The 70,432-nt window shown below is 36.2% G+C and overlaps 8 protein-coding genes, 2 long non-coding RNA genes and 1 other non-coding gene across 11 annotated transcripts; 5 read left to right on the forward strand and 6 right to left on the reverse strand.

The window, feature by feature from the left end:
- Positions 1–6,259: 6,259 nt before the first annotated feature.
- LOC113360356 (carbon catabolite repressor protein 4 homolog 1-like) lies at positions 6,260–8,572 on the forward strand. The gene is made up of 6 exons (XM_026603871.1): positions 6,260–6,332; positions 7,176–7,262; positions 7,342–7,422; positions 7,502–7,588; positions 7,678–7,764; positions 8,435–8,572. Exons 1-6 carry the CDS (start codon positions 6,297–6,299, stop codon positions 8,570–8,572), a joined length of 516 nt encoding a protein of 171 aa, XP_026459656.1. The 5' UTR covers positions 6,260–6,296.
- A 326-nt stretch (positions 8,573–8,898) lies between these two features.
- LOC113358058 lies at positions 8,899–10,273 on the forward strand. Its single transcript, XM_026601568.1, has 3 exons — positions 8,899–9,422; positions 9,506–9,584; positions 9,687–10,273. Exons 1-3 carry the CDS (start codon positions 9,408–9,410, stop codon positions 10,058–10,060), a joined length of 468 nt encoding a protein of 155 aa, XP_026457353.1. The 5' UTR covers positions 8,899–9,407; the 3' UTR covers positions 10,061–10,273.
- A 93-nt stretch (positions 10,274–10,366) lies between these two features.
- LOC113358057 (F-box/kelch-repeat protein At1g16250-like) lies at positions 10,367–12,814 on the reverse strand. The gene is made up of 2 exons (XM_026601567.1): positions 12,036–12,814; positions 10,367–11,450 (listed from the first exon to the last, which is right to left on the reverse strand). Exons 1-2 carry the CDS (start codon positions 12,629–12,631, stop codon positions 10,892–10,894), a joined length of 1,155 nt encoding a protein of 384 aa, XP_026457352.1. The 5' UTR covers positions 12,632–12,814; the 3' UTR covers positions 10,367–10,891.
- Positions 12,815–12,892: 78 nt separating this feature from the next.
- TRNAQ-UUG lies at positions 12,893–12,964 on the reverse strand. Its single transcript has one exon. It is a non-coding gene; the product is annotated as a tRNA-Gln (tRNA).
- Positions 12,965–13,549: 585 nt separating this feature from the next.
- LOC113358061 lies at positions 13,550–15,949 on the reverse strand. Its single transcript, XM_026601570.1, has 6 exons — positions 15,704–15,949; positions 15,262–15,570; positions 14,898–15,056; positions 14,354–14,648; positions 14,182–14,276; positions 13,550–14,084 (listed from the first exon to the last, which is right to left on the reverse strand). The coding sequence occupies exons 2-6, from the start codon at positions 15,568–15,570 to the stop codon at positions 13,728–13,730; spliced, it is 1,215 nt and encodes a 404-aa protein (XP_026457355.1). The 5' UTR covers positions 15,704–15,949; the 3' UTR covers positions 13,550–13,727.
- Positions 15,950–19,719: 3,770 nt separating this feature from the next.
- Positions 19,720–20,908, forward strand: LOC113358063. Its single transcript, XR_003364174.1, has 3 exons — positions 19,720–19,772; positions 19,859–19,978; positions 20,439–20,908. It is a non-coding gene; the product is annotated as an uncharacterized LOC113358063 (long non-coding RNA).
- A 429-nt stretch (positions 20,909–21,337) lies between these two features.
- LOC113358062 (rhicadhesin receptor-like) lies at positions 21,338–22,494 on the forward strand. Its single transcript, XM_026601571.1, has 2 exons — positions 21,338–21,713; positions 21,801–22,494. Exons 1-2 carry the CDS (start codon positions 21,599–21,601, stop codon positions 22,352–22,354), a joined length of 669 nt encoding a protein of 222 aa, XP_026457356.1. The 5' UTR covers positions 21,338–21,598; the 3' UTR covers positions 22,355–22,494.
- Positions 22,495–22,648: 154 nt separating this feature from the next.
- On the reverse strand, positions 22,649–27,520 carry LOC113358059 (phytochrome A1-like). Its single transcript, XM_026601569.1, has 4 exons — positions 24,849–27,520; positions 23,920–24,736; positions 23,392–23,682; positions 22,649–23,115 (listed from the first exon to the last, which is right to left on the reverse strand). Exons 1-4 carry the CDS (start codon positions 26,920–26,922, stop codon positions 22,833–22,835), a joined length of 3,465 nt encoding a protein of 1,154 aa, XP_026457354.1. The 5' UTR covers positions 26,923–27,520; the 3' UTR covers positions 22,649–22,832.
- A 22,141-nt stretch (positions 27,521–49,661) lies between these two features.
- LOC113361906 (VAMP-like protein YKT61) lies at positions 49,662–51,278 on the reverse strand. Its single transcript, XM_026604988.1, has 6 exons — positions 51,000–51,278; positions 50,812–50,909; positions 50,582–50,686; positions 50,388–50,453; positions 50,196–50,282; positions 49,662–50,023 (listed from the first exon to the last, which is right to left on the reverse strand). Exons 1-6 carry the CDS (start codon positions 51,208–51,210, stop codon positions 49,973–49,975), a joined length of 618 nt encoding a protein of 205 aa, XP_026460773.1. The 5' UTR covers positions 51,211–51,278; the 3' UTR covers positions 49,662–49,972.
- Positions 51,279–51,633: 355 nt separating this feature from the next.
- Positions 51,634–53,619, reverse strand: LOC113358064 (ferredoxin C 2, chloroplastic-like). The gene is made up of 6 exons (XM_026601573.1): positions 53,210–53,619; positions 53,047–53,110; positions 52,832–52,920; positions 52,515–52,583; positions 52,290–52,334; positions 51,634–52,059 (listed from the first exon to the last, which is right to left on the reverse strand). The coding sequence occupies exons 1-6, from the start codon at positions 53,507–53,509 to the stop codon at positions 52,015–52,017; spliced, it is 612 nt and encodes a 203-aa protein (XP_026457358.1). The 5' UTR covers positions 53,510–53,619; the 3' UTR covers positions 51,634–52,014.
- Positions 53,620–61,286: 7,667 nt separating this feature from the next.
- Positions 61,287–62,995, forward strand: LOC113358065. The gene is made up of 2 exons (XR_003364175.1): positions 61,287–62,236; positions 62,457–62,995. It is a non-coding gene; the product is annotated as an uncharacterized LOC113358065 (long non-coding RNA).
- The last annotated feature ends 7,437 nt before the right edge of the window (positions 62,996–70,432 follow it).

Raw genomic sequence — 70,432 nt, forward strand, 5'->3', positions numbered from 1 at the left:
AACTAAACCTATAGTTCACCTAGTTCCGTCTGTATTCCCACGCCTCCGACCTGTAATAAGTCACGTACTTGGAACAATTCCTTTGGTTCGTATTCCAAACATTAAGGAACAACAAATCTGTTTGGTATCAACTCTCTTTAACCAAGTGATATGAGTTGAACAAAGGCTCTTCTGTTTATCTCAATAAACTCCTTCATCAGGTTCTTAAATTTATTTTATGTTCAACTAACCAAGGTAGTTGTTAAGATTTTGCAATCAATACTTTTAATCACAAAAAATTGTATTGATGCTGACCTACATAACTAATAAATGTAATCTACCACAAGGGTAAACATATTATAGTTGGATCCTCTTTTACCGAAACAAGAATTGTGCACACCAAATATTATAAACCCAAGTCACAAATCTTCAATATCTTCTTTGTCTTCAAATCTTCTTAAATCTTCAATAAATGCCTGCACACAACAACTTGAATCTCTTGTGATCAATCACGCACAAAGCGGAGTCTGTTAATAATGGATTATCACAAGATCGTCTTTAGCACTAACAACAGTCTAAAGATCTCTGTCGAAACTTCGAACTAGTTTGAGTGAATCTTATATCAGAAGAGAAGATTCTCAAGCATAAACAAACTAGGTGCAATCAAAGTTCAACCACCGTTAGTCAATCAAATCAATCGGAAAAAAAAAAAGATAAACCGCAATTATCTAGTTTCCCACCAACGGTCCTAATAGAGCTTCTCAATCCCAAAGAAGACTTTAAACTGAGCGACCGTAAGAGATTTCTCCTAATTAGGTTACTCTCCTCTCCGCATAGGCGGCTTCACCAGCAACAACACAACTGAGGAAGTTTGATGTCACGAAGGATTAGTTTGCTAGAAATGCAAACTTCAAGTATTTATATACAAGGAAGTTTGAACACCAAGGAATTTCCAAAATCGAAAATATTCTCAAGATATGCAATATAATTCCAAATTCGGTTTCCATAATTCCTGGAAATGCTCTGTCCAAAATATTGACCCAAAATCTCCTTGGAAAATCTCTAACTAGTAAATGCACATTACTAATTCTTATTTTCCATATATAAAATTAAAAACCTTAAATAAAAGATTCTTAACTTATTTAATTTCGATCATGGGATTTTCTTCCTTTAGCTATTAAGGAATAACTTTGAACAATAAAAGATAAGCATTACTGCACGTGTTCAAAGTGTGTCGACATCCTTACTTTGTAAGTCCTCTTTCATAGTTACAACCTTGAAACTGATTTTCCACACTTCCAAACAAGTTTATAATTGGTTCATATGAATTTCAAGAACTATGTGATTGATCAAGAATACTCAATCACAAATCATGGGTTTAACGGTTCTATCAAAACAAGTTTCGGTTCTACCTCCATGTGAGTACTGTGCATAGTCACACTAGCTTTCCAAAATTCGGTTGACTAGGTACTAGGATCGATTTCCCACATATATATGGTATCTAACTTATATGTGTTGCACATGTCCATAGGATCGGTTCCCCTTTGCCTAAAAACGTGTTGCACATGTCCATAGGATCAGTTCCCCTTTCTGCTATAAACCTTGTTGCACCTCATACAAGGATCGATTTCCCTTGATGATGTGTTGCACCTCATACTAGGATCGGTTACCCTTTACCCAGAGTAGGTATTACAAACTCACAAACTCAATCATACCATCAAGTGATTACTTAAGATCGGTTTTACTAATAAAAGTCATACCAATACATAAGTTAGGCCTTTGTGAATAGTTTTACCAACAACACAAACAAGTCATGAGCGATTATACTAATCACACATATTGTTTTTTCACAAGATATGCAATGAATAACAATACTAATAACGCCTGGCGATTTCCCTTTCGATTCACAAAACAAGTTCATTAACTTACTTTCGTAAAATATATGTAAACCATTGTTTCCTAGGATGAAATCCTCACCTCATACCCATACATAATCACAATAGCATTTAAACGATTATGTCGATGTTTTAATCTATAAAGTTTAATGGGTAAGCAATAAACTTCGTATTGTATTCCTTAATATTATGTCTATCTAGAGTGTTCATGCTTCACAGTTTTTTTTCCAATATGCACGACTTGAAAGATATGTTTGGGAATGAAATAGTTCAAGTCAAATATCACTAACCTCAAGCGGAAGGATGATGTTGTCGTTGTAGCTCCTTACTTCTTCAAGTCTTCGCAATACTTGTAATGTCTCATATCCTAATACTTTCAAGCTAACCTATACGAAGTTGACTCTAATACATAATAAAGCGACTCTTAAAATGAGTTTTGATTCACTAAAATATGACAACCAAACTTGACATATCAACGCTTGGTGGGTTCAACCAAGCTATGCTCTAACATAGTTGAATGAGTACTCTGTTTATAGATTTTCAAGACTGAGGGTTGCTTATAAGTCAAGATAAGATAACATGAGATTCACGCAAACATTTTCGCAGTCATATGAGAAGTTTATCTTGAAATCACATATAAGGATATACATTGGTTCGGGTATGTGAACCGAGTTTAATGATATTTCTTGGAAAATATGCCTTTCGCACTAAAAAGAAATATCGTGTTCATTTAAACACTTAAGAATTTAATCTTGATGCACATAGACAAAGTGGTTTAGTGATCAAATATAAATGTCTTATAGGTGTTTATGATAGTCATACCAATGCTAAACATATTTAAAAAATAAGTCTTTGAACATCTGCTAAAAATTCACTAGGACCGTTGGTGAGACGGTTCGTGTTTATTTTCCATTTATTAGTATCAAAGTTAGTTTTTACTATTATGTTGATCATATTTATGTTCTATTGTACTATATCAAAAAAACAAACCATCCACCCATGCGATAACCAAGTCTCCTGCTAAACCTATAGGATCTACTATATGATAATTGTGGAATGAAGACACTAAGGATTTAACTAAAGGTCTTTGAGATTTAGTCTCAGAAAGCAAAAAGAAAAAAAAATGGTTTTCAGTTCGATTGAGTGGTTTTAGATAATTTTGAGTATGGGGTTACCACAACCTTGCACATTCCATGCTAACAATTCCATTTTTAACTAAGGTAGTGGAAATATCTAATATTGGAATTCAAGAAACTGATAAAGCTAGTTATGAGTTTTACCTACATTTAATTTTAATTAACAGACATAAAGGAATTATAGAATGAAAGATGAAACACTAGGTCTAAAGCAGTAACTTTAGAACGAAAGTGGGAGGCATGATCCATGTTCCTTTTGTTGTTCTTACAAGCTGGATCCATATTGGTCAATTTGGAAAAAATTATTTTTCAGAAGGTGTAGAGATTTCCAGAAAAAAATGAGTTTGAAAAATCAAGAATGAAAATGCGAAAAGACGGATCAGTGACAGTATCAGGAAAATCATAGATAGATAACTTGAATCCAGGGCTTGGAGTACAAATTGGTGAATTAAAATTTGTTATGAAAGAAAATGAAGAACAAGTTGAAATTGAGGATTCAAACTGATATTTAACATTTTATAAGCAGAAAATAAAATTCTTCTACCTTGAATAGGAGAATGAGAACTAGTTCTATCCAAAATAGGGTTAGAGATATTCTATAGTAACCCCGTAATAGGAAATGATTCCAAATCATTGGATTGGTGAAACTCACTGACTCTGTTAAGATCTGAACTACTCTCTTGATTTGAATCCGCTACTTGGTTTGAAAGGATATTGAAAGGGAAAGTTATTTTTTCCTAATAAAAATTGTACAGGTAGTGGTATGTCTGAGTCTGATTTCAAAGATTGGTTTCTAGCAAAACTATTCAACGGATTATCAAATAAACTCGGATCCTCAAAGAAAGACTGAGCTTCAATTTTTTTTTTGATAAGTTTCCTTAGCTCCTGCAATTCCATGAAAGAGTTTACAAAATTGTTATCACCATGACAGTCTGTATTGTCTTTAAGGGTTCCATATTTGGACCTCGGTATCATTGATGAAGTGGAGATCATCTCCCAGCAAAGAAATTCTATTAAAAGATCATCATTGTCCTCAAAGGGTGTATTATGTAAGCTAGTGTAACTATCCTCTATGTGATCAAACCTTAAGAAGCGGTAATAGAATTGAGAAGGGAGTCTGAGATATATATTGCACTTAAACCACTTATTGTTATACTACTCGATTAAAATCATATATTTTCATTATTCAAATCATATATTTTCACTATTCAATACATGTCGGATTTCGCGTACTAAATTTATATCTCTAAAACGTATACATATACGGTTCCAAATATTCAATGATATGAAACCAAATAAGATAGATCATACAAAGCTTTTGGTCGGCAACCTAATTTAAATCACGAAATATTAGCTGGACTTTTTACCGAATTTAAATTTCATGAATCGAAATAGTGATTTTTGTTAGAGAGAGAGCAAAATGCGATCCGAGGAGCGCAAAAATCGTACCCAACTCATTAAATAGGACCGGTTCAAACTATTTGGGTGAGTCGGACAGTAATACCCTTGATCAAATATCCGGAACAGAAAAATTGAAGTCTATCATCGTTATGTCTCGGTACTGGGATCTATTTCCTTTTCTTCTTCTTTTTTGATGGAAGAGTTAGGAATTGAGAAAGATATCACCGTCGTGCTATCTCTTTATATAGTTATTTATGATCTTGATGATCTAACTGGAAATTTCAATATAGGTTTTTTTTACTTTTCAACACAGTTACGAGATGTATCCTCTGATTGGCATCATCTTTTTTATTTTAGTTAACGATTGGACGCAGTTTGTCTCACCAACAATTAACAATAGTAATTAGGTCAATTCCTTAATTTCTCTTTAGTGATTCTAAAGATATTTTGGTAGTGTTAGTTAGGTCTCGACCTAATTTATTTTGTGAAGATCTTTACATAAAAGAAATCGGCAGGTAAGTAAAATCGCTTTGCTGTTTGGATTAACATCGAGCATTGTTTGAGGTTAGTATTATCGGTGATGAGACTTCATAAGTAGCTCTTTAAAGCTTCTTGCTGGATCATTCACTTTTGTTCATATTCTCCTATTAATTTTGATTTAGAATGTTTTACAGATTCCGGGTTAGTCATCCACACAATTAATAATAGAGATCTTTAAATTTGTTGCACGGCCTTCACCTGTACTACAGCAGCTATCACGATGGTGGAGGAACAAATGCAGAGTAGGTTTATTGTGTTTGTGTGAAAAAATTGTGTAAGTAAGGGTATCTTAGTCCGATTTATATGAGTAAGTTGAATCGGTCCTAATTAATGAGTCAACTACGAGTTTTGCTCTTTTCGTATCTTTTTTTTGCTCTCCCTTTAACAAAAATCCAAATAGTACTTGCACATTTACTGTTCTTAACATCTGCCAAATTCCCAATTGCTAACCCACACCCAAAATAGTAAAATCCTAAATTAGTGCGTAAAAGTTTTGGGTAATAATCCTTTTTAATATATATTTTTAATTCAAGGTGCCAATAAAATATTTGTTTTTATAAATATCAGAGATCTTGCTTGGATTGACTTGAACAACTAATTTGATCGGGGATTTGTAAATAATTTCCAACCTCCTGTACCGCTATCTAGGGAAGCCTCAATCTAGAAAGTTTAGATTCCCTGTAGCTGTCTTTTGCCGGGTATGCATTTGGATGTACTACTGAGCAGGTCTTAAAAATATAAGTAGGAATTACCTATAGATCCTATTATAGTGTTCTTAGTTAGTGGCAGGTCCACCCACTAAAACCCAGTAAACAGAGGTCCATAATTAAGAGAAAACATAAAAATGGACCTAATTTTTTAAGACCAGGTCCTTACACGTGCGGGGTAACTAATGCGAAATTTAAAAATACCAGAAATAACCCTCCCTATTTAACAGGGATTATAAGCACGAGAAGAACATTAACCTTTCATATTCGTTTTCTTCTTCTCTTTCTTCTCACTACTACTGCAAATGGATTCTGTACAGATCCAAAAAAAATTCTTTAATCTTTCTCATTTCTATCAAATCAATGTTTATTTTAGGGTTTCACGATCGAATCGTTGTTGTGTTTGATTACGCTTTTCTATCTCCATGTTTGATTTGTTGATTATTTACCAGATCTAGATGCATAATCATATTTTTTGTTCATTTCATTGTTATATTTACTTATACCACTTCCATTTTGTTGGTTTTAGATGTGTTTGAGTTTGTTTTTGTATATGAAGCAACAGTACATATATCCCGTACTGACAGAAACTCAATTTATTAAGAAGAAGAAGAAGATGATGATGATGATGCATCGTTATGATTTACGACGAGAAGATTTGTTTGTGTTTCCGGGTATGTTTTTTAATCATCTTTTTTGATCATTTTGTTCGTTTTTCTTCATTTGATTTTTTTTCCGATTGTATTATGAAGATCAAATCGATTTTCATGATGCTATTATGTTTTTAGGTTTGATACAGTTTGCTTTTGTGTATGAATTGACAGTACGTATACGACGTACTGATACAAAATTCTTATGATTCGGTTATATTCAAATTTTTGCCATTTTTTTTGGTTAGATCTATGAGTACGTATGTGTAGTACTGAAATATGTGCTTTGATTCGGTTATATTCAGAGTTTTTCCATTGTTTTTGGGTTCGATCCATGGGTACGTATGTGTAATACTGAAGTATGTGCTTTGATTCGGTTATATTCAAAAAATTTCCACTGTTTTTGGGTTCGATCCATGAGTAAGTATGTGTAATACTGAAATATGTACTTTGATTCGTTTATATTTCTGAGTTTTGCTATTGTTTTTGGGTTTGATCCATGAGTACGTATGTGTAATACTGAAGTATGTGCTTTGATTCAGTTATATGCATGGATTCATCACTTCTTCTTGACATGCAATTGATTTTTTAGTTCATGAATATGCAGTACATATATGACGTACTGTTACAAACTTCTCTCTTACATCAAATAATTTTGACAGAAGCCATTCTAGTTTTTCCTTTTCATGGTATTCCAGTGCATGTATAATGAACTGGAATACTAAATAAGAAAAAGACTATTCTTGTCTCATATTAGTTATTTAGATATGAAATTGTTGTATTAGTTTGGATTCAAGATTATGTCCACATAGCCAATCCTTAAGTTAAGGATTTAGTTGCAACAAAGCTAATCATTTCTTATTTCAGGTTCAAAGTGATCATTTTGATGAGTTTTTCGCCCCTGAGTTGGACAAACATGGTTATCAAGCTCTCTACAAGAAGAAGACAACAGAGGTTTGCTTGCGGACATTTTTGATTTAATGGTCATAAACTCCAAATATTCAGTTTGTGATAATGAATCTGTTCACTGTAGGTTTACACCGGGACTTATGCTATCGATGGTTGTGCAACATTTTTCCGAAGGGACAGATTTTCCCATGTGAAGAAATACGAGGTTTGGAGATGACAGACTTTCTTTTGAATTATTGTTACTCTGTTGGTTCACATGTTAAACAGTTTACTTTTGTATGTAGGTCGAATTCAACAAGGCTGCTCAGTCACTGACAGATGTTGTGGTCCCAATCACTCAGAAGAAAGCTGCTTTGTCTCGACTTCTTAAGGTGATTTTTCTTCTTTGGGAGTCTCTTATGCAGTTAGTTGGTGCTCTTACTCCCTGTATTATTCTATTTGTCCATTCAATTTTGTATAGGATAATGTTGCGCTAATAGCGGTTCTGGAAGCAAAATTTAGCAACCACGGAGCCGATACTCCTGGAAAGCGGCAGCTTCTTTGTGTGGTAAGAAAATTGAAATGTTGTCTGTTACATTTTCATTTGTGCAAAGCATCCTAATATGTTACTCTAGTTTGCTATGTATCACTCGATCCTTGATAATCACTTTCAGGGTTTGCTGTAGATATTCAGTAGCTTCTTATGGACATTAATTTTGTTGGTTAGTTTTTTAGTGGTTATGTCACCCTGTTCAATCATGCAAAACTGTACCTCTTTTGTATTAAAGAAATACTATAGATTAATGGTATGATCCTACAATATATGTGATGTAAAACGTTTTCTAATTTATTTATCATTGATTCTAACAAACATGTACTTTTCCTGTAAGCAGTTCAACAGATACATACTCGAATTCGTAAGCAGCAGATATATACTCGAATTTGTAAGCAGTTTAGCGGATACGTGTTCTATTTGTAAGCAGCGCGACAGATATGTACTCAGATTTGTAAGTAGTGTAGCAGATATGTACTCGAATTTATAAGCAGTGTAGCAGATATGTACTCGAATTTTTAATCAGTGTAACAGATATGTACTCAATATAATGAATGTGTAAACACACACGTCTGGTAACAATGGGTATTATGGTCATTTCCATGTTTTAATTAATTTTGGACCTCTAAAATAAAAAAAAAAAAAATCCGGTTGGACCCTACTGTAACTAACTTTGTGGGCTTAGGACCAAACAGCAAAGTTTCCAAAATATAATGAAGGGATGTTGGACGGTTTCCATGTTCCACAAAGTCTTGACAAGGAGGTTGTCTTGCCCAAAGGGTCCGCAGCTGCAATAGCACCTTGTTGGTCAGACAACCAGTAGAATCTAACCTAGGACATCCACTGCATTCGAAATTCTTGGTGTGGATACTGCGCCTTCTAGTCCCCAATTATTCTGCTCCGCTTGTGTCACTTGTTTATTTTAATAGGTGAAAACTTGGTGATATTAATTCCTGAACTGCAATGGCAATTGCCATTATAATACATTAAACAAGAAGACCAGAGAAGAAGACTAATGTCGACATTACTAACCCCAGGAACGCGGGATTATGCGGTTCTTAACTCGGGTTATGACCATGTCTCTTCTCAAGTTCTCTCAACTAAACTAGCACCTACGTCGTATATACCCATCAGTAGCCTTACCTCATACTCAATTCAAGCAATCAAATACCTGTTCTTAAGAAGTTTCCTGTTAAAAATTTATTAAAGTTAGGCGATTAATTTCCTAAATTTGAATAAGATGGGGATTACAGTGATGTTTCATTTGAATACAATTGAATTCTCCTGTAGTATACGTTTTGTTTCTGAAAAAGTATTCGCAGCATAATTTATGTATCTTTCTCGCATCATCACGAGTATTGCACTACTAATAATTAAGAAATTTGGATGATTATTGGTTTGACTAATATACGTAGATTCTAACAAACCCCAGATCTTTGTTGCTAAGCAGAATTTCCAAGAATTTGGTTACACCGCGGCATTGACTTGCGGAAGCCCCAGTGATTATAAATATCAGCTCCTAATCATTGCAGAGAGCAGCAAGCAAACATTTATTGCCTGCCTGCTTGCTAATTAGTTCAATTGCTGCTCATTCTGAAAGAGAAAAAAAGAAGTACCCGAATCAACCATACTGAAAAGCTACCAGTCCGGCACCAACCATGTCCAATATGAAGGTACGTATACTTTCTTATACCGAATGATTAATCTTATATATCTCTTGAAGGTGAAAATCACACAAGATTACATAAATTTGCAGAAGAAAGCAGTAATGAAGGTTGGCATGAAGACTCCAGAGGACAAGATAGATATCATGAAGGCTGTTGCTAAGATCAAGGGTATGTGCTGTCTGTACTTTGACGCCTGCTACCTGTATAACTTTATGTTTCTTTTTCCTTTTCCGATTGATTTGATTTATATTTACAAGTATATGAATACAGGAGTTGAATTTGTAACCTTGGATGGTGAGGGACAAAAATTAACAGTGATCGGAGAGGTGAATCCTTGTCTGATTGCGAAGAAGGTTGGTAAGTCTGGCAAGGGGAAGACAGTTGACCTTCTTGAAGTTAAGACTGGCAGGAGCGTTCAAGAGTTGAATCGCCCTAAATGGGGTGATTATTATAGGTATAATAATAATAATTGCAACTTTGACTCTTCTTATTACGACTGTCCTCCAAGAACCATATATGATTGTCCTCCAAGAACCATATATGATTGTCCTAGTAGAACCAAATATGATTGTCCTCCCAGAATCATATTGGAGGAATACCAATACGGATGCAAGGATGCTCGCGGAGACTGTTCCATCCTCTGAATCATTCTTGTTGTCCAATTGTTTTAGCTAGCTACTCTGCTTGGCATCCATTTTTTACTTTTCCCTTCCAATTTTCCCTTCTATTCTGTAAGTAATTGAATCAGTTTATTTGTACCTTGATGTTGCTTGTCCTGTACATATATGTATATAATTCCAGTATCAATTGTCCTTGGACTCCTTGGTGTTACCTTGGAATCAAAGCAATTTGACTCATTCAGTTTTGGCATACATTATAATACTATTCTCTGTTGCAAGTTGCAATATCAGCTCGCTAAAATTGTAAAATTCTAGATTAACTCCACTTGCTTGGTGAAACCAACATATGATTTCTTTGTAAAATTAGTGTATGCACATTATCACTTCCAGTTCGATTTCAGGACAGATGCAAAAACAAAAAGAAATGACAAAAAAAGAAAGTTAAATATGGCCAAGTAAGAACTAAGAGTGGTTTGCCTGCATTTTACATCAGATAGCAAATCTCTCCCTCCTCAACCTCAACCAGCATTCTCTTCCTCTCGGACTCCTCACAGATCTTTATTCTGACAACACGGTCGCGCTCCCAGTTCAACAACAAGTTAAAATCCTTGATTGGCAATTTCCAGGCTTTGCTTTTTCCAACACCTACAGATAACTTACACTGAGACAAACAGTTATTCTTGGTCAGATATCACCGCAAAACATCATACATGTTTGTGCCCCGAGTTTGCAGACCAAAGGAAAGGAATCCGAAGCTCATGCATTTGTGCCACTAGCTCCAAGTGTATTCAATTCAGGTAAATAGTTTGAACAGAGATATTAATAATCATCCAAGAAGAAGAAGAAAGTTATTAGTCACTCTTCTAGGAAAGCACATCCGGTGACAGCTCCGCAAGCCCCTCGCATTGGTCTAGTCTCCCTCCACTTCAACGGAACAACTGTAGGATCACAAACTCTTACTACATCTAGCTTCACAATGTCAAACCTCCCAGCACCCAATTCCTCCCACTTAAGAACCTTCCCTCCAACAACATACAAGTTCTGCCTGTGTGCAGCAAAACCATAAGCGAATGCCTCTAGCGGCCTGCTGTGACCTGGGAGAAGCACAGGAGGAACAGGACCTACATTGTACCACTCCCCTTGATCCCTGTCCCTGGTTCTGATGGAGCTCTCACCCCAATCAACTACAGTGTACACCCTGTCATCCCCAACAACTGTGACTGCAAATTGCATAGCCCTAGAGAAAGGCCAGATATCTTCGACTGTATGCCATGTTTTATCTGATGGGCTAAAAATCACAGTGGGATTCTGGTCAGGCAGGCCTACATGGTCACTTAAAACATGAAAGCAACCTTTATAAGACATTCCAATACAATCCATCTGCGGGACAGGCATAGGCGGCAGTTCCTCCCATCTGCAAACAGGCAGGTTGAGCAAGGAAGTGAATTTCAAGAAATTGAGTTAATTACGTACTCCATTAGACTCGAAAGAAATTCGACCAAATATCAAAAGTGACCAGATGTCTCTATATACTCCGACAGATGGACAACTCTAAAATGACATACAATGAATTCTAAATTTCAGAAAAGCAGTGTACTTGGTTTGAACCAATGAGCTAATTGTTATTCTAATTGTTTAATTCCTCAGATACAAAAACTTGTATAAATAATGCGTAAGCTTTTCAGTGTCTGATTCCGCACTGTCTGGCGCCCAGAAGCATTACCTTTTTTTTGTTCGAAATAGGAATCTAAACATGGAAGTTCCGAGCACACTAAACATATGACAGTCAATCCCAAAAGAACCAAATGCATTTTATCATACATGATAAGCTACAAAAATTCACATCTAAAGTTTGTAACCACAACCAAATTTGTCCAAAAAAACAAGACAGTAGCAAGCAATTTAAACCAACAAAAATGAAGATATGAACAGCAGACAGAATATATCTTACACTAAACAAAACTAAGACAGAAGACAAAACACTGGAAGACAAGTATACCTATCCTCCAGTGGATCATAGACTTCAGCAAGATCAACTCCCGTAGTTCCATGCACTTCCCGTCCCCCAGCAACATAAACCTTACCACAAACAACACTACAAGCAAAGTTTCCCCTTGCCGTCCGCATCCCACTTACTCTAGACCACTCTTTCTTAAACACATCAAACATCACAACATCATTAGTAGCCAAATGCCTCTGATGCACAATCTCCACATCCCTTGGAGCATAAAAACCCCCAATAACCAAAAACCTACTGCCCACAGTGACACACGAAAACCCATAATGATGCAATCCCGGATTCTGATATGGTATCTCAGGCAACGGATGCCATCTATCAGCATCAGGATCATAAGCAATCCAGTGATTATGAGTCCCTTCAGTTTGAACAAACAACCAATTCCCAGACCAATTTTCTCTAGATTTCAAACTAGAGTAATCTGGATTCCGGATTGTGTTCCTCCATGTTTTACAAACGCATTCAAGTAAACCATGGTATCCATGAGATAACTTCGCTAAACATCTGAAAGCCAAGTCATCTGGTAATCCTGGGATTATTGGTTCGTGATGTGTTGATTCACTGTTTGGTTGGGTCATAGTTTTTCTAATTGGAACCCTAACTTATGAAAATACGCGATGAATGAGATTTGATATTGAGAGCGAGGGGGAGATATGAGGTTTTGAGATAAAATTTGTGTAAGAAGAGGGCTTACATTTCAGAGCAGCAGCAGCAGCAGCTAAAATGGAAGGAAGGATGGAGAAATGAAACCTAATGATATGAAACTCTTACAAGAAAAAGGAGGATAAGTAGAAGTGAAAGGGGAAGGAAAATAAATATAGAAATGGAAACCAAAAAAGAGGTCCTACCGGGAGTCGAACCCAGGTCGCAGGATTCAAAGTCCTGAGTGCTAACCACTACACCATAGAACCAGTTTGATGTGCAACTTTTGTGAAAGGATAATTTAAACTTGGAGAATTTGTATTTTATCTTGAAAATGGCCGGCAAGTTGAGTTCAGATTCAGGTCAGGTCACCACCTAATAGTTTTAGCAGTTCGCTAAAGAGGTCAAACTCTAACATCTTGTTTGTTTGCAGCTGACTCGGCGTCTGGATCTGAGTCAACCTCTGATTCGGGCCGAGTCAGCAGTCAGAACGTTTGTTTTGCATTTTGAGTCAGATCTGACTCGACCTATGACTCAGACATAACTCCTGACTCGGACCCATTTGAGTCAGGTAACAAAATACCCCTGACTCACGGGACCAAACCACTGACTCACATTTTTTGAGTCAGATCTGACTCAAAACAAACATATCGAGTCAGATTCAGATGAGTCAGGTGATTTCACTCAGATCCAGACGACTCAGATGAGTCAGGAGTAAACAAACATAGTGTAAAATTGAAACACAAAATTCTGAATTTTTCTTTTACAGCCAGTTTCCAGGTACTCGATCCATTGCTGTGACTCAACCGGTCCCAGATCATGCGTTCAACAACGCATTCCAGAAGATCAAGGCATTCTGATAACTTGGTTTGAGGCACCAAGTAAAATGATTCCAAGTACCAAAACATAAAGGGATATAAAAGTTATGATGTTTAACTGCTGCCCTTATTCTAATTACCATCTACGAAATTCATACATATACATTGACTGTTAAAAGTAAGATATCCCGACTCAGCTACTTGAGTATGCAAATTAAGCGATGCAGTCTTTCATCCAATGACCAAATTCACCGCATCTGAAACAAGGAGGATTTTTAGTGATGCAGTCCTTCAGAAAATGCCCTTCATCACCGCACCATAAACAACTCACTGCTTTGTTGCTAGGAACAGCTCCATTCTCTTCGTTAGATGTGAGATATCTGGCTGGGTAAGAAACATTAACCTTGTCATCCACATGATATTCCCTAGTCAAATTCGAATCTGACCCTTTGTTCATTGATGAAGTAGATGCCATTCTCGCCTTAAGTTTATCCCCATCGGCATGTTCATGCTCATCTTTTCTTATGTTATCTTGAACATCCAACTGACGGAAGTTACATGCTCCTTCTCCCTGGAGCACATACATAACTTCGTCAATGTTTCGAGTACTAATAAATTAGTATGCAACCAATTTTAACATTCTGGAAAAGTAAAGACAGTAAGGATACCTTTTTCACAGGGCAAACAAAATAGTTTTGACCGGTTGAATCTGTTATGCGACTGCACTTTCCAGCATCACAACGGCACATTGGGTATGAAGATTCTAGGATGAAGAAAAAAAAACGCTAAATGAAACCACTTTAAACATTTCGAAATATCACAAATAGATGTATATTTCACCTGAAGAACATTGGGCTGTTTTTGCATCAGTAGTAGTTATTTTATCATCACTCAGTTTGAGTCTGCCGATTGGAGAAAGTATTTTGTCGCAAGCCATTGAATCCAATCTGACAGTATACTCCTTAAATGGCAACTCTGATCCGTATTTTGACGATGCAGGAGAGAGAATTTCTTTTAGTTTGTTACCACCTTCTCCAATTTTGTATTTTTCATTTGCTCTATTGGTCTCCTCTAGGCCACCATATGCCAATTTTGGAGTCTCCAGCCACTGCTTAAAACCACATGCTCCTTCTCCCTACAATATTCGGTAAACCGTAACCAATGACTGACCCTATATTAGAGTAACAGAAAAAAAGCTGTGTGTTCTATCATATCTTCTGAGCTTACACAAACACATGCACACAAAAAAGGACATTGTTCAAGCGCTATAATCAATAGCTGTTTTGAGACAAAACTTTCAGCTTACATCAATCAGTTCCACAACATGAAGCCTGGACAACTAGAAGATTGAGCAAAAGAGGTCTAAAAGGTTGCAGTGGATTACCGGTTTGATAGGGCACCGGAAACATGGCCGACCCCTCTCCGTGTACCGATGGCACAATCCGGCTCCACAAGGGCACGTAGGATATGGTGACAATAGGACCTCATTGAAATCCTCGGGTTTTGCATCGTCACACCACTGAAAGAAATTGCATTTCATGTCCTAGACATAATTAACAAAGCAAAATGAGATAACTTCACAGTTTAGTACAGCCCAAGGTCACAAGCAACTTCATAACTCATTGTTTAGCATAATAACTAGAGAAAATCCTCATGATTTTGTCTGCATACCGATGTTCTTCTAAATGCAGTCAAGTTACTACGACATAGTTAGAAACAGCTTGCAAAATGAAGAAAAATTTACATACCTTTTTACCCGGGCACGTATAAAATTTTCTGTCTGGATTGCTCACAGTATGTGAGGTCCTAACAATGCAAGTTCCACCTGCACAAGGGCACTGCCTAGCAGGAACAGAAGATTGATCGTCGAAGAAATTTCGCGGAGGAAGATTTGGTGTGTCTCGTCCGTTCATTTGTTTCTCAGGGCATCTGTTTGCCCAATGCCCTGGTTTGTGGCAGTGATAACAAGTATCTCCATTAAGGGCTACATTTCTTGGAGCATTTTTATAGGACTCCAGAATTGGACTATTAGATGATCCGACACTCTCAAAATTCATCTACACAAAAGATCAATAAAACTAAAAATATATGCAAAGATAATCAAAAATAATAATTATGTTAATCTACATAGCAACCTGAAAGTCAGGGTTTTGGGGGAACTAGTATAATGTTTAAGACTTGAGTTTTTACCTTCTTGGAAATGAAGAATGATCACCCAAAAAAAAAAAAAAAAAGGAAGAAGAAGATGAATTTGAGTGAGGAGTCGCTCAGAGTCGATTCTGTAACAGGAACAGTAAATACGGCTACTGCTCTACGCCTTACTAAGAAGCTATACCACAACTAACGATGGGTCATCCATTACCAAAAGACCTTCCTCTGAGTGGGTATGTGGAAGTACGCTATGATGATCCAGAGAAACATGTGGTTTCTGAACCCATTGAGATGACCTTTTACCGAGAAAATCTATGAGATTCAATCCTACACAAAGATGAAGACTAGCTTCTCAAGGAAGACTCGTTGAAAGTCAAACAGATTTTACTTTACACTAGAAGTTTTACTACCCTGTAGTGGTAGAAAAGAAAATAAAATCTAAACTAAGAGCATCCACAGTGGGCGAGTATAACCAAAAATTTGGGATGAGATCGTGACGCAGTGGGACGGAGTAAAGATCAAATCCCAGCCAAAGATCAAATTCCAGACCATATTTGGTCGCGACCAAATACCAAATCCTAATATAGTCGGGCGTAAATTTAAAGTACGCTTGTTGCTGGGCGTAAATTTAAAGTACGCGCGTTAACGGGTAGGGCTGCACAAAACCGAACCATAACCGAAACCGAAATCGAAAACCGAAATTTTTTAACCGAACCGAACCATAACCATATTCCTGTGGTTCATTTATGGTTGTCAGTTTCAGATAACCGACAGTATCGGTTTCGGTTTAGGTTTTGAAATAAAACCGAACCAATAACCAATTGGTTAACCGATTAATAGTGACCGTAGGATTAAATGATTTTAGGCCGTTGATGGGGATATTTAACCCTAATAAGTAATAACTTACATCGCTCTTCTCTTCTTTCATAGATATCATATTATCAGAAAGCTTTCCCACAGACAGTTCCACTTCCAACTTCACTCGACTCGACTGATTTTTGGCAGCTGTGCTTATGATTTGTAGAGGAAATTGGTTCAGGAAGCTCTTTCTCGTGATTCTTCTGGTGCTGTTCAATCCAACTTCTCTTTGATTACTCCTACTTCTGGTGTCTTTCAGGTTTGATTTCTTTTTGAAACTTTGTAGATCTCTGCAAGTAGTTTGGTTGTGAATCTTGTGATTGTTGTCATGTTCATATTTATGTGATTGTTGTCATGTTTATGATTTTAATTATGATATCAGGGTTTGTAAAATTGAAAAAAATTGGGGATTTCAAATGTAAAATTGGTCATTTAGGTTGATTTACATAAATTAGGGAAGGTAAATCAGAATACATAAATTAGGGTTTGTCAATTATTCTTAAATATATGTGAAATTGAATTATAAAATGAGTAATTAGTGATGGGTTTGTTCTTAATTTAAGAATAGAGAATTGTATAGGGTTTCATTTTAATTTCTTCTTAAGTTAGGGTTTTTGTGAATTGAATCAGAAAGTTGATTAGTAATGGGTAGAAAGAATCAGAAAGTTGATTAGTAATGGGTAGAAAGAATAAGTCTCCATGTGAAAATGACTATTTTTGTGCCTAATATACGGTTAATTTAGAAGAATGCAGAGAGTTAGAATTATTTTAAGATTTGTAATTCTTAACATTTTTGTAATCACCCCATACAACCAAAAATTGGGGTTTTGCTTAAATGTATGGTTTAAATTAAATGTATGGTTTATCACATTGCAGACTTGCCTTTTGACAATGCGAGGAGGATCCAGTTCAACACCTACTGCCTCTGTTTCTTCTAATAAGCGGCCACCTCGACCTCCACCTAATGCAAGTTCAGATGGAGGTGCAAATTCAGCTGGAGGTGCAAGTGCTGCTAAAGATGCTAGTGTTGCTGGAGATGCTAGTGCAGATGGAGATGCAACTGAAGCTGTCATAAAAGTGACAGAAACACATAGCAATAAGCGTAAAACCCCTGAAGATGCAACTGAAGATGACACAGAAGTGAGTCAAGTGACAGAACCAAAGGGAAAGAAACGTTCTGATGTGTGGAACCACTTTGATATGGACCCCAAGCCTTCGAAATATGCAAAATGTCGCCACTGTAAGACAAAGATTGCAGCTCAGGGTACCAAGTATGGGACAGGTGGTATGAATAATCATTTGAAGATATGTAAAAAGAAGCCCAAGGAGGAAAAAGGACAGCAAACGCTTGATTTTCAACCGGCTAGGCTAGGAGGAGAAGGAAAATTGGTTGCAGCAACTTTTAATCAAGATGCATGTACAAAGGCAGTGATTTTATTTGTGATTTTAGATGAGCAGCCGTTTAGAGTGGTTGAAGGAGAAGGGTTCAAGGAACTTTGTAGGGTACTTGAATCCAGATTCAAGATCCCTTCTCGTATGACCATTTCGCGGGGTGTGTTAAATTTGTATGAAGCTGAAAAGGAGAAGATGAAGAACTACTTCAAGGAAAACAATGTGAGAGTTTGTCTCACCACTGACACATGGACCTCAAATGCCCAAAATAAAAGCTACATGGTTGTAACTGCGCATTTTATTGATAAAGATTGGAAGCTGCACAAACTGGTAATCAACTTTTTCCAAATTTTAGGTCATTCAGGTGAGGTAATTGGGAAGATGTTAGAGGAATGTTTGTTAGATTGGGAACTTCCTGGGGTTTTTACTATTACTCTTGACAATGTTAGTGCTAATGATTTAGCTATTGATTATCTAAGGGAGGATGGTCATTTAAAGGAGCAAGTGATTAGTTCAAAAGGTGTACTGAATACTAAGTTTATGCAAGTTAGATGTGCTGCTCATGTGCTTGCACTTGTTGTGAATGCTGGCTTGGGAGAGTATCACATGGCTATTAAGAGAGTAAGGGCAGTGGTGAAGCATGTGATGAGTTCTCCTGCTAGGTTGAGTAAGTTTATGGATTGTGCTAAACAAGAAAAGATAGATTGCAAAAAAGGTTTAGTTTTAGATGTGGATACAAGATGGAATTCCACTTACATGATGTTGGAAGCTGCTTGTAGATATCAGAAAGCTTTTGAAAGGCTAGCACGGGAAGATAAGGCTTTCAAAAAGAAGTTTTGTTTCAACGAAAGATCCATCCCTCCTGTATTTTCTACTTCTACCGGTGCTAGTAATGATGTTGACATGGAAGAAGCTTCTACTATTGCTCATAACAAAGGCAAGAAGAAGGCCCCTCCTCCGCCTCCTATACATGCTCCATATATGGAAGATTGGGCCAATGCAAGATCATTTGGAAAATTTTTAAAGGTATTCTTTGATTTGACTGTCAAGTTTTCTTACTGTACTCGTGTTACTTCGCATGAGTTCTTGTTTAACGTAAGTGTCATTCATAGAACAATGAACACATGGGTAAAAAGTTCAGATCCATTTCTCTCTGGTATGGGCACTAAAATGCTAGACAAGTTTAATAAGTATTGGGGAGAATATGAGAAAATGAACACTCTCATGTTCATTGCTGTTTTGCTTGATCCACGTGAGAAGATGAAAGGTTTAAATTTTATTCTTGATACTTTAGATATCACGGGTCCGTCATTACGTAAACACTTATCGACTTATGTGAAAACTGATTTTCAAGAACTTTTCGAAGAGTACAAGTGTCTCTATGCAAATGATGAAAACATTTCTGGTGCCACAGGTGATTGTAATAATGTTACTCAATCTTCTGGGGTTACTGATGATGAAGATTCTGCATATGCTAGTCTAATAGCAGAGAGAGCAAGAGAAGATGAGGAGGATGACAATGTTGAGGGGAAAACTGAGTTGGAGTTATATTTAGAGGAGAAACGTGAACCAAGAATTAGCCCTAGCGGTGTTCAGTTTGAAATTTTAGGTTGGTGGAGGACTAATAGTACAAGGTATCCTGTATTATCACATATGGCGAGAGATATACTAGCCATACCAGTCTCTTCTGTTGCCTCAGAATCTGCCTTTAGTACTGGAAGGCGAGTTATTGATTCATATCGAAGTTCACTGCTGCCTAAGACTGTTGAGGCGTTGATTTGCACGCAAAGCTGGTTACAGACACTGGTTGATCTTGATCCAAACACCTTAGGAACTGATGATGCTGAAGATGTTTCAGGTATTTTCTCTACTCACTTTTGTAAAATTCTGATTTGTTATTTTCTGTACTCACTGTTTGTCACTTATTGATGTAATTTCTTGCAGAATTTTTAGGTTCTCTTGCAACTTCTAAGTTCATCCGCATTGACATAGATGATGATGAAGAAGAAGAAGATTCAACTTTGTTATCGTGAAGTTGATTATAAATGATTTAACGGGTTAGCGGTAAGTTTCTCTAGTTTGTAGTTTTATTAGCAGTTGATATTTTTTTAGAATAAAACTTAGATTTGTTTAAGCATATGAATAGCCAAGTAGAAACAATGAACTGTCAATAATGTGAGTACTCTCCTTTACGCCAAAATAGCTTAAACTCATGCCATTGCCTTTGAAGGTAGATCATCTTAGTCAACTGTTATGAATGTTCAGGGCTTACTTTACTTGTAACTTCTTCATATCAGTACAATTCCATTGTAGTTTCATTGGTTGAGGTGATAATGCAACATTAAAATTAGAAATGCATATTCCAGTAAAAGGATCATCCTCAATTCCAGCTAAACGAATGCTTATTGTTTAGTGCTTCTCTACCATAGCGGTTGCTAATCTTGATGTTCTTAGTTACATTATGTACCATTGCACTGATCATGATTGAGAAATTCATATTTAACTCGAGTTTGTGTATGTGCAGGTTACCATTACAACCTCCTGTGGAATACCCAATTTCTACACATGCAAAGTGTATTCACTGTAACAAACTATTTCCTGTCGACCCTTTTAGGAATGAACTTATGATGTGTAGTCAGTTATGAACTTATGATTATGATTTTTTGATGTTTTTTCATTTTTGTTATTAAGGAGAAACTAGACTCTTTAAAATTTAATGTTTCTATCAATATGTATTGGAAGTTGGAACATTTGATGTATTTGAAACTTGAGTGACAGGTTCAGAAAAATTTGCCTGTCATTTTTGTGAGACTGACAGATATAAAAAATTTCAGTGGTTAACCAAAAACCGAATGGTTTTATACAAAACCGAGTTGGAACCGAACCGAGAAAAACCGAACTACCCAAATGGTTTCATTGGTTTTCATTATTGGAAACCGAGTAGTTCGGTTTCGGTTTAATTTTTTCAAAAAACCGATGAAAACCGAACCATGTGCAGCCCTATTAACGGGCGGAGATTTAAATTACGCCCGATGTAAATTCAAATTAAAAAAAAAAAAAAAAATGAGGCGTAAACTTAAAGTACGCCTGTTGACAGGCGTAAATTTAAAGTACGCCTGGTGATTGATTGGGCGGACATTTGAGATACGCCCGATGAAATTTTTTTGGGGCGGAGATTTAAATTACGCGCGACCAAATTTTAATCGGGACCGTTACGTGACAACACGGACTAAACCCAAAATTTGATCTTTTTTTTGATCTTTGATCTTTGGTTTTGATCGCACCACTGCAGTTGCTCTAAAGAGGCCTAATTGACTAGCGTCTAGCTAGGTCCCATGTGGCCTGGTCTGATCTGTGGGGATCAGGATGAATTTATTGCTGTGAATTGGGTTGGCTCTCCGTTCCACATACATGACTTTTCTTCTATTCTTCTTCGTCTTTCTTTTATTGTTTTAGATTCGTTTTTGCTTCCTCTTTCATGCTTGCTTTGCTGTTTTTGCCCAATCTTAGTAATCAAGAATTTACTTCAAAGCTTCTCCCCTTCCTAGAAATACACCACTTCCCACACCCTTTATAAATTAAAACATTTTGGTTTCTTCTTCTTCATCATCTCACTACTCATTTCTCAATCTTTTTCCATCCTCTCTGAATAATTCTCCCTTCAATTACACAGCAAAGGAAAAAATGGCGGCTTTCCGCGTCCCAGCAGCAGGGTTACTGGTGATCATTGTCTCCTTATCTGCAGCTGCAGCAGATCCAGACATGCTCCAAGACATCTGTGTTGCTGATCTTGCTTTTGGTACTTATATATATGAATACTGTTATTGGGTTTGTTTGGTATAACAATAGAGTTCATAATAATATGTATCATTTTGCTGATTTACAGGCGTAAAGATGAATGGGTTCGCTTGCAAACCGGCAACAAATGTCACTGCAGAGGATTTCTTCTCTACCAGTCTGTCAAAACCAGGAGCAACAAACAACTCCATGGGTTCCAAGGTGACTGGTGCTAATGTTCAGAATATGCCCGGTCTTAACACGCTTGGGGTGTCTCTTTCACGCATTGACTACGCTCCTGGTGGCCTGAACCCACCACACACTCACCCTCGAGCCACCAAGATAGTGTTCGTCATGGAAGGTCAACTTGATGTTGGTTTCATTACCACTGCTAATGTCCTTATCTCAAAGACCATCAACAAAGGTGAGGTGTTTGTGTTCCCAAAGGGTCTGGTCCACTTCCAGAAGAACAATGGGGATGTGCCTGCTTCTGTCATTGCTGGATTTAACAGCCAGTTGCCAGGTACACAATCCATTGCTGCAACATTGTTTGCTGCGACTCCACCCGTCCCAGATCATGTCTTGACCAAGGCGTTCCAGGTTGGGACCAAACAGATTCAGAAGATCAAGTCAAGACTTGCACCACCACCACCTAAGAATTAAAGAATACATACATGATACATGTACATGTGAACTATATTTTTCAATGTAATAACAATTTGAAATCCTCGTGATCACAGTTAATGTTGTTTTTCATAATTCAGGGAGGTGCAATAAAGTTGGTTTAACACGTTGTTGTTTAATGCATTGTTAATTTCATATTTCTCGTCTCTGACATGTTGGGTGTAAAGAAAAGAAAAAGAGGATAAACAAACTCACCAAAACAGATACTATGCATGGAATCTATCTGCTGTGAAGATGGAAAAAGAAAAAACAAGCTTGTTATCAAGATAAAGATTACGCGACACAAACAATTTATTTCTATGGTTACTATTCTTATTGATGATTATTAGGTTAAAAAGCACGACGACTAGCTCTACTAGAAACAGATCAAAGCCATTAAGTTCCTATCTACATACAAGTAGAACGTACACCTGGAAACTAAGACATTGATGGTACATAGATGCGTGAGACTGACTGATTAGCATCGAGAAGCACTTGAAGAAGAGACCTGGGTCTGCTTGTTGGGAGCAGAAGCAGCAAGCTCAAGTGATATAATGAAAGATGACTTCCCTGCTTCTCTCAGAAACCGCACATCACCATCCATGAGTTTCAACAACTTCCGGCTCACCAACAGGCTAATCCCCTCATCTGAAATCATAGGTGGTTGTTGTTGAGGGTTTTCTGTCTCATGACCAGTAGTGTAGTTTTCAAACATCTGACTCAGCAACTCTTCAGGCACTCCACCTCCCGAATGTGTGATTCTTCCAAATGGTAAAAATTAAAGTTTGAGAACTTCAAGGAGAAATTGCCAGAGATATGCAACAAAGAATTTAGTGCATCCCCTTCATATGCATCATTTAAGCTAACAGCTAAGTTTTAACCCACATATCAAATTAGGGTGCTGCCTTTATGCAAATTACAGTGAGTGGGCCAGTAAAGTTTCTACTTGTTTCAGTAACTAGGGAGTGACACAATACAAAACAAAAGTCAAGCAAGTATAGCTGAAATAACAGAAAGGTGTGTGATAGTTTTAATACCTGAGCTCTAGATGAGCAAGGTGAACCTTTTCTCCCAGTCTATCTTTTGTCAAACTGACAGCAATACCAAGCTGACCACCATTTGGAGTGCAGTTCACAGAAATCAACAGGAAATCAGCCAAGATTTGCTGAAGCCTCACACTATCTCCATAAAGTCTTTCGGACATGATCTCCTCAGAAGTACTATGAGTAAGGCGGATACCCTTTCCACTGCTCTTAATCATAACTTGACTGATGGCAGTAAGCAACACTTCTTGCAGAGTGAAGTCGACCATTTCCAAATCCAGATAACTGTTAATAGCAGTGAAAGAAAACTAGTATCAGTCTAGAGAAAGCAACTTTATCTCAATCCAAGCAAAAGAGCATCATTAACAAAACCTTCCTCACTTGATTTAAATTTTAAAATTCTAGATGAAATATTGAAGTCGATCATATCCTAACAACGTAACATACCAGGGATGAAGGAAATGTAACAGAATAATGTCAATTATCCAATAAAATACAAGACTTATGTTGAGTCTCACTTACCCGTCCATGATGCTCTCAAGATCAGTGTCGTCAAGAACTTTATTCAGTTGGCGTTGACAATGCATACTGGTAATCAAGAGTTGCTTCTGTTCATCATCCAATTCAGTTCCCTCCATCATTTTCCTGGAAAAGATAATTCCAGAGAGAGGATTTCTTATCTGTCTCTTTATATACATCAATTCCTTCACTCTTTTAGTTGCAGTTTGTTCGGATATACGTTGCACATGAAGTGCCTGTTGCAATTCTTGACTAGCAAGCTGCAGGAAGCAAAAGAGTCCAGTTACAGTACCCTCTGCGTCCATTTTCTTGGTAACCGACAGCAAGCAATCCACATACTTTCCACTCCGTGCTAAAAACCCAAACTGAACTCTCTCGGCTTCTTCACCCATCATTGCATTATTGAGTATGACCCCGAAGTTCACAAAAGCCTCTTGGTTTTTGAGACGACAGCATCCCATATGGTTACCAAAAACCTCACCTAGTAGCATCTTATCAATCACTTCATCCCGTCTCCACCCAGTCAACTTGGTCATTGCTGGATTCCACTCAGAGCACCAGCCAAATTCGTCTGTGCCAAATATAGGAGGTATTAGTGCACTTGGATTCTGCACAATTGTTTTATAATCTCCTTCAATCCGAGTAAACTTGTCCATGGCCGTCTTTTGAGTTGTCATATCTTGTGCCACGAAACAAACCCCAACGACATTCTCCCGAATATCTTTGCTCGCGCAAGCGTTCACAACTAAGCTGACGGGCCCGCTATCTTTCCGAGAACCGTGAGTTTTCATCTCAAAATGAACATTTTGCTCTTCTTTACCTGATCAACGAAGACAGTGCAAGAAAGTTAGTTATATTAATAACACCACTGAAAAACAAGCGGCAGGAGAGAAAAAATTAAGATGACAATGAAATAAAAATATACGACATACCCTGCAGAGCCAAGTGCAACATCTTCTTGACCACATTAACCGAAGAATCTTCCACAAGTGTGAGCAAATGCTGCCCAATTACTTGATCAACAGGCAGACCAGTCAAATCTGCAATTTTTGTATTCCACCCGTTAATGAGTCCATCAACATCAACAGCCAAGATCGGCACCGTGGCAGTCTCAATCAAACGGACCAGCTCGTTTGTCACCGCCTGCAATTCCTCCATCCCTTCAAGCTTAAGATCATTCAGCTTCGAATGGATTAACACACTGGGACTTTCATCCTTGGCACCCATCTCATTGAAAGCATTCCTGAGGATAAGCTGCAAAGAGTGGATCGCATCCATCTCAAAGTCCCTCCAAGGTGAACTTCTCGTCTTGACCACTTCGAGGAATGCCTTGAATGAAGATCTAGGGTGCATTTTTCTTCCATCATCCTTCTCGTCTGGATTGTGCTTAGCGCCACCCCATCGAACTTCTGCAGCTGTGTGAGATCGAAACCAGAAAAGCATATCTTTTGAGGTTAGCCTGACAGCAGCCATCCCGCACACTGCATCACCAAGTGAGAGAGCCCCAGGATATCCCGCATCGTACAAACTATCTGTACTCAGACCTGTGGAGTCATCATGATACTCGGATAGCCAAGAGGCAATATCATGTATCTGGAAATCACTTGGTGTCATTCCAAGACGCCAGATTTTATTTTTGTAAAATAGTGCAGCACCATCACATTTTACAAGGTCCATTATGTTAGGATTCTGTGATATAATACCCAAAGGCGCATCTCTCATCAACATATCACACAAGAGTGTCTGTGTACGTAAAATGTTCTTCTCGACCATCTGATTTTCTAATTCAAACTCCTTGCTAACATGGATGGCAAATACTTGCGTTAGAAACTCACAGGCATACCTTAGAGGAAAAGGAACAAATCTTGGAGTTGTGTTATGACACACGACGAGTCCCCAGAGCCTTTTCCGCTTCTGTGATTGTGCAGACCCAGATTGTTCTTCCTCATCACCGTCGTTAATTACAACCGCCATAACCAGAGACGCAATTGAATCCATGTTTTCCATGTATTGCAAGTGGCAACTATGTGGAGCTCGAAGTGTGGAACCACACAAGGTGAGATCGAATGGTAATTTATCATCCTGGATGACCTTAATCATCTTGGCCCGACAATCACATATCATACGGATTCTGTTCTTCACAAACAGAAATCGAGCAGCTTGAGGGATGTCTGTCGCTGGATAGTGCAAACCCAAGTAAGGTTCGAGACCAGGTTTCGTAACCTCGGAGACGACCTCACCATGATCATCCTCATGAAACTTATAAGCCATCACCCTGTCATAACCAGTGAGCTCAAACACTTCCTGCACCACTGTATCACACAGCCTTTCCATACTCCCACTGGGCAAAGACTGCAACCTTGCAATTGCTTTAGCGGCGAGCTTGTACGACTGGAGTGCACCAGCAGCAGTCATGGGAACTTCATAAGGCTTCACTGGTTCGAAATCGATAATCAAGCTACCGGTGACTCTATGCAAAATTGCATAGAAGGGCTTTCCAGAAGTCTTACAGTGAACTAAAATTGGATTCAATAAAGAAACCTCCCCGAACCCCAAAGCCTTGTGAAGTGCAGAAGCACTTGGTGTAGTGAAAATGGTTCTAACATCAGTACCAATGCCAAGAACAGGAGTATCGCCGACACTTGGGACAGCATGACTAACCATGGTTAACATTTCAGGTGCATTTTCACTGAAAGCAATGACTTTGAATGTTTTTTCATCTAGAGCTAATAAACAACCAAAGGGTTGAATGAATTTTCCTTTCTGGATATGATGGAGGTATGCAGTAGTAACTTTATCAGACCTAGGTTTTTGTTGGTTTTGATCAGGTGTTGATTGATTAGAGGTTACAGTAACTGATCTTGAGTAATCAAAAGAAGTACCTCCTGATTCCTCATACTCAGCATGGAGCTTAGCATCAATTGTGGTTTGAGCTATGACCCGAGCACTATGTTTCGATCTGCTTGAATTGCTTGAAGATGACTGATTTGGCCTAGACGAAGACATCTCCTAATTGTATTTCAAGAACAAGAAACAAAGAAGAAGCACGGAAATTTCTGTCCAAGTGACTGAGGATTATAAAGCTTTAAGGAAATGAAAATCTAAGATACCCCACGATGAGGAACTGTATAAAAAGAAGATTTTTGAGAGAAAGAGAGAAAATTTGATATGATCCCAAAGCTCTTTTTTGATAAAAGAGTACTAGTAATAAGTAAAAGGGACCACTTTTGAATTGTTTAAACACCAAATACAAAGAGAGAAATTATTACAAAAATATGATTTTTCCCAAATTAAGCTTCTTCTTCTTCTTCTTCTTCTACCACTAGCAAAGCACAGTAGAACTAGAAAGATGCATTTTCATATATATACTTATGTACACAGGGAGAGTAGATGAGAGTTGAACTAAAAGTGAGAAGCTAACCAAGTGAATGAATCTAGTAGTCCATCACTGCTGCTGGAGGAGGAGAAAGAGGAATTTGGAAGCTTTTGCAAACGACATGTTGAGCAATTAAGAGAGTAGAGATGGGCTGTGTCTGAAACTCAGTTGGAAGTTGGAACTCGGACCTTCACCGCCATAATTTTTTGTTTTGCTTGCCCTTTTATTTTTCTCTTTCTAATTTTGTTACTTTCTCTCTCTTTTATTTGGCCTTTTAACCAAACTACTGACATTTTGTTTTATTTTTTCATTCTATTCCTGGACATAGATATTTTAGCTCACGTGGTATTCTGACTTATCAACTGCTTTTACTTAATTAGCAGTAAATGAAATTAATTAGTTTAGGTTAATTTAATAATTAGCTTAAATTATAACCTTTTACTAGATTTGTATAACTCGTTGTTAACCCAAGTACGGATAGGAACACATCATTGATCTTACACCTGAATGCATAAACGATGATGATGGTAATATTTTCCTATGTACAATACCAACTAGTTATAAAATTGAAAAGGTGTTATTTTTCGTGGAGCCTGACAAAATCCCAGGTCGCTTAACTTTTTCTAACGGAAGTGGGAAATCATCAAAATTGATACTCCTGGTGTATCTATTATATAGGAATTTTGAATTTTGCTTGTCCCATTAAATAGTGGATTACTATTTCTAAGATGAATATTTTCACACATACCCTCATTAATGGTACATAGATAATTGTATTATTAAAAGGATAAGGGGTAAAACATGAAAAAGCATAAAAAATTATGAATACAATGTACTTTTCTTAATCTAAGAGAATTGTCTCTTTCCGACTACATATATGGTACGGAGGGAGTATTATTATAATGGTGAAGACTTTTAGAACTAGTTTATCCAGCAAAGGAATTAAACATTTCTTTCATTTTTATTATACCTAAAACTCTAAATCTAACTACCGTTGCGGAGTTTCGACCAGTAGCTCTAAATAATACTACTTATAAAGTTATCTCGAAATTGATGGCTAATCGAAAGAAAGGAATGCTCAAAATCTCAAAAAATATAGTAATAGCACATGAAATAATATATAAAATGGGAAATACAAAAAGTAAAAAAGGGGTGATGGAATTAATAATCGACATGTCAAAGGCCTTTGACAGAGTCGAGTGGAGTTTTAATAGAAACTATGCAAAAACTAGGATTTTCTTAAAATTGATGTAACTTAGTTTTCCAATGCATATCCTGCACATCTCTTTCGGTGCTCTTGAATGGGGCTCCTACTTGTTTCTTTAAACCTACGAGAGGGTTAAGACAGGAAGATCCATTATCTCCCTACCTATTCCTCTTTTATATTGAATTATTATCCAGAATTATCATAAATGCCGAAACCAAGGGATCATAAAAGGAATTAAAATATCTAGACTTGCTCTCTCTGTAAGTCATCGGCTATTTGCAAATGACTGTCTAATCTTTTAAAGTAAATTTTTTAACCGTTTGTAATCTAGCGAAAATGTTTAAATACTTTGGAATTGCTTCAGGCCAATTAATAAATCTTAGTAAGTCGGGAGTTTATTATAGTTCCAAAACTGACCCAACTATCATAGTTAGGGTTGTTCATGGTCGGTTTTGGTTCGGTTTCTAACCAAATCAAAATCGAAACCAATACTATCGGTTTCTAAAAATCTAAACCAAACCAATCCATTAACCATTGGTTCGGTTTCCAAATGGTTCCAGCCAGTTTCGGTTTGTCCCAGTGGTTTTTGGTTAACCAATAATTATGTCAAACGACTCGAACAAAAAAAAAATACACAAACTTACAGATAAAAAAATTGTAGCTGCTGATAGTATTGGTTTACACAAATTTACAGACAAAAAAAAAATATATCAAGAATAGTTAAAGTTTACTCTAAATCTAGAGATCAAAAGAATATATATAATATATTTTAATTTAGTTACTGCCCATAGTAGCAGCAGTGACTGCTGTAGTTAGGGGTGGAGAAGGGAGGCGACTGAGAGAAGGAGAAAAAGAAAGAGGGAGAGTATCATAATGAAATATTAGATTTAGGGTTTCTATTTATCCTCTAAATCAATGGATAGAATCTAATACTTGTAAATCAAGTTAGAAACTAAGTTTAAAAATTAATCGGTTTTCCAATGGTTTTTGGTTCGGTTTTAGAGGTCAAACCAAACCAAAACCAACACTATCGGTTTTCCACTTTCTACACCATAACCAATCCATTAGTAAATGGTTCAGTTTGGTTTCAACCTAATTGGTCTGGTTCGGTCCGGTTCCAGCGGAAAACCGAAAACATGTTCAGCCCTAATCATAGTGAAGTAAAACAAATACTAGGGGTAGAGTTTATTCCCTTAAATGACAAATATTTAGGATCTCCTTTATTTACTAACCAGATCGAAACCCAAAAGTTTTGAAAGTTTTGAGTCCTTAGTAAAAAATAAAGATTAATCGATTACAAAACTAAAAGGAAACAATCTCAACAATTGCTTTGAAATTCATTTATTTGTTTATTTTGTAAAACCTTAACTGAAGTTCAAAGATAATATTAGTGCGGAAAAGAAGAAAATGGAGAAAAAAATGAAAAATATATATATAAAAAAAAGTGTTTATCTAAAAGTATGGAACTCGATCTGTAAATCTCTAGAACATCCTGGTTTAGGTTTACAAAACTTTTAACTTATCAATGATAGCTAAGATGAGTTTAAGGTTAAAGGAAAATCCAAGCTCTCTTGAGACAAGTATTCTTAAAGATAAGTATTTTCCAAATAATGATATATTACATATAGAATCAAATAGGGTATAGTTGGGTCTGGAAAGCATTACATAGTGGTACGCAACATATAAAAACAAACTGCAGCTAGACAATTGGAAATAGTAACCTTATAAATACATGGGAAGATCAATGGAACCCAAACACCTCGGTGCATATTCCAAAGCCAAAAACTGGTACTGGAAACTTAAGTAAGGTGAGGCACTTGTTCGCTGAAAAAAATAAAATAAATTGGGATACAAACAAACCGCATGTGTGGTTTGCTCAAATGACAGTATAAAAGATAGTGCAAATAAGCACTCTCACCCGTGATGAAGAGGATACTTCTAATTAGAACTTAAACACTAAAGATTGATTCGTTGTGCATTCCCTCTATGAATCAATAGATAATACAAATAGTAACAACATAACTGCTTGGGGAAAGATATGGAATCTCAACACAACACCAACTATCAAACTCTTTATATGGAAAACAGTACACTCAATCCTACCAACAGGAACAAGAATGAGTTTCCATACTCCCTCAAATATTTACAAAATATTACATATGCAACACTAGTGATGAATCTTTAACTCATCTTTTTCTCATATATAACTTAAAAACACAGGTATGGATGCATTTGAATTATAATATGAATCATGTCAGTGAGAAAATTGTAATAATTCCCATGAACGGGTAAATACTTGGTTCAAAGAGGAAAACAAAGGGAAGTGCATTTTAGGTTGGGTAGAAATTTGTAATCTTATTAGTTGGCACATTTGGAAAGCAAGATGTGAGACTACATTCCGAAAAATAAGCAAAAATAGTGCCAACACAACAAAATAAATATGAACATTCATTAATAGTCTGATGCATGGTAACAATCCAACATATAATATTATACAAACTCTCTACTATAACCATCTGTGAGATGAAGAGATAGAGATATTAAATATAGAACTAGCAAGAGAATTTACTTTTATGAGCTTAACAATAAATATAGCTTTGTAAATGCAAAATCCCATCACTACTTCATGTATTGGGCTTACTCTTATTGATTACACACGTACCACAGCGAAGCCAAGGGATCATATGCATATTGCAATACAAGAGAACAATTATAGGAAAAGGATACGAAAGTCGCCTTCCAGTGGACAACTTGATGGATTGGTTATCAGGTTATCTTTCAAAGTGATTTTATACCGAGTCTAATGTTGTTGATGAGGAGATATATCAAAGCTATAGAAAATAAATCTAAAATTAGTAATGATTTTGGAAATTAAAGTAGGTATGCTATTAACTTTAAAGTAAATGCTTTGTTTTAACTTCTAGATATATATAATATAAAGAAAGCAGTTGATATCTTATCTTTTTGTAATTGAAAGTATAAAATATTTGGAAAGGGGATGGCCTAGATGCCATTTGAAACAATCTCTTCATTGAAAATTGTATCAATTTTGTAACTACGAAATCAGAGATCATGGATCCACCCAACATTAGTTAATTGATTTTCCATTCTAACCTTGCTATTTTATCAAGACGCCAAATTTGTTTTAAAATATTTGTGTACATATTATTGTATTTCCAATTTTTACATTTTTCACATAAAAAAACAACAACAACAAGTAAAAATAATAATTTAAAGATAAGAATATAATTTATATAAGTTTCTGCATCGAATTGTATCAGATTACTTTGTCGCCATGATCACTCATTTTTCCATCTTGAGTTGAATTCTTTTTATTCAACATATGTTTAACACTTGGCATTGTTTAGACTGAGTCATTAAACAATACCAGGCGGATTTAACCAACTCCAAGAACCGACAATCTCCATTAATGATAACTTTTGGTTTCTTCCTTCAAAAACAAATACTTTGAGAATTCTCATCCTTTACGTTGTGTCAAGAAAAAAAAAATCCATATGAAGTTGCAAAAATATCATTAGTGAATTCGATTTTATTAAAGATAATAACTTTTAGTTTGTTGATGATGGCTCCAAAATCTTAATCTGGAATGATAAGTGGATTGGTCAGATGGGTATGGCACAAATACCCTCTCCTACAACTCTAAAGTTTAATAACTATTCTACGTTTCTGAGCTTATTTACAAGGAGACCCACTCCTGGAATAAATATGTTGTTCGGAATCTGATACTTCCACTGCTCAGAAGATTCTGAATATGAGGATTTCTATATGCAGTGAAGATAAAGTTGTGTGAACTTTATCAAAAATGGTACATTTTCAGCCGGACCAGTCTATAAAGCTCTTTATAATTTAAAATATTATTCGAATCTCTACGAGAAGATCTGGTCATAGAATAATCCCTGGAATTAAGTTGTTTCTATGAAGTACAAAAGATATATTCTTCCTTTTGGAGAAAGAATCCGGGACATGATTCTTTGATTTGAGATAGATGCAATCATGAGCGTGAAACAACTAAAATTATCCGTTTTGAGTGTCCTTACGGTATAGCTATTTGGTTCTCGACTGCAAGATATATAATTAATACCCAAAACTTAAATAGTGTTTATGAGTGGATATAAATTGGTTTGATCAGTTTAAAGCTAAAACTATGGATCAAATACCTATCATAACTTGGTTCTTATGGAAGGATATAGATGTAATGTGGTTTTTGAAAAGAAAAAAAAGTTTATCAATCCATCTCAACTTTATCATGACATAAGAGCTTTCCTAAAAAGCTCTAGCAGAGTCTCAACTGAGATTGGTAATGCTATTCAAGTTTGTATAACTCCGAAATGGATTTCACCTAACAAGAACTTTATTAAAATAAATTGTGATGCCTCTTTTTATTATATAAATTTGGTTGGTTAATTTGGACTAATAATTCATAATTGTGCAGGTGTCCACTTAGGATTAAGATGTTGTAATTTCATGGGAGCAATGGGTTCTGAACGCTTAAAATGTCTTAGAGTGTTAGAAGTTGTCACTTGGTCCAAATCTTTGGGTTGCAGAAGATCATCATAGAAACAAACTATCAAAGCCTACTTAAGGCAATCCAAAGAGGAGATTCTGATGTTCCCTGCGAATTTAGAAGTATAGTTGAAGATATTATCTTTATTTTACATGTTTTAGTAGTTGGAAATGTATATTTACGAACAAAATAGCTAATAATTGTGCCCTAGCCAAGTATGCTCAGAAGAAAAGTGTCTCCGCCACTTGGTTAAGTAGTTTTATTTGTGAATCCCATCTGATAGAGGGATATTTATTAAATTCCACTAATATATTTGCATAAAAAAGACGAAGAAGAGATGTTAAATGTAAAACTATAAATTCAAAATTCATAAAGCATAGTTGGAGAATGATGTGTACCCCTGATGTTGATGTGTTGAACCTATAGTTGAGGTGAATGGAAAAATATGCTTCCAAGGATTAATGGAGTTGCCATCACCAACAATACAAATATAGTGTTATCTAAAAATTTGTATTCCTTGAAGTAAACTCCTCGATATCCATCTACCATTGGTCGGTGGATCATCAAAAATATATCTTTGTCTCTGAAATATGTTGCTCTTAGAACTTGAACCCATTTAACATCTGGTTTTGTATCTAACCTCCAAGCTAGCTTTGTTAACATAGCTAAATTAAAGATATGGGGATTTTTAAAACCAAGACCTCCAAGCCTTTTCGCAAAACAAAATGAATTCCAAGATTCATACCAAGTACCTTTTGAATTATACTTGTTCCACCAGTACTGCCGCTCAATTTGATTCAAATAACAAATTATTGATTGAGGCATAAGGAAATAATTCATATGAAAATTTGTCATCGAGCTGATAACTGATTGAATCTGAGTTGATCTCCCTGCCTGATTGAAAATTTTGCCTTGCTAGCCTTGTAATCTAGATTTCGGTTATCTTATCAATCATAGTGGTAAAACATTGCGACTAGCGCCAGTGAATAATTTGATTCCTAAATATTTTTCATCCAGAGTCATTTGTTGCATTTGAAGCATATTCAAAATATCCTCACAAGCTGCTGGAGATAGATTATAGCTAAAACATACACTAGACTTTGAATAATTAATTATCTGCCCAAAAAGGAAACTAGGTTTTTGAATTAGTGTCATTAAATTCTGAACATAAATTATCGAGAATCAATGCATTTTAGCTCACTATCTCTGAAATTTTTTGGCTTAAACTATGACACATGAAGCTCCCATACAAACTGATTTTATTCTTTTAGAAAATATGTCATAGTATCCTCCCAGTTGCTATAATGGTGTTCAGGTATTCTCAACAACAGGCTCATTTATGTCCTCTTTGTGGTAAAGCAAATGAAACTACTATTCATATTTTTATCCGTTGTACATATGCAGAGCTTTTTGGTTTGGTATTTCAGAGTATATTCTGCACCATTTATATGCTGTAAACAATTTACAAGAGTGGTTTCTTTCTTGGGCTAATGAGCAAAACCCAATTTCATACAACAAGGCTCCCCTGGCAAATTTTGTGATGGTCAAAATGTGGCATATCTGGAAATCTCGATGCACATTGTTTTTTCAACATATTAGACCTAATCCCACTACTTCTATGCACTGCATTTTGAAATTTTGTACCACGTATCATATAGACATCGTATTAGGTCATTTGGATCATAATTCTCGTTACAGGATCTCTGTTCAACATATGCATTGGTCCTCTCCTCTTGTTGGTTTGATCTTCATCAATGTTGATGCATATATGTGTCATAAAAACAACTCTGATGTGAGGGTATTGTGATTCGTAATGATACAAGAGAGTTCTTAACTGCCAAAGCTATCTTCTACTATAACGAGAGATATTGACCAAGCTGAGGTTTTAACAATATTGGAGAGTTTGCAATGTTTGCAAAAACTGCAGTTTAATAAAATCGTTGTACAAACTGATAATAAAGGTGTGGTTGTAGCTGTTTCTCACTTCTTTTCTAGTTGCAGGAGAGAAGATCTCAATCTCATATACCATATTGGAGATTTGTCATTTTCTTTTCCTTCTTGTGTGGTTTCCTATATAACTAGAGTATGTAAAAAACCCGACAGGTTCGTTAGGTTTGCTAGAACTAGTATGTATACTAGAGTGTGGTGTGTAACACCTCCTAATATGATTAGGAGGCAGTCTCCATCTAGCAGAAGATAGTTTTGTATGTTTATCTTATACTCGACCGTCATCTATTCCATTTTGGTCCGTTTCAAAATTATGTCCAGCTTCTGTTTATAGTCATATTTTTCTAATGAACTCTCGAATATACCCTTAAATTTTTTATATTCATAAATTCTTTTTTAATGGGACCCAATCTGAAATATTAATGAAATCCGTATAATAAAGGAAACAAATATATCATTCTTTCCTTTTCGAAGACAAGGTTACAAATTAAATTCCTTATAAAGGTTATATACTCCATAAATATACAATCTTTTTATCTCTATAATCTTTTCATATTTTCTTTTCTTTTTTTCCAAACACCATTTTTATCTCTATAATCTTTTCATCTCTCTTTTTTTCCAAGCACCATGGACTACGAAAAGCTAGCTTACCTATTTTGCCGCACAATGTTCACAATATTTTCAGAATATTTTCTCTTTTACTTTGGTGATATTGTTTCCATAAATCAGATACGTTTAATTTTCTTTTTTTAGTTCCTATTTACAATCCCATATCAAGTTGTGGTAGTTTTTATTACTAACATTTTTATTGAAATAAATTAGGAAAGTACTTGAGGGTAGGCATGTAAACTACTAATGTAAACTACTACGGTCTTCTTAATATCTTGACAAGTCAAAGCGGACTATCTTTTTGAAACTGAGGGAGTATATAAAGAGGGAGGATCCCCTCAGACTCCTAAACCATGTTTGTTTACTCCTGACTCATCTGAGTCGTCTGGATATGAGTCATCTGGATCTGAGTGAAATCACCTAACTCATCTGGATCTGACTCGATATGTTTGTTTTGAGTCAGACCTGACTCATCTGAGTCAAAAAAACGTGAGTCAGTGGTTTGGTCCTGTGAGTCAGGAGTATTTTGTTACCTGACTCAAATGGGTCCGAGTCAGAGGTCGAGTCAGATCTGACTCAAAATGCAAAAAACGGTCTGACTGCTGACTCGACCCGAGTCAGGGTTGACTCATATCCGGACGCCGAGTCAGCTGCAAACAAACAAGGTCCTATTTTCACACTATCTCACATGTTGTTGGACGACAATTTTTTTTCTAAAAACCAAACAATAGTATATTTGAAGCTAACATTTTTGGGATATGTTCGTCTTACAAATCTTTACATACCCATAAAAAATGAGCACATTCTGAAATGTATAACTCCACCATCCACTACTTCGAAAACCAGCCGTCGAAAATCAACGAATTTTCAACAGTTAAAATTAAGATTGATAGATGGTGACGTTGATACTTCAGAATTGTGCTCATTTTTCGTGGGTATTTAAAGCATTGTAAGACTAGCATATTTCCAAAATTTTAAGTTCAAATATGTTACAGTTTAAGTTTTATTAAGGAAAAATGTGTCCCAAATATGAGATAGTGTGAATTTATGAGTGCGAGGATCCTCACTCATATATAAAAGTGAAGTTTTCTTTACCAGAAAAAAATAAAAATAAAATAAAAAATTCTCTAGAAGGATACTAATGAATTGCAGCAGGAAACATATATGCTTCTCTTTTCACTCTGTATTTAACAGCAGAACGATCACTTCATCATGTAGATGGTCTTTGATCACTCTAAAATCTCATTTATACAAGACATAAATAGTCATGAGATCATGGAGTATCTTCAATCAAAAAGAATAAAATCTAGGAATATCATACAGAGTCATGCAGTGAACATAATTTATCTGGATGTGACGCTTTAACCTGGAAGCATATTTACCCTAGGGAGGGAGAACACTACAGTGACTATCTTGGTCCGTGATATTTAAGATGCTTCTTTCACTGTGAATCAGTATATGCGAATAGTTGGATCCGCATCTCTATCTTTAAGTGAAGTTTTATAGAGCTGAAAATAGGAGTACTTGTAGTCTTTCTATCATGACTTGGAGCAGCTGCTCTTCTTCGATGGCTGTTAATAGGATACCAGCTTTAATTTATCTTCTTTTGCTACCCTCCCAGCAAATCTCAATATTGTCAACAGATGCGTCGGATTATTGGAAGAGTAATTTTTTTGTTTTGTTTTATATGAATTTTGATACTCTTTCCAATAGACCAGCACTTTCATAAACAGCTTTGACAAATCTAACACTCAATTATCAATTTTAACTTATCTTATACTGACACCCATCAATAATGTTGTCCTTCTTTGGTCATAGCTTGTTCAGTCTCGGAGTCTGAAGTCCCAAGTAGGGGTGAGCATTTGGCCCGTAATCTGCGGATTTAATCGGGACCAACCGTTCATTTGCGAATGGATGCCCGAACCGTTCTTTAATGGATTGGATGCAGATGGAATTTTTGAAATCCAACGGACAAAGGATCGGGTCCGGATGCAGTCTTGAAAATCCGTTGGACATCCATATCCGTTAAATTAAGGGCATTTATATAGTTCTAGAAAATACTATGGATCATTTAGGAATTTTTGAGATGTTTGTTTTGGGTGTTGTACATGGCATAGTTATATTTATATACATATATATGATATGTAGGTTTTATAAGGAGTCATTTGTGTCGGCTTATTTTCTTACTATAAATTTGAACTAAAATAAATCCATTGGATTATCCGCACCCAATCCATCCATCCATCCGTGCATCCATTGGATGCAAATCCGTTGGATATGGATTGGATGCGGATGTCAAATTTGAAATCCGCAGTGCAATGGATTGGACGCGGATGAGGCGAAAATCGGTCCATAGCGGCCCATGCTCGTAAAAAAAAAAACAAAAACAAAAATTACATACGGTTAAAGTGGTTAATATAGGGAATTAGGACGGTGGTGGGCCGCTGGTGATTCGAGGTGGTGGCCAGAACAAAGCACACTGCACAACCCATCTGAATGGCATATGGATTTCACGTGAAGGACATCACCCTTTTCCATCTACCCATGAACATCTGTACATCATCTCTTTTTCTGTCAGACACAAAACAACAACGAAATTTATCCCCTAATAATTCACTCTTTTTTATTATTTTTTTATATATTTTTGCTTTGAGAGTATTCGATCAGATGATGATGATTCCTGCGGCAGCCCCATGGCACCCATCTCCCGCAAATCATGGTCGGCCACCTGTATTCTAATTCTATTTCGGGGTCATGGTTTCATAATTTGTGCCTTCACCAGGGACACAAAGTCCTAAATCTTTTTGTCTACTTGCCATAAAAAGAAAACGTCCACTTGGTATAGTTTATTACGTGAAAGATTATAAAAATATCTTGGACAGACGATTTCAAATCTAGAATAGATCATTACACGTCATGAGTCCGTAGGAATTCAACTCACACAACTCGATATGAAAAATCGAGGTGGTCCAGTCCAGATTACTGTAATCGCAATATTACTATTCTTCAGGTGATTGATAACCAACTCGAAAGCGTTGTGCAAACCGAGCCTCTTTCTGAATTTCCTCATTTTATTTCCCTTTATTCAACATTTCTCGTGTTTCATTTGTTGCACGGCCATTAGCTTCGAAAACAGTATTTGACACAACGCATATCTACATGATGCACATGTATATGAAGGGACAAAGTATGGTTACGTGCAGGTGGAAGCAACATTTGCCCAATTTAGCAAAGGCCTAAGAGCATCCACAGTGGGCGAGTATAACTAAAAATTTGGGATGAGATCGTGACGCAGTGGGACGGAGTAAAGATCAAATCCCAGCCAAAGATCAAATTCCAGACCATATTTGGTCGCGACCAAATACCAAATCCTAATATAGTCGGGCGTAAATTTAAAGTACGCTTGTTGCTGGGCGTAAATTTAAAGTACGCGCGTTAACGGGCGGAGATTTAAATTACGCCCGATGAAAATTCAAATTAAAAAAAAAAAAAAAAATGAGGCGTAAACTTAAAGTACGCCTGTTGACAGGCGTAAATTTAAAGTACGCCTGGTGATTGATTGGGCGGACATTTGAGATACGCCCGATGAAATTTTTTTGGGGCGGAGATTTAAATTACGCGCGACCAAATTTTAATCGGGACCGTTACGTGACAACACGGACTAAACCCAAAATTTGATCTTTTTTTTGATCTTTGATCTTTGGTTTTGATCGCACCACTGCAGTTGCTCTAACCATCTTTAACATGAACTTTTCAGGATTCCCATGAAGAAAACTTTCCCCACCAAACAGTTTGTTCATGGGATTATCAGCGTACCTATCAATCCTTTCTATCTATAGCCAGTATCGTTTCAAATTCTGGAGAATACCAAGCTGTTCCCATTTTTGATCCACGAGTGTTGGCAATGGATCGGAGGCCTACGCACGTACTCTAATTTTGAGTTCGGAACCCATCATTTTGTGATCCACAAAATCAATTTTATGGTGAGAAATACCAATAAGTATAGATTCACCAGGACTCAAATCATGTGACATTATTGTAGGTCCTATGGTGGGTAAAAAGCACCACTTTTTTTTTCTAATGGGCCACAGGGACTCTTTCTATTAGTGGACTTCTTTTTTTCTTTGATATGTAAAGAAGGAATTTATTGATCAAAAAAGAGAGGGTACAGACTACCAACCTAAGAAGAATCAAAGTAAATGTTACACCAGTTGGACATAACAGTAGAGGAGTTTACAGACTCGAAATCCTTAATTGCTAAAGCCCATCAAAACAAACAGTAAATGGCTTTGTTAACTACTCCAAAAACAGTGCTTCTAGTTGGAGTAAAAACTCTAGAATTCCTCTCAGTGGACTTTTCAGTTCTATTAGTGGACTTTTCAGTGGACAGTGCTTCTAGTTCTATTAGTGGACTTTTCAGCGGGAAAATCCCGATGTGTCCAGCATTTTCCGATAAATAAAGGACGGTCGCTCCAAGATTCAGCAACCACTAAAGTACCGCGGAACCAGAAATGGAACAACCTGACAAATGGGAAAATAACGAATAATTAGAAGATTTTAAATTTGTCTTAGAATTAGGATGTAAAATATAGCCAAAAGGCATTGGGTCTGGTTGTATCCGTCTGAGCTAGCTTGTACCTATCGGAGCGCCACAGTTCATTAGCAGCCATCTGACTTGGCCTGGTTAACGTAAGTGCGGGATCAGGTTTTCCTGTAATACAATACCCTAGAATGTTATCCGCCCAAACAACTCGGCTAGCTGACATAATAATTTGGTCAATTAATTATTGAATGTGTCTAACCCCTTAAACATAACCACCACGAAAATCTATTTAAGAAAATATCATATAAGAATAGACTAAAATGAAAAAGTGTTAATCTCTATTTTCTTGAGATGGAGGCAATACTTTTCTTTTAATTTCTTTATTTTGTAATGTAACTTCTTTCTGGGCAAGTTAGTAAAATTTGTATGATATGATTCTTTTTTTTGTTGAAGACTTGAGTATCCATTCATCTCTAATTATGAAACTTAATAAAAAGGATTCCATCAAGAAACTCGTAGTTTGTTTGGCATGTCTGGCTTGGTTAATAAAATGAGCTTTGGACAGGTTTTATACGTTAAAACAAGTGCTTTTGCCTGACATGTCTGGCCTGGCCTGACATGCTTTTGGGTAGTAGAATGTGAGGCCCGTCAGGCCTTGACAGGATTAGAAAATATGCAAGCCTGCCCGGCCAGGCCAAATTTACACCCCTATTTAGAACCATTCGACAAAATGGAGGTAACAACACAATCTACTATTATTTGATTTCAAATGCACAAATAAAATATTAATATCGCATAGCAATTTTGGGTGACGTAATAAATTTCAGCTTTTTTATAATTTGTTTCCAATGTAAGTTTTGGATCACATAACAAATTGAAAACCAAAAGACAAATTTTAGAGCATAATGTAGATTTCGGCCTATTGAACCTTTTTGATTTACAGAGCAGAAGATGAGTAACTTTGATGCAATTTTGAATACTAGATGAAATTTAGGTCACATGTCAAATCCTAACTTGCAATAATATTTTTATTTACATTACAAATTTTTGTCACCGGGATATTTCAGATTATTCTGGAATATTATGGTCATAAGGTATATTATGATCAAAATAACATACTTTGTGTCGAGATGAAATAGATTTTGGGCCTTCGGATACATTTGGGATCAATAAGAAAGTTCAAAGCCACATCGTACCTTTTTGGGTCACAAGGAAACTTTCAGGTTATAATAATAACAAAACAAATAAAGCGGTTTCCTTTTGTTCTCTTTTTACACTCTTGTTAAACTGGTTTCCGTTAACACGTCTTAGTTTTCTATTAGTACTTGTTTTTTCTTTTTTTTTGTATTTATAACTTGGAAAAACTCTGTCTCTTTGATGAATCAATTTAACCTATTTCTTGTGTTTAATTTGATTACCATTATGGCATCAGAGCAGAGAAATTCAAATTCTCCGGTTCTGATTCTTCAAACAATTTTATTTTTCTAAAACTCTCTATCAAATTTGTATTCATCAATTTGTCTTTTACACATTTTCTTTTAACATTTCTATTCAGATCTGGATTTTTCTTCTTCTTTTTCTCGATTCTCTTTATTCAAATGGAAAACCCCACTTTGTATTCAATTACCGAATTCTTATGAATCAACTCATTTATATTGTTTCTCTCGAGTTAAAAAATGACAACTCTTTGACATGCAAATCCTTAATGATTCATGTGATTCGCATATTCAAAATAATTAATTATTTGGATGGCTCTTATTCATGTCCTGTTCAGTTCACGATTCGAGCAAATGAGAACAACAATCGTGAAAATACGTTTTATACTGATTGGTTGGATGAAGACTCAACTAATATCATATGGATAAACACTACTTTTTTGATACAATATTCTCAATACTATATCTACTGCCTCCCATCAACTCTTGAAGAGTATTGAAGAACGCTTTGATCGTGTTTCTTCCACTCATGTTATCAACTAAGAGCTAAATTGGTGACTCTAAAGAAAGAAAAATCTTTTATTGCTACTTATACTATTGAAATTAAACAAATAGTTGATCAGTTAGCTACATCTGGATACATAATTTCTGATGATAAGGTTGTTATTGTTACTTTAGCTGGTCTATATCCAAATTGTTAGAGCATTGCTTGGTTGAGCCCACTAGCGGTGGTATGTCAAGTCAGTTGTCAACTTTAGATGCCAAAAATGCGTTCTTGATTTATTTTAGTAAAGCCAATTTTAGACTAGATCAGGTTTAAGTAATAGAGTGTGAAATCAAAACTATCATCATTGAAGAATGAAGGTTGAAGACTACATGAAGCCATCTTGGAGAACTTGACGAAAGGTTAGTGACAAACACTTGATTCTCTTGTTTACTCTATTTCTTGATCTATCGAAACAAAGTACTTACTCTATGGAAAAAATCATATGACGCTAAATATACATTTATGTATACACTCGAGGATATTTGAGCCTAAGACTTTAGTGAGAATGACCTTTTTTCCTGGAAAGGTCCTCATGTTGTAGTGAACGAAAATACGAATCCAACAAGCCAGGAATCACTATATTGCGAATTATAACGAAGAAGTTTTGAATAATTTATTAAAGTAACACTTATATTTGTGGCTAAAGTTAATTTCATGAATAGAAAATTATATACAAACTTTTGGCGACAGTTGGCGAATTAAAACCGGGAATGCATGACTAGAGGCCTATTTAGTCAAGTACTTGGTATTTCCTTTCCTAGATAAGGTAGCTTTGTTTCCAAGCAACCTAGCCTTGATCATTCTCTATAACTAGAGGTTTCATATAACCCCACAAATTATCCCATGAAAATTTGTGCATGTATTGCATAAGGTTTTCTTCCACATCTTTGTTCTTCACGAACAAGAGTGTGATTCTAAAAGACTTTACTTCGGGATCGTAAAGCACGGGGAAGCTATCCTCTTTGATAGTTACAAAACTTGCTTCTAGGTGTTTTTCATGAACCCTAGATTTGATAGATCAAGATATCTCAAAATTATTTCAATGTCATCTTGTGAGGGAGAATCAACTAGACTACAGAACATGTAAACCCTAATTGTTAAAGGGTATCTTATAAAGAGAATTAACGTTATGCTAGAAGAATTTCAAGATCATCTTCTAAAGAGAATTTTGGCGTTCTGGTAGAAGATTTACAAGAGAAATTCCTAAGGAGAATCAATGCTCTGCTAGGAATTCTACTGGTGCACGAATACAACTGAAGAAAGTATTACATCTAGTCCGAAATTTGGTAGTAGGTAATTGGTGTAACAACTTAATCAGTGTGTGTTCAATATGGACTAGGTCCCGGGGTTTATCTATAAGATTGTAGTTTTCCTCGTTAGCAAAAATCTCTGGTACCTGTGTTATTTCTTTTTGGCGTTTTATTGTTTTATCTTTATAATTGAAATACCACAAGTTGTACATATTTAAATATAGATAGTATCAACTCAACTATAAAGAACCTACAAGACCCGTTTTTATTGAATTCGTATAGATTACAGGACTTGTTCTTGTTGGAATTTGGTTCATGAACAATTCGGATGTATACTAGGTTTACCTTATTAAAATAATCTTAAATATAGTTTCATAACCGAACGTATAGATTGTACAAGGATTGTTAATATAGGTTCCCGAACGAAAAAGTTGGTGGTGCAGTACTTACCTTCTCATTTTCACATATTATGCATTTTTTCTATCTCAATTAGGATTTGAAATCCTCTAGTAAATAACACTAAATTACACATTCTCATGCTTGGTGAAGAAATTATCTCAATGCTAGATCTGTTTCCTCTCACCTTGAATCCATAATTTATTTCTTCTTTACTAATTTTAATGGTCGTGGATCTGCTAGCGGTTTTTATAGAGGATTCAATCCTAATTTTCCAAGAGGAGGTCGAAGTGATGCTCAATTTGGTAGACGTTCATGTAAAAAGAATTTTGGAAAAGGTCCTGGTCATTTTTCTTCTGGTATTCTACCTAGTTTTTCTTCAGGCTTTTACTCGTCTCCTAGTTCAATGCCAAGACCAGCAAGTTCGCCCTCTGGTGATAAACCCATTATGTCAAATTTGTTTAAGTATTATCATGCTGCCGATGGGTATTAAAAAAAATGAAATTTTCTTATAAAAGAAGAGAACCACCAAGAAATCTTTACGCAACACTTGTTACTGCTAATGTTTATGTGAGAATCCATGGTAAATGGATTCCTGAGCAACATATCATTTCACCCAAGATGTTAGCAATATTACTTCTACTTAAGGATTTCCTGGTGTTAGAATTATCAGTCATCTTATAAGGCTAAGAGCAAAAGATGGGATCTTCAAACCCAAAATCTTATTTTCTCCTAAATATGTCATTTCCTGGCATTATTTTTATTTTAATCCCAATTGTTATTCTCAGGAAGTTATGATTCTTGCATGACAAAGGATACGTTAATGAATACTTTTCTCTAAAATAACCCGATACTTGGTTTATGATATCCCTATACCTTGTTTAAAATTTTGTGGTTGTAAATGGGTCTTCAGATTAAGCATAATTGTGATGGTTCAATAGAAAGGCATAAAACTAGACTTTATACCAAAGTTTTCATCAATTAGAAGGTTTTGATTTTACTGATACTTTCAGCCTGTGGTTAAACCCCCATCCATTAAATTAGTTCTCTCCTTGTTGTAAACTTTATTTGGAGATTTATACAATTAGACGTTAGCAATACATTTATATATGTCGATTTGAAAGAAGATGTTTATATGAGTAAGCCACCTGGTTATTAAGACAATGGTCATTTAACATATGTTTGTAAACTGCATAAATCTCTTTATGACCTTAAGAAAGCATCAAGGGTCTGATATGAAAAATTGCTAGATTAATTAGTTGTTCTAGACTCCATTCCTTATTTAGAAGACTCCTCTTTGTTTGTTCAAAAGTTAGGTACTCAGCTTACTAAAGTCTATGTGGATGACATGATTATTACTGACTGTAATCCTTCTCATTGTGATTCTGTAATTCCTCATATTTCTGTTTGATTTCTAAAATATTTGGGGAGCTTATACTATTTTCTGGGTTTGGAAGTCAAATGGAACGATTTTGATCTTTTCTGTTCCATACCAACTTTGCGTTGGAGCTCTTGTAACGAAAAGTTTGGTTGAAATTATTCAATGTACCACTCATTGTCCTGATTTTTTCAAGATGGGTGCCTCTGATGGTGAGCCATTATTTAGTCCTACATAATACAGGTCAATTGTAGGTTCTCTCCAATATTTGACATCGACCAGACCATAAATCTTCTTTGTTGTGAATCAGATTTGCCACTTTATGCATTATCCTACTTTTTCTAACCTTGTTTCTACCAAGAGGGTTCTCAGATACATCAAACATACCTATGATCATGGTTTCTTCTTACTAGGGGTTTTACAGCTTTGTAATGGTACACGTATATTGATTAGGGTGGTAATCCTGATGATGAGATATCCATTATAGGTTATGGTGTCTTTGTTGGTGCAAATCCTTTCAATTGTTATGTTAAGAAACATCCAAGTATCCTCAAGCCTTCAACTAAAGCCGAGTATAGATATTTAACTTCCACACTTGCTTCAATTGTTTGACCCTGTCAATTGCTTATGGATCTTCATGTGTTTCTTCCTTTCTCTCCAACTTTTTCTTGTGACAACAAAGCCTCAATAACTATTGCATCTAAATTTAATCCAGTTTTCTACAAAAGGATGGAGCATCTACCTATAAATTTTTCATCTAGAGAACTTGTTGAAATGCAAGTCGCTTATCATGGAGCAAGTTGCTAATATTTCTACCAAGGGTTTGGCTGCTCATTTTTTGGGTTCTTGAAAAACAAGTTGAAAGTGGTTTCGCCACTTTACCTTGAGGTAGTGTGATAATACTACAAATAAAACATTTCATTTTGTTTTCCTTTTACACTGGTTAACACGTGTCAGTTTCCTATCAGTACTTTCCCCGCCATGTATGACGTATTTATACATTGTAATAATTCTATTTCTTTGTTGAATCAATTGAATCTTATTTTCTCTTTCTAATTTGATTACAAGTTACACATACATAATGCATATTTTGTATCACAAATTAAATATTGGATCGCGATATGAATTTGGCCCATCAAGCAAATGTTAATTTACATCGACTCATAAGTCTAGGTTCAAGCACACTATAAATCATAAGTTAGTTTTTCTTTTTTTTTCCCTTCTTGCACAAGTCACCGAGGCACTTTTTCTTTTTTTATAAATTTTGTGATAAACAAATAAATTTTGCCGGCCCGAGTCGGGACCAACGTGCTAAATTTATAATTCGCTAAATTTATAAAATAATATTTTTTTTTTAGCTTTCTACAGGTCTCTTCGAATATATAAATTAATAACTCTCCAATTTATATAAATTTAGTTTTACATTTATACTAATTTGGTAAAGAATGATTCATTTGTGATTTGGCTTTCCTTAAAATTGACGTGACGTTGAATTTCATCTTGGATTTTTCTTAACATTAGAAGAGTTTTTGGTGTTGTCATTTCCTGATGCAATAAAAACCTATTCAACATCTTTGTAGCTTTGATAGCTTCTTTACGGGAAGGTGGCTCTGTAACTACACTTTCATCTTCAACTTCCATGTCATCACTTTCGTATTTTCCCATGACACTCTTAATTATTTCTTGGTCAGTCAACATATCTGAATCAATATCCTTTTGAGGGTTGTTTAAAAGAAATTCAACATCCATTCCACAGTGATAATTAAATCTATTGATTAAATTTTGAAATTCTCCAGTTCCTTTACTATCTAACGCTTCACTTGGGTTATTTGATACGTTGCCATCCATTGAACGAATCTTACAATGACGAAAATAATTTGCAATGCAATAAGGTATATTGCTTCATTTTGTTGATTATTTTTTTATAGAACTAAACAATATTTTGATAAACTAATTAATATATAATTTAATAATTATTAATTTATAATTCAAACATTAAAAGAAGAGAATAAAGTCTATTACAAAGCTTTAGTTGGTAACCTAACAACAAGCTGGGCTCAAACTCCTTTTTGACAAAATATTGTTTAACTTATGCGATTATTTAATATCGCGATAAATTGATAAATTTTCCCGATCCGGATGCTATTATTTTATAGGGGTTATAATGTATAGCAAATTGTAGTAAATCTTGGTCACATTGCATATTTTGAGACACAAATTATATTGGATCACAATGCAGATTTGACCCATTACGCAAATGTTAACTTATAGCGACTTGCAAGTCTAGTTTTAGGTCACACCACAAATCTAAAGTTTGGAAGCTATTTTTCATTAGTTATCTTTTTTGCACAAACTACCGAGGCATGTTTAAAATAAATTTTGGGTCACACAACAAATTATTTATTAAGATCTAGGTGACAAACAAATTTAAAGCCACGAGGAAAATTATAAACCTCGTAACCATTTTGGATTGTTAAGTATTTATTGGGTCATTGCCTAAATTTGAAGTCTTGAAGTAGATCTTGGTCACGATGTCATTTTGAATCACAAGACAAATTTTGAGTCATGATACAGATTTCAAAAGTGAAAACTACAGTGAGATCTATTCTCCCACATTTTTCCATTGAGAAACCCACAGATAGAAAACTTCAGGCGCGCACCCATTATTTGAGGAAAAATTTCCCACAAACCCATATTTATTAAAATTAGTGTTTCGCTTCTTCTTCCTTCGCTTTTTTTTTTTTGTGATTTCCTTCGGTTCTTTTAAAATCTTCCTTTTGCGATTTTCTTCTTTTTGCCGAGAGAACAAGGAGAAATACAAACTTTGATTTGTTTCTAGGATTTGCAGATAAGATACAAACTTTGATTTGTTTTACTGTTGGAAACAGTTGATTCACATGTTTGTGGAATCAAGAGGTCGTCTTTGAAGAAACAAGGTGCAAAGTCAATTATTGAACATTTAAAAGTTAACACCAGTTTAACTCCATAATTTCGATTTCAGTGTAGGTTCACAGTTCCAAACCGGAGCGATTACTTTTTTTTTTTGTTCGAAACTTCATTATTTTGCCAATGAATGCCAAAATATAATTTGTGAAACTGTTTATGCTCCAGAGGAGGTTAAAAGATCTTCATGGACATACATACGGGATCTAGAGATCAACTGGCTGATTTTTATGGAATTCGGAGCTGCTGTTGGTGGTGTTCTATTGTTGTCCGGTTCTTATCACAATATTAAGCCATTAACATTACTTTTCTGTAGTGATGTGCTATTCCTATTCCTCCTTCCGTTTTTGGGGGTTTGCCTGGCAATGCATTCTCCTGATGTTTTTGGAAATGTATTCAACTGTAGCTCAGTAGCTATACGTGCATCCTCTTCTCATCGTAAAAGCAGTAGAGAACTAGGCAGTCCGCCAAGGCCATTTATTTCGAGCAATTTGATTTTGCAGCACGATTTGATTTGGAACTCAGGTATATTTAACAGTGACTGAGGGAGTTTAGAGGCTGAAATTTAAAAGTTATCCTTATATATATCGCAAGAGTATACAGCTCACTGATACATACGGGGCAATGAAGTACTACCACCATTCATGTGAATTTGAAGAATATTCAGAAAGCTTAAGAAATAGAAGTGTTCAGAGAGCTTACAAATTGTAAATATTTAATTGTCATGCATTATGCAGTTCAGAGAATGGTTTCATAACACGTTATGAAGCTACTTTTTTGTTAGTATTAAAACAAAAACAAAAAAATGGCTGCATAATTTGTCATGCACCTACACTAATATATGCATAACATGTTATGCAGTCTAGAAAAGGGATGCATAACCTGTTATGCATCCGAAAAATACGACTGCATAATACATTATGCATCGAGAAAATTGTTGCACAATCTTTTATGCATCGAGAAAATAGATGCATAACCTGATATGCATCCGTAAATAGGATGCATAGTGCATTATACATTAATATTTTTATGTACCCACTAAAATCAACCACAACAATGGTTATATAACTTGTTATAGATGCATAACTTTGTTATCCAAATGCATAATTTGTTATGCAGTGGGGAAAATGGTTGCATAATTCGTTATGCGTCTGCAGAATGTGTTATGCATCTTTTTTGGTGGCTGCATAATAGTTGTGTATCAAGTTTTCGAAAGTTTTGCCTAAAATGATGATCACCTCCGATTTTTTCGTGAAAAACAAAAATTTGATATTCTTGTTTGTACTCATTGCGTAGCTCTCTTAAAAAGATTTCCAACGATATAAAATTTGTAAAATTCCAAGGCGCGTATTTTTAGATATGTTATATCCAAGTTGTGATGCCAATTATATCCCTGATGCATAACCCGTCATGCGGATGCATAATCCGTCATGCAAACATTTTTAATAATTTCATATAATTATGGGTGTCACGGAAATAATTATGGGTGTCACGGTACCTAAAATTAATTGTGGGCTTGACAATGAGAATATTATTTTTTTGGGCCTGCGCCTAATTTTCCCATTTCACTGAAATTTGAACCATAAGGTACACACAAGAAGCCCATTTCAATTCACATAATTCTTTTAGATCACAGAAACACCTTAAAGATTTCGGTACTGGAAACTGATTTTGGATGATGCAACAAATGCTCGGTCAAAATGACAGGTTTTAGATCATAACGCATGATGACCAACTAAAACAATACGATATTTCCAACATAATTCTTCAGTTCAAAAGCACCCCCATATGTTAAACATAGTAACACACTAGTAAGCAGCAAAGCGTTAAATTGACTAGCCAGCTCCCAGTCCAGGGGCAGGGAGTAAACATCTTTTGTCGTTGTTTTCAGACGGTTGTCTATAATACTGTACAACATTGGTTGGTTTTCTTTGCCTGCTTGTAGAATAGCTGTACCGGAGATCCATGGCCATGTAAAAGAAGAGAAGAGCCTCATCAACAACAAATAAACCAATTCTTCCTCAGATGCATGGTGAACGGAAAATTAACACGCTACAAAAACTTAAAAATATAGAGCCGAAAGCTTCATATTATGCGTGCCAAGCCTATTCTATAAACCCACCTGAGATGCTGCACTAAGATCTGAACTCTTCTCAACTAAGCTGTCCAGCTTCTCTCCCCTTTCAAGCACACTATCAATGGTCTTGTGCTGTTTTTAAGACGCACAATTAACATATGTAGTTTGGAATTTATAGTTGATGGTAAACCTCATGTAAGATTGGAATGTACTCAAAGCCCATAGCAAGATACTTACAAGGATGATTTTCGTTTCGTCTAATCCCCTCTCAATTTTTAGCAACTTATCAGCCTCAGCAGGATCCTGAAAGGATATATGAATAATGCTTAATAATGAAACTAGAACTCCAGAAACAAAGTGTCTCGCATGAACTTTTTTTAGCTGCCTGAGCTGCTAATTCACAGGAGAAGCGAATTAGAGCAAGAATATACCTGAAATTTGGTTAACGAATCATTTAAAAACTGCCACGGTTCAGTTGCATCTGCCTGCGAATTGCTCCAAGTATCCCCAAATATTTTTTGATATTCATCTAGTACCTGCCCAACAAATTTTTTTACATGGGACTTATAAGACTGTGCTAAAAACATAATCCAACCTGCATTTAATATAAAACAAGAATGGAAAAGCAACTAGTTGGTGTGTAGGTAGGTCGGTAAGGTACCTTGTTGAGAACAGAGAAAGCGCTTCGGACAGGGTAGTGATCGTCCATAAAACCAACAGCACACAAACCATTTTGATTGTAAGAATGCACCTTGTATTCTGCTCATAAACCACATCGTCAATATACTTGCTCATAAATCAAAACAAAGAATACGAATAATTGATGAACTCAGAAAAGTTGTTCTTTACCTTCGTGCTGGATGGATTGGCGTTGAGTAGGTGAAGTACGTTTCGCAACAGTGCGTCCAAAGAAGACGATGAATTCTTTAACACCATTTTTCTGGAAATAACCAAACTGGCTTACATCTGATGCATTAGCTAGTATTATCGGATCCATCTCTGTTGATGACTCTGTATTACTATTATTACACTTGAAAACCAGAAGCGCCGTGATCTTCATTTTACTTATTTCTACTATTTGATTTCAGAGTAGTGGTCAACTTAGTGATTTTAAAGAAAGAGATTTCCATCTTTTTTTCCTTCTTTTAAAACCAAGGAATGTGAGTGGGAGGATGCCCAATTCCAAAGTAATTCTTCTGCAGAATATGATTCCCACTCCACCAGGGAAAGGGGCAACTACCCCATCTTTTCTCAATTTTCTATCCTTTTCAGAACACCAGAAAAGAAAAACTAACATTTTTAATGTGATGATGGGCCAAACAAATCTTCTCTATAATGCCTCACTTTAATTCCATATTCCTCTTCATGAGTAAATGTACACATAACAATAAGATTATCATCACTTGGGTTATGTTTAGGGGGGCATTCCAGGCTAGTAGTGACAGGCCAGTAGTTACTGGCTTACTGCCGAAGGCCAGTTATGTAAAGAACATATGATTAGAAAACGGAATGTAACAACAATAAGCATCAGTGTGACAACAATAAGCATTAATGTACAATATACGAGGCAGCAGGACGTAAACTAATAACACATACACAAAAAGGAGAGGGAATACATTGTGGTTGGAATTTCGCTATTCAAACAAAGAAAAGAACTTCCAATTCTGCAGATTTTTGGGATGTGGAAATCTCTACGGTTGTTGTTTGCATACTGCACGACCCTTCAAGAGATGACGCTAGACAAAGAGAAGGATAATAATACAAAAACGTTTCTTGCCTTAGCTTAGTGCTCTACTCTTAGCCTCCTTCCAAACATATAAAGTAAACTCAGATGCTGCAGTTCCGTATTTGATTAGTATTTATCTCATTCATCCCCTAAAGCCAGCTCCAACGCGTAGTCATCTCTTTCCTGAATAGTAAAGACGAACTTAAAGCCATCAATAAACATTCTCGAGACTACTACTGAATTTTAAGTTGGCATTCACCTGATAAACTCCAATACAATTTTAAAATACAAAAAACGAGTATCCCGTTTGAAAGTATATGTGCTTGACGGAAATTAACAATAGGGACTTGGAAATTCAATCTAGTATGCATGCACTACATATGAATACATTGATGTGCTTAGGATTTACTTACAACTGGTCCTCTGGCAAAATATCTTCCAAATTGGAGCCAATACACCTGCACCATACAGAAGATCCCCATGTTTACATTAAATTAAATTCATAGCATTCAAAAGACTTGGACACATACAAAACATTCCAAACGAAATTCAGAAAAAGAGAAACAGTTCATTTTTAAATGTACTCTTACTCTGACACAATAGACATGAATAAAATTGATTATTCTAGATTACATTACCTCGTCTTCGTCCTGGGTTTCAACTTCTATGTCAGAGGACGGAAATCCCACGCAGAGCAAAGCATAACCCTGCATTGGGTGGAACACGCAACACATAGATGAAATTGATATGCTATACAATCGCATTTCAACACTCAACTTTCAGCATTCATCAATATAAGTATGGGAAAGCATAGGAAATCAGGCATCTTAATATTGTTGCTAAGATAGAGAGACATACAAATTTTAAATGTGTTAACAAAGTCGTTACGGGTCTACAGCAACATGGATACTACTTGTAACTAGCTAGAAAATACAGAAACATAACTAGTTATAACCTGATCTTTGAGTTCAGCCGAAATGCCAAGGGCCTCAGGCTGTCTTAATTCTCCCGATTTAATCCGAACCGCACAACTCGTGCAGCAACCTAGAATTCATAAAAGCCACACACAAAATTCTAGTCATTACTTATTGATTCTAATTATTACTCAGATTACTAAATGTTACATGAACTGATAATGATAATTGAATTGAATTAGTACGCCAGAATTACCATGTCTACAAGCAAATGGCAAAGAAATATTCTGAGCCTCAGCAGTATGCAATATATACTGATCCTGCAAGCCACAAAATTTAATATTAGGATTTTCCGAGGTTTATTAACAGCAAAAGCGCAAATTTCCCAAGCAATGTGGAACTATTAGTTCAGTTAGTACCTCGGGAACGAAGAACTCGTGAACAACACCTCGCTCCCTATCATGAACTGTGACTTTGTGAAGCTGAGAAGTATTAGTTCCACTACTACTACGACCTAGGTCAAATTCGTCGAGATCTTCTCTTGTTGTTGCCACTGCTCTGATTCTGGTGGTACTGTTCCTTTTAGTCTTGTATCTGTTTGATGGAATTGCTAAATGAGTACTGTTTTGAATGAAATCTTTGCATGATGAAGATGATGGTGATGACCACTTGTGATAATAGTTGAAATTACTACAAGGGATTCGAAGATCCATCGCCATTTTATCTTCCTCGTTTCTCACTAAAATGAAGAAGAAGAAGGAAGAAGAAGAGGATTTTATGTGTGTCCAGAATCCAGATTAGTAAAGCTATCCACAAGAAGACCACTGTGGACTGGAGTGAGTGGAACCACTTGTTTAGCTCCTTATAGTTCTGATCCGAACCATATAAGTAGGAACCAAAGCATCATTCCTTTTTTCTATGAGGTCCAACCAATGTAGTTAATATCGGATACCGGTTTGTCTCGTCCGGGAATCGGTACACTGGTATAACATTGTATCGGGGAGATTTCGGTTTCAAATATCGGTGCAATATCGGCTTTAAGTTTACATCTATATTTTTTTTAATAAACACTTGTATCAAACATCAAATTTATATCTATAACCTTTATATTACTAGTAAAATTGCATGTGCTAGGCACCTGCTGCAAATACAATGTCTAACAATCCAAAATTCGTTTTTATTTTGTTAGCTTTTTTTCTTTTTTAATTACACCAAAAACTAACCTATATTGTGCATATTATTATGTATTAATAAGGTAAGCTATCAATGGTGCTAGTGGAGTTGTATGCAAATATAAGAAGACAACTAGGTGCACAGTAGAATAGATGAAGGAAGAACTACGGATTTTCATTAGTTTCCAGCTTTCATTTCTCTGTCTTCATTACATATACATATGGATACAGGGAGGGCTATTTATAGCCAACATCATCAAGTGGTAAAATAAACATGTGTTAGGACTTATCCTAAATACAATCAGCTTATCTTAATACGTAAAATTTATCCAGCTTCTTGACACGGTCAGAGGAGGTGAGAAATCACTCGAACATGCTCGAGTAATTTAGAGATTGAGATGGTGGGCCACCCATTAAAACTGTGTTCACACGACACATATTAATTTGACCTAAATGGTACATGTCCTATTTTATAAATATTAGGATACCAAAATGCACAAATTAAAGCATGTTTCATTTAGCCTCCACGATCGTGAATGAAGTGTCACCGACTTATTTAGCTTTTGGCATCTCACATACACGTGGAAGTGCATATGGCTTATAGGAAAAGGTTCGTATTCCAGAGGAATGAAAATCTAGGCTAGGGTGTATTAGGATGTATCATCGTAAAAACTAGGGATAGGATCATAGGATGAACTATTTTCAGTTACCACCACCTCCACGGCTCCACCCACCGTCTTCAGTTACAACTCTACCATTAACGATTTAAAAATATCATGCTGCTTACTTTAGCAATTGATCTTTTAAGGGAATGTTTATCGGGTCTTCATCTTGTTATATATCTGTAATTGGAATTCCGCTGCTTTGAAATGCAATCAACTTATTTTTTGAAGATCCAAAAGGTGAATTTAATCTTAGATTCTAGATTCAAGCTGATATTCCATATTTTGTTGATTCTCTAATCTCTATATAGTTTGGATTAAATATACATTAATTGAATGAGCACAAAAAAATTCATCTCTGAATAATTGGTAGGTAATTTATCAGTGGCGGTGGCGGCAATGGTTATCAGGGGGTTCTGATGAGCATCAATTGAATCTCACCATTGAGATTGAGAAGAAGAATTATTTTGGCTGCGAAAAAGGGTTTCTGATAATTGTTCTGCTGGACATTCGATGAGAATCATGAGATTTAGGGATTTTATTACATATCAGAGAATCCCTAAATTTCCCTGATGTTCCGAAACTATCACGTATCGGAAAATCGGTTGTACCGTTTTCGTGTATATCGGCCGATATTATCGGCAGAAAATCGTCTCGCGATATTATAGTTTCCGTTTCGCTCTACCACCGGTACCGGTAATATCGCCGATGTTTCGGCCGATACGGGCGAAATTGACTACACTGGGTCCAACTAGGTCTATTAATATTTGTCCAATATCCGGTTATTCGAGATCCTATAGGATTTTATCCGTTTTATCGGATATCGGATATTATATGTTATCGGATACTTTTTCCTTAACATATCGGAAACAGATTAAGCTATATCCGTTTGTTTAAATATCCGATATGTTAAGGACGTACTTGTAATTTTCTCATATCCTTATTTTATTTGACTCCACTAGTAGAGGACTCGAGAAGTCATTTCGTTTTTTATTTTTTTCTTCTCTTCTCAGTTCTCACCGCCTCTCCAGTCCACTGAATCTCTGCAACGTTAGTCATTTTCGATTCTTCTGTTATTTTTCGTTTTAACAACAGGAGTTAGTCATCTTCGATTCTTCTACTACGTCAATTTGTTAAACTTGGTGTGAAAGATTGAGGAAACCCTAAATTACGCTGGTCGCTGGTACCAATCTTTCTCTTCTCTATGTGTAGAAAGTTATCTAGTATTGCGGTTCTGGTCGTTTGTTGATAGAATTTGATGATATAAAGTGATGAATTTGTATGAGTTTCTATGAAATTAGAATTTATTAGGGTTTTGAAATCAGAAATTGCAAATTAGGGTTTCTGTTGCTGTTTCAAATTTTGGGTTTGCTTTTCAATCATAGGATAAACTTGTTGAGTTTGCTGGTTATTATTGATTGAATTGAATCATTTAGATGATGATTGAAGTTGGGTTTTCTCTTTATTGGTTAAATTTTAATGAAAACCATAGGTTGTAGAACATGAATCATGTTGATTACCCATGGATTTATAATTGATGTCAACTTGCACAATATAGTAGCCTGATACTCTAGGAGTATATATAAAATACAATTTGTTTTTTTTTTCCTGATCTCCCAGCTCAAGGGAATATGTTGTAGTTACTTGTGAATTGTGATATTGTCAGATTGGTGGTCATGGTGTCGGATATTCATTGAACGAAATTAGTGAATCTAAATATTTTGGCAGAACGGAATTATGCGAATGAACTTGTTGTTTATACACGAGTCGAGTCTTGTCTACTAATATACTAGAATGAACTGGCATCTGTATCCCCTATATGAAGTGTGTACGAATGAAATGCCCGACATTACCGTCTGTGGACTGGATAAATGAAGGAAAAACACTAGATTGTGGAAGGTGTAATTTTTTGGTTTCCATATATTCATCTAGAATTGCTTTTGAGCTGGTATACTCATTTAGGGGTTCTTAGAATAGACTTAATTGGTAGCTAAATGGTATGAATATGGAAGCAGAATGAAAAGTTGTGTAACTCTGTTCTCTATGCATTCTTGGTATGTTCACTATGAATCTATGTTCATCATGTTTACCACTGGCTTTGTACGACATTATGTTGGTTAGATTAGAAGATACCTAAGATTAGCCCCAACTGTAAGTAAACAATGTGATGTATTAGAATTCTTGTTGTTTGTTTGGCCTGTTACTGTATTGTGAATATGATGATCTTAATTGGAATGTTACTCTATTGTGAGTTTGATATTGGACCAGTTCATATGCTTACTTTATGTTTAATTTTAATATAGGTGCTTGCAAAAATGTTTAAAAAACCAGCCAAGGGCAAGACAGTTTCAACCTCAAAGTCAACCCCTTTGCCTCAATCTCAATCAAATGCTGTCGTTTCTAGGGATGGTTCACAATCACAAAGTGTTCAAGCTTCAGCAATTGGCTCAACATCGGGTACTAGTGACACTAGGAGTGCCAGAACCAGAAGAGAACCCAACTGATGATAACATGCCAGGCTCTCATACAGATGATGAAGATGGAGAAGCTGGTGAGGATCCACTGATAACTGCTTTGAAGAAAAATCTTAGAGCAATAAGGTCACCAGTGTGGGATGAATTTGAAAGGGATTGTAAAGTAAGACACAACAAGAAAACACACGTGAGGGAAGCTATTGTACTAGGTACATGCTATCATTGCAAGAAGGTAGTTGATGCTGATAGTGTCAGTGGTACTACAAGGTTACGGAATCATCTAAAGATTTGCCATAAGAGACCACAGAACAAGGTTTAACAACAAAAGATTTCTACTTCACTGAAAACAGCAGGTAACAAAGCTTTAAAATTAGATAATTGGCAGTATGATCCTGCAGTTTCTAGGGAATACATGGTTAAAATGATTGCTAGGCATGATTACCCTCTAAACATGGCTCAACATTTTTACTTTAGAATGTATTGCAAGTCTTTGAACCCTGCTGTTAAGATCATGAGTAGAAACACAACCAGAAGTTATTTGATGAAGTTTTTTCATGAACAAAAACAAGAATTGCAAGTAGTATTGGATAATTTGACCTCTAGATGTAGTCTTACAACTGATATGTGGACTTCTAAGCATACTAAAGATGGGTATTGTTGTGTAACATGCCACTACATAGATGATGAATGGAATTTGGTTAAGAAAACATTAGCTTATATTTTAGTGCTATCACCACAAACAGGAGATGTTCTCATAGAATGTATCAAAACTTGCACTCTTGAATGGAACATAGATAGGAAATTCCTTGCTTTAACTGCTGATAATGCTGCTGCTAATGGTGTTATGATGAGAAATTTGATTAAGTGGCTAAATAATAAGGATTGTCTAGTTCTTGATGGGGAATTTTTTCACATGAGGTGTGCCAACCACATTATTCATTTGGTTGTCCTAGATGGTATGAAAGTTGCTGCTAAGTTTGTGCAATCAATTAGAGATTGTGTTAAGTATGTTAAAACTTCACAAGCTAGGAAAGAGAGGTTTGAAACGGCACTCTCACAATGTAGGTTATCTGGAAAGGCAGTTAGTCTTGACGTGGACACTCGATGGAACTCAGTTTTTCTTATGCTTAAAAATGCAATTGAGTTGAAAAAAGGGTTTCAAAGATTAGTTGTCCTTGATCCCGAATTCGATTGTATACCAAGTGAAGACGAGTGGAAAGAAAGGGTAGTTATTTGCAAGTGTTTAGAGATGTTTAATGATGTTTCAACCAGATTTGCAGGGATGAAGTATCCAACTGCAAATCTGTACTACAATGGGGTCTATGAAGTTAACAAGTGCATCAAACAATGGGAAGACAATGATTATGGGTATATCAGAGAAATGGGGTTGAAGATGAGGGAAAAGTTCGATGTGTATTGGCTTGAAAGTAATTTGGTTATGGGCATTGGAGTTGTGTTAGATCCTAGATACAAGGCAAGATGGGTAGAGTTTCGTTATAAGAAGTTGTATGGAACTGGCTATGCAGTGGAGTATAACAAATTCAAAACAAAACTGACAACTCTTTTCTATGAGTATGATTCACAAAACTCAAATGCAGATGAACACTATTTTGGCCCCCGCAGCTGTCTCTAGATCAAGTATGATGGATCCAGACAATCCAAACGAAGTATGTGATCCTGAATATGCTGAGCTTATGATGGAGAACATTGAATTTGAGGTGCAGAAATCTGAGTTGGACCAGTATTTAGAAGAACCAATGCTTAGCAAAGGCTCACCAAAAGATGAGTATCTGTTTGAAATCTTGAGTTGGTGGAAGCTAAATGCACCTAAGTACCTAACTCTTGCAAAGATGGCAAGAGATTTCTTGGCTATCCCAGTCACCAGTGTGGCATCCAAATCAATGTTCAGTGCCAGTGGTAGAGTGCTTACAACACACAGAGCTTCATTAGATCCAGAGCTTGTTGAAGCATTGTTGTGCTTAAGTGATTGGTTGCCGGATTTCATTTGTGAAGGTAACTTTTTTTTTTCTTTTTTTTTGCTTAAACTCAGTGCATAGTTTCATCTGTTATTCTTCTTAGTTCCTATTATTAATACTTATGTAGTTGTGTATCTTATTTGAATGTTGACTTGTTATAATGCAGATATGGAAAATTTGGAAATCGAAGACGAATGAAGTCAAGAGAGTCAGAGGATGGAGAGAAGAGTGACAGATACTTATCATACTTCGTGTTTCGAAGTTTCTTACTTTCTATAGCATTTGCTTGTGTTTATTTTCATGTATGTTTGTGTAAGATACTTACTTAAAGACATAACTACTTAAGAGTAATGTTTTAAGACTGTTTTTGAAGACAATTTGGATGGTATGTATGAGAAATAGAACTTAAATTTCACCTCTGTATATGTTTTACAGACTATATATTTTTTTTTTGTCAGAATCGGATATTATCGGATAAATATCCGATATCCGATAGCTTAACCTATTAGAATCGATATCTGATTTTGATATCCTATAGGATATTATCGGATATCGAATATCCGGTATTGCTTAACATGTCGGATATCGGATTTCTAAATATCCGACGGATATTCTTCCATTGACAGGCCTAGGTACAACAACAGGCAACAGATAATATGTACCACATATTTTGCAACAACAAAAATGTAGGGGTTAAATATCGCACACGTGAATAATCATGCGAGACAACTGAGTTACTAAAGAGCGAACGGAGTTCGCACGTAGCATATCTTAAATGACGGAATCAGTGACGTCACAAAGTCACAGGTGAAGTGTGGAATCTGTACGAAGTCGAGAAGAACGTGCGAGAAGACCAGATACATGGGTGCGAAGACATCGCATGCAAGATCCGAAAATAAGGGCTTTGTTAGCTGTCCTCCACTATGTAAAATCCCTATATATAGGACCAGCCACCCTTGTGGTGAAGAGAGATAATCTGGGCGAACAGGGAACCACTAACACCTAAACCGAAAGTGAAGACAGAAATCAGCTCTAAAATGGTAATTGTTGCATTTCTTGACAGTCAATTGACTTAAAAAGAAATATGAGTTAGCGCTATATGGAAAGCAGAGAAAGTAAGGAAATAAAAACTATACAAAATAAAGATATACAAAGGACTAACACAAGTTAAAGATATACAAATGAAACATTTCACACAAACTATACCTAATACTCTCCCTTAAACTCGAATCATGGTTCATGCTCCCAAACTCAAATAATCGAGAGAATTTTACAGTCGTATTGTTTGTGTTCACTGATTCTAAGGCTTATTTCGATACTTATGGAACTACCTTACCAACTTTCTATAAATTTTACAAAATTCTTAATTGAAGATGCTCTAGTCCCACTTTCTACAAATTTCCTTAAAATGGAAGCATACACATATTGGCCCTTACACACTTCAGCTATTGTTTGCATGTTTTCTACTAACAAATAAATGGTAGTAGCAGAGGTTGTGCAAATTATTCATGTAGTACATCACGCATTACCTGGGTACTGCGTCGGGGGCTTTAGTTCTACACTTAATGCACCAAAGATAAGAATCCACTTCCACTACTTCAGTACGACAGAAATTGCCACCATGATGGTGCCATCTACTCTCTTGAACATTTTAGTAGTAGAGGTTGTGCAAACTATATCCATGACCCATTGCCAAAAATGGTGAACACGCATTAGTTCAGAAAGAGCTATAGAAACGTGCCACCACATACTGGAAAAACACCCAAGTTCTGGGATAGACACAAAGTTAGGGTCCCAATTTGCCATATAAGCTGCCGGCTGATGACCTGTTATGATTGGTCATATAGGTGCACTGGCAAGGTTTCTGGTTGAGATGGAGACCGTTTGGTGTTAGTGAAGCTTTAACGCGCCATATTAAGGAGATGAAGCTACATAAAAAAGATTGTGTCCATTAGTAGCTAATGTTGCGTATTACACACTCAAGGCTTTGGAATGGTAAAAAATATCAAGCTAACCTAGTTCGATCTCGCATGTATGTGTAGCGTATGAGTTTTAAATAACAAATGTGATCAAACTGCTATACAGTTTCGGTATTTGTTGTATGAGTACCAGAAAATATATTTGAACCCACTATTAGGTTGCATAGAACTTAGTTTTCTTTGGGCATTCAAATTCAACTTTAACGGAAAGGCATTGCCATATCAAACATCACATGCTCGCCTCGTTTTTGCTCTTTCTCTGCAAGCAAATAATTAGTATTAATAAGTAAAGAAATCTTTACTGACTGCACAAAACAATCTTACACTTTAAGCGACATGGGATAATTATGTATAGGATTCAGCTTACTTGTACCAAGATTGCCACTCTCCTCAATCGAGCTGAAGATTTTGATTGCTTTTGATTTGGAATTGTTGTGATTTTTACCTGGAGCATACTGGTGGCCATCCAACATCTGGTGCAGGAGCAGTCATGATTATTGCATTTAGCAACACAACAATAATAACAACGAAACAAAACTCATATCAGGAGATCGCTAAACATAACCGAAATCTCCTAAACAGATTCCAAACCTTTAAACCAACATAAAGCATGAGTTCGAAAGAAAAGAATTTTCAGTTCTAGTATTCTTGAGAGAGTATGCTGAAGAAAATAAAACGGAGAAACCTAGGAAGATGATAATCTATCTCTTGATTTATGTAGTCGAACATTTCAAGGGGTTCTGGTAACGTAAGAAATTGAATCAAAAAGATTGAATGTTAATAATGGTTTTTGTAACCAGCAAACAATGGGAGGAGAATTGGTGGAAGTAAAACCCCTAATTTAGGGCTTAATTGGATTTTAATGGGATTGTACCGATTGGTGTTGATTGGATTTTGTAATCGAAGAGGAGAATAAGTAAAAAAAATTATCTTAGCCGTGGAATTAGGGCTTAGAAAAGGGCTTCATTCTCAGCCACGATTTGTCTTTTCAATTCTCAGACGAATTGAAGACACAAATCAGCATAACATACTGAGAAATAATCTGGGCGAACAGGGAACCACTAACACCTAAACCGAAAGTGAAGACACAAATCAGCTCTAAAATGGTAATTGTTGCATTTCTTGCCAAGGAAGCGGCAGCTGACGGACCAACCATCTACTAGTAATCCTACCACCACCAGCTGTGAGTAACTCTAAATATACATTTCCCCCTTTTCGTTTTGTTTGCTTCCAATTGAGAAATTTCCTAGTTTAATTTATGAATTAGTCCACTAATAATCACTGTAATGTCTAACTAATTGGGAATTTCTTAGTTTCATATGGTGAACTCCTTTATGAACCCAAAAGGAGTAACTATCAATCTGTCCCTGTAATGTCTAACTAATTGGCTTTTTTCTATCCAGCTGATAGGATTGTAGGGGGTGGTTCTGCCGAAGCTGGGGCAAAGAGGAAGAAAGTCGAAAGAACGGGAAGGTCTGGAGAACTGAAATCATCAACAGGAATTAGTGAACCTGTGGTTGAATTGGAGAATATGGACCATTATAAGACTAAGTGTATTGAGTTGTCTGTGGAGCTTGAGAAGAAGGAATTAGAGCTTGAGCAGAAGGATTTGGAGCTTGAGAAGATAAAAGGGGAGAAGAAAGTTGAGCTTGAGAAGATAAAAGTGGAGCTTAAGAAGAAGAAAGTTGAGTGCACTAAACTCCAGGGTGAATTAGCAGAGGTCAAAACCACAAAGACTGCTCCTAGAGATGAGGATGCAACTAAATATTGGAGGAACAAGTGCTCCGATTTGGAGAGTCTAGTCATGAGGATGGAAATTGAATATTCGACAATGAGACGTAAAGCGTCTCGCCTTTCTAATTTGGAGAGCCTAGTCCTGAGGAATAGAAATGAAGGTTCCATATTGAGATGTGAAGAGTTTGTGTAATTCTGAAAAAAAAAATTGAGTCCGAAGTGCGAGTTTTGCAGAATGTAATTAGTGGTGAGAAGCCAAGAGGTAAAAACAACATGAGTAAACCTAATGCTAAAACCAGAAGTGGAGGGAGCAAGGATTCTCATTTGTATGAGTTTAGAACCAAAGAAAGGTGCTGAATGTATATGACGTCGAAGAAGGGAAGGGTTGGGGCTGTTTGAAAGAGAGAGCATCTCAACATGGATCATCATCTCAAGCTCATCTGAAAGTGAATAAGAGGACTTTTGGGAACTTGGTCTCAGACTCGGATAACAGTGCTGATAGTCTGGGCGAACCAGAAGATTCTAATAGTTTTTTTCATTCAAAAACTTCTCTTGGTGACCCTATGGATACGCTGGCGATGAAAACTTCAAAGAGGAACAAAGACGAAATGGAATGGAAATCTGAGGTTGAATTGCTTTCTTCATTTGAAGAGGATCCTGAGCTCTGTATGAAAGCTGTTTGTGCTCTCTATCGACAGGAAATATCTGAGGACGAAATGTCAGTGGGGTTGTACCATCACAGTGACATACTTCGGTACATTAAGAATTCTTTACACTTTTCCTTCATTTCAATTCCATTATGTTTGAAACTGCATGAAATTACTGTTTTTGCAGTGATAGTGCATTGGCTTGTTCAATGTTGCAAGAATTTGTAAGCTTGTTGCATTTATATACAGTCTATGTTCAATTGTTCAATCTACTTCATGGACCCTTTTTATATTCTGCTGCAAAATTAAGAGGTTATTTTATTAACATCTCAAATAGCCATATCATATGAATGATGCAATTCCTCTGTTATTTGGCTTTACCTTGGGAAGTATGCTCTCACTTTGGCGGTCTGGGGGAAATGACCAGATCATACGTTTACCGTTTTCTTTATTACTTGCATATCGCAACATCTGAAAACTTATCTTTATTCCTAGGAATCAAAATATGTCAAGGGGAAATGACAATATCATACATTTGCCCTTTTTTCATATCCCAGTAAAAATATAGCACATTCTCTCTACTGCAGACTTGTGGTTATAAATTCTGAATATAATTGGCGTCGACACTACCTCCCTCGTCAATATTAAATTTCAAAATCTGCACTGACTATGGACTTTGTATATCAATTATCAACAGAGTTGGTTGGACCAGGAAACTTTAGTGGTCGAGTTTTTCATGATTGTCAGATAAAACATTTGCTGCCTTCCCGAGATTTCATATCTGTAGTTGTCATGTGAATGGTGGGAGCAAGCTATTTTCCTGATTATGGCTGCACGTGCACAGGGCTGGAAAGCCAGACAACTAATGTGCATAGTTAATTCGAAGTACAAAATGGAAATGAGAAGAATCAACAGTAGTATCTTTTCTTAGTTTTTCATTTTCATATACTTTTGGCCTGGATTGATATTTTCTCTTAACTGGTGGACTACTTTGGCCAAGTTTATAATGGGTGAGGACTGCAAGCGTGACGTACAGAAGTCTGTGAAAGAGTTGGAGACATTAGATCCTAAAGCGGTTGATGACTGAAAGAGGCTGGCTAGAAGATACTCGATTCATATATGTGATATCTACCAAAATGGAAAAGATCCTTTTTTCCATCCAGCTAGAAATGCCAGCCATGGAGAAGAAACTGCTCAGTGATAGATTATTGCGTAAGTGGCCTTCATTTTTTGCACTAGACATTGCAATCTTAAATCTCCTTTTAACCTCCTCTAATTTTGTACACAAATGAAATGGAAAGCTGGTTAATATACCCTGTAGTACATTGGATGTGTATTGAATCTCTAATGTAGCAAGTCATATTATGCTATCTGCACTTAAAGTTGTTTTGATAGGTGTACATGGTGAAAAAACAACCCATGTTTAGCTCATGAAACTGATAATGTTATTCATAAAAATCTTATTAAAGAAGTTAAAGCTAGATTACCTCTTTATGTTTGGATACTAATGCCTTTTGATTTTGTTAATAGAACTAGTAACACAGGTAGTGACTGTGTTGCAAAGTTTGCCAGAAAGTGAAAATCTGTAGTGTCTTGAGTACATTTTTAGGGGCCTGACAAAATCCGTGTTGCAAGGTTTTCTGGTTACAGAAAGGTGCATATCTTGGGGTCTGTCGTAACTTGTAATTATGTTTCAGTATTACTTGTTGTGTGATTGAGTCTCTATACACTTCGGAAATAGTGTAACAAGGAGGGTCTATCATCAGACCTCCCAGGTGTGCAACTCATAATGCTTCTACTGGGTAAATCCTCCTCTATAAATAAAAGATTTCAATGTTAGTTTTTCTTTTACTAGTAGAAATATATGGCTAAAAAGTTATTTCTAAGAACTTTCACCAGTTTGTTTGTTCAATTCGTTGCAGCTTTTACTTATATCAGCTACCATTTGTGCAGGGATAGTGTACAGCCGCCACAACTGGCTACCTTTGGGTAAGATTGTACATCTTCGGTAGTACATGACAAAGTATAAAGAACTCTGAAATCCCGAACAAGCTCCAACACACCCTTGAAACTCTTATTTGTTAATGAACCGAAGAAATTCCGAACAAGTATAGCAATCCCCTCGACTCCTTGAGAAACAACCGCAACTCCTGTAGAGTCAATTTTTTGTATTTACTTTGTGCAGGGAGAATCATTCACTGTTGGCTAAATTGCCAAATCCCCAATTTCATGTGCTCTCTACTTATTTTGGCTTCCTATTAGATTGTGCTAGGGGTGCACATGGGTTGGATTGTGTCGGTTTTGGCTTCATCCGCCACCCAACTCACTGATGGTGGGTAACAGAAGTTGTCACCTGCAACCAACCCAATATTACAATGGGTTGGTGTACACTCGACCCACATTACGACGGGTTGAATCGGGTGGATGGTGGGTTACCCACAATAAAATACAATGAACATTACATTACAGTTACAGACTTACAGTTTTACTGTTAAACATACCTGTATACATATAACTAAGACGCTTACAGATTGAGTAACTCTATGTGAACTTTTTCTGCTCTTTTAATCTATTTAACTTTCAAAAACAAAAAAAACTCTTACAGATTGGATGTAATAACTTTTATCAAAAATCTGACCCCAAGTCAAGCGTAGACAATTAACATCATAAGAAGTTACTTAAAAGTGTTTACTTAAAAGTGTAGAAAACTAACATCATAAGCTGACTCTTACAGCCACAAAAAGCATTTATAAGCATTATATATCACTACTTCAACGGCTGTGGTTCATCTAGGATAGGTAATCTAAGGGTTAGAATTAACTTAGAAATATTTAGGTGGGTGGGTGGGTTGGGTTGGGTGAGGGAAGCTGTCACCCACAGTCGACCCACCATACGATGGGTTTTGATGTTGTGACCTATAGTCGACCCGCTCCTAGGTGGGTTGGGTCGGGTTTCGGGTGATTTCAGGCGGGTGTGGGTTGGGTTGGTGGGTTGAGTCGGTTTTGTGTAGCCCTAAGTCCTAGGAAAGAATGTATACTAACTGTAACATGAGGAACTAAATGAGGTGCTTGAGGAATTCCAATCAAGTCGAATTGACCCAACTGGTTATTGTCAGTAGTTCTAGTCTCACACCCTCGTGCACCTGATTCCCAACAACGATACTTTAGATGCTTTCAATTTTTATGAATGATTTTTTGGGGACCATGGTTTTTTTGGGACCATGGTTTTATTTTGGGTAAAGGCATTAGAAGTAATTCTAGGTCACCCCATATCTAGTTATTTATTTAATACCTAATCTACCCTCTTAATTAATTTTAGGTTATGATTAGTGAATGATTTAGTTAAAAACAATTAGTGAGATTAAATTAAAAGAAGGGTTTATTATTAGTTGAGTAGAATTATTGAGAGAGTAGAGTTAGAGAAGATGAAGGAGAAAAACATGGAAAATAGTTTTTTTTTCCAATTCACTAAGTTTGAATATTCAAATGATGAAAACTCATCTGATTCTTCATCTCCATCCTCTCCTAGAATATTTGTTAATCTTCAAAATGATCCGGATTTGAACTGGATTTTGAACAGTTCGGTTACTTTATATGAAGAACAAGTAACCGAACTCATCTGAAGCTGTAGTTCGGTTACTTTATATGAAGAACAAGTAACCGAACTCATCTGAAGTTGTAGTTCGGTTGCCCCGTGAGATAAACAAGTAACCGAACTCATCTGAAAGTGTAGTTCGGTTACTTGTTCCAAACACGCAGGTTACCGAACTCTCTAATAATAGAATTTCTAGGAGTTACAACGTTATGTTCGGTTGGTTCTCAACTAACGGAACTTTGGTATACAAAGTTCGGTTGGTTCCCAAACTGCATGCACTTTTGATCTTACCGAACTTTACGTAATATAAGAGTATATAAGTTTACAAAGTTCGGTTCTTTCGCAAACTTGAACCTAACAGCTAACCAACCGAACTTTGAGTTCGGTTTCTGCGATAAAATTGTGAAGTTACCGAACTTAACAAACAAAAAAAATGTGAAGTTCCAGCGTCTATTGGCTAAGTTCGGTTACTTTGTAGTTTTAAATTTTTTTGCGAAAAAACCGAACTCTATTGGCTAAGTTCGGTTATTTTGGAACTCAACATAGTGGCCACAACAACACAATTCAGTTAGACTGGATTTGTTTTTTTTTTCGGTTCTAAGGGTGGAGTTCGGTTACTTTGTAGTTTTAAAATTTTTTGCGAAACAACCGAACAGAGAGTTCGGTGACTTAGTTTTAAATCCAATAGAACCGAACTGTTCTTCGTGTTCTTCATTTTCAAGAAGTTCGGTTAGTAAACTAGGGTTTTTTGGAAAATCGGTCTAACCGAACATGGCTCTGTAACTAGGGCTGCACAAGAACCGGTTGAGATGACCTGGACCGTAGTGGAACCGGAAATACCGGACCGGAACCGGTGTAGCCGGTACAGACACCGGTACTGGAAGTTGAGAACCGGTCTACACCGGTACAGACACCGGTTCTTGGGGAGGATCGGATTTGAACCGGACCATAAGTACCGGTTAATGTGAGCCGTAAGATCTAAATATAGATTTAATCTCAACCGTCCTTACTAGGTATAGTCTAATAGACTATCGAGTTCGAGAATCAGTTCATTCATCTTCTTCTTTTTTTCTCTCGAAGAGCAGCAACAACATCTCTTCTGAACTCTTCTCTCTGTTCGAGACTTCGATTGGTTCTTCTTCCTCACCATATCTGAGTCTCAGGTAACTATTCTACATCTTCTTGTTCAATTTGTTTGAATCTTCATGGATTGATTTAGGGTTTGAATCGATTTGAAATTGATTAAGGGTTTGATTGAATATTGTTCTGTTTGAGATTGATTTGGGGTTTTTAGGGTTTGTTTGAATATCGTTCTGTATGAGATTGATTTGGTGTTTTTAGGGTTTGTTTGAATATCGTTCTGTATAAGATTGATTTGGGGTTTTTAGTGCATCTGGCTTGAACTTCTCTTTTCTATTCTTTTTTCAAACTAGCAGAGTAGCAGTGATTCCCTCGATTTGTAATTTGGTGCTTGAGCTTTTGAATGAAAGTACATGGATGTTTCTAAACCCTTTTAGTCTTGTTTCATTTCTTTTGAAAGCTTTTACAGATTCATTTAACTAGCAGAGTAGCAAATGCAGGGTACTCTACATCTTCTGAAAAATTAGTAAATTACCATTATTTAATAATGACTGAAATTTGATAGTCTGAATTTTTACCTCAATTATTGTATGTTCTTGCTTTTCGACAGTTACTCAGTTAATGTTTTTCCTTACATTGCATTATTTTATCTCAGTCTAACATTGTGTTTGTATTTTATGTTTGTTAGCCACATCAAATGCAACTCCGACTACAAGTACAACTCAACACATAGAGGTTGGATCATCCTCTCAAGCTGCATCTCACACAAATGATGAAACTGAAACTGCAACTCCAACAAGTACAACTGAAGCAGTTGAAGTTGGAGATAGCAAAAAGAAGCACGACAAAGTGAGATCAAGTGTTTGGTTGGAAATAACTAGGATAAATGATATTCATGCTGAATGTCATCATTGCCACAAAAGATAGGCTGCTCACAATGAAGTAAATGGCACTGCTGGATTACAAAAGCATTTGAATAGATGTCCAAAAAATCCCAACAACAAGGTTGGTAGCTTTCTGTGTAGTCTTTTTTTAAGGTTGTTTTCTTATGTAACAACTTCCTTAAATTTATTCTTGAAAAATTTGTTCGAGACAGGACACAATAACTATACATAGGAGTAGAAACAACTTTCTTTGTATGCATATGAAAGTAGTACTGATTGCAATCTCTTAAGAAATGATGCATTTTTGAAGTTGTTGATGTGGGGATGCTGAGTATGTATTGTGGGGATAAAACTGAATGGTATATATGGTTGTTGTTGCAGGCAGGAAGGTACATAAGGAGTTGGTAGTTGCAGGTAGTGGCTCAGCTTAACAGAAGCAATGCAGTGAAGAAGTGGTGCTTTGATGACTGGATGGATGAGTTGGTGAGGAAATGGTGCTTTGGTTCAGCTGACCAAAGCAATGCAGTTTAGCTGTTTAAGTACTTAGAATAATCAAATTAGTATTATGAACTTATGGAAATTGAAAATATGTAACAGAATGAACTGTTTTTAGTATTATGAACTTATGAAACATTGAACTTATGGAAAATTGGAAACGTTATTTTTAGTATTTTGAACTGTTTCTTTTCAGGTAAAAAACCCGGTACCAAACTTGTACCGGACCGGTACCAGACTTGTACCGGACCGGTACCGGAGTACTGGTACAACACCAGGTACAAGTACAGGTATCGGTACTCAAATTTCAGTACCGGTCAACACCAGGTACAGGGGCCGGTTTCATAGGAGAATCGGGCCGTACCGGAGTATGTGCAGCCCTATCTGTAACTCCTATTAAAACCCTATTTTAATGATTTTTATTCGATTGAAGCAATCAAAATCAAATTAAAGTGAAGCGTTTGTTGGAAAATACCTCCGGAGTGGTCCCATGGCAGAATCAGGCTGCGGCTGGCGTCTTTTATACTCGATAAAATTATCATGTAACCGAACTTAATTGTGATTGCATTGATGTTGTTACATTTCTTAAATAGGCGGTGGTGGTGGTGGTGGTGGTGGTGGGAGGAGTTGGTGGTGGTAATCGGTGGTTGGTGGTGGTGATATCGGAGGAGGTGGTGGTGGTAATCGGCGGTGGTGGTGGTGGTGGTGGTAATCGGTGGTTGGTGGTGGTGATAATCGGAGGTGGTGGTTATATATATATAGGTGGTTATTAGATTGGTTTTAAATTAAATTAGGTTAAGGGTAGGTTAGTCATTTCAACGTTTTAGGACACCCCTTATCACTATAGAGAAGGTGGCCTAATAAAATCATGGTCCCTAAAAAATCATTCTTTTTTATTGTGACCCATTTATATGCTCTTTAAGTGAAATTTGCTAAGAAATCCAA

This window comes from Papaver somniferum, chromosome 3 (genome assembly GCF_003573695.1).
Source record: "Papaver somniferum cultivar HN1 chromosome 3, ASM357369v1, whole genome shotgun sequence".
In the NCBI taxonomy this organism is placed as follows: domain Eukaryota; kingdom Viridiplantae; phylum Streptophyta; class Magnoliopsida; order Ranunculales; family Papaveraceae; genus Papaver; species Papaver somniferum.

Coding starts and splice junctions, on each gene's coding strand:
- LOC113360356 (XM_026603871.1), top strand. CDS start 6,297: ATGATTTACGACGAGAAGATTTGTTTGTGTTTCCGG. Junction 7,423..7,501: donor CCCATGTGAAGAAATACGAG/GTTTGGAGATGA, acceptor TTTTGTATGTAG/GTCGAATTCAACAAGGCTGC. Junction 7,589..7,677: donor CTTTGTCTCGACTTCTTAAG/GTGATTTTTCTT, acceptor AATTTTGTATAG/GATAATGTTGCGCTAATAGC.
- LOC113358058 (XM_026601568.1), top strand. Junction 9,585..9,686: donor GGCTGTTGCTAAGATCAAGG/GTATGTGCTGTC, acceptor ATATGAATACAG/GAGTTGAATTTGTAACCTTG.
- LOC113358057 (XM_026601567.1), bottom strand. CDS start 12,631: ATGACCCAACCAAACAGTGAATCAACACATCACGAACCAATAATCCCA. Junction 11,451..12,035: donor TATGATCCACTGGAGGATAG/GTATACTTGTCT, acceptor GCCTGTTTGCAG/ATGGGAGGAACTGCCGCCTA.
- LOC113358061 (XM_026601570.1), bottom strand. CDS start 15,570: ATGAATTTTGAGAGTGTCGGATCATCTAATAGTCCAATTCTGGAGTCC. Junction 15,057..15,261: donor ATACGTGCCCGGGTAAAAAG/GTATGTAAATTT, acceptor AATTATGTCTAG/GACATGAAATGCAATTTCTT. Junction 14,277..14,353: donor AACAGCCCAATGTTCTTCAG/GTGAAATATACA, acceptor TCTTCATCCTAG/AATCTTCATACCCAATGTGC.
- LOC113358062 (XM_026601571.1), top strand. CDS start 21,599: ATGGCGGCTTTCCGCGTCCCAGCAGCAGGGTTACTGGTGATCATTGTC. Junction 21,714..21,800: donor TGTTGCTGATCTTGCTTTTG/GTACTTATATAT, acceptor GCTGATTTACAG/GCGTAAAGATGAATGGGTTC.
- LOC113358059 (XM_026601569.1), bottom strand. CDS start 26,922: ATGTCTTCGTCTAGGCCAAATCAGTCATCTTCAAGCAATTCAAGCAGA. Junction 23,683..23,919: donor CTTGAGAGCATCATGGACGG/GTAAGTGAGACT, acceptor TGCTATTAACAG/TTATCTGGATTTGGAAATGG. Junction 23,116..23,391: donor CTTGCTCATCTAGAGCTCAG/GTATTAAAACTA, acceptor ACCATTTGGAAG/AATCACACATTCGGGAGGTG.
- LOC113361906 (XM_026604988.1), bottom strand. CDS start 51,210: ATGAAGATCACGGCGCTTCTGGTTTTCAAGTGTAATAATAGTAATACA. Junction 50,910..50,999: donor CCAATCCATCCAGCACGAAG/GTAAAGAACAAC, acceptor GTTTATGAGCAG/AATACAAGGTGCATTCTTAC. Junction 50,024..50,195: donor ATCTTAGTGCAGCATCTCAG/GTGGGTTTATAG, acceptor TCTCCGGTACAG/CTATTCTACAAGCAGGCAAA.
- LOC113358064 (XM_026601573.1), bottom strand. CDS start 53,509: ATGGCGATGGATCTTCGAATCCCTTGTAGTAATTTCAACTATTATCAC. Junction 52,584..52,831: donor CGGCTGAACTCAAAGATCAG/GTTATAACTAGT, acceptor CACCCAATGCAG/GGTTATGCTTTGCTCTGCGT. Junction 52,335..52,514: donor AAACCCAGGACGAAGACGAG/GTAATGTAATCT, acceptor TGTATGGTGCAG/GTGTATTGGCTCCAATTTGG.